Source organism: Ceratotherium simum, chromosome 11, assembly GCF_057802395.1.
Source record: "Ceratotherium simum simum isolate JZ-2026a chromosome 11, ASM5780239v1, whole genome shotgun sequence".
NCBI classification, from domain to species: Eukaryota; Metazoa; Chordata; class Mammalia; order Perissodactyla; family Rhinocerotidae; genus Ceratotherium; species Ceratotherium simum.
In genome coordinates, this window is record NC_141910.1 from 52149224 (window position 1) to 52221312 (window position 72089).

A 72089-nucleotide genomic window follows, 5' to 3' on the forward strand; every position below is an offset into this window, starting at 1 on the left:
CAAGATATTCCTGGCTTTTCCTCAGATGAATTTTTTTGGAAAGGCATATAAATCCCCTGAACACTCTCACACTTCCAATTAACCACCTTTTAGGCTTTAAAATTCTTCTTGCTGGTATTTCGACTCTACATTTTACACAAACCAGTCTTGCTGATCACAATTAAAATTTGTCCCTGGGCAAGATTAAAACAATGAATATTAAAGCTTCAAATACAAGAGGTCCACAGTAGTCCATTGTTGCTGTTCAGGAACTAACAGATATTGACCTTAATAATCCATGTGACCCATCACATTACCACAGTTATCTAGTGTTTAATGATTTTGAATGTCATGACATTTGGATTAAAGAGAAATCTGAATATAGAAAATCATTACAAATCAGAGAAGAAGAATGATATAAATTAGTGACAGGGAATAACGATATAAATTAGTGACATTAGAATTACAGGATATTTCTCCTAAGAAATAAAGTTTATTTCAAGTAGCAGTATTACCAAGTAAATAGTATTTGTAATGAACACATTGTATGAATAGAAGCTATTAAAGTGGTTTTAAGACTGCTTGAATAATTTTTTTTTTTATAATTTTATTTATTTTTTCCCCCAAAGCCCCATAGTTGTATATCATAGTTGTATATATAGTTGTATATCATAGTTGCACATCCTTCTAGTTGCTGTATGTGGGACTCGGCCTCAGCATGGCCGGAGAAGCGGTGGGTTGGTGTGCGCCCGGGATCCGAACCCCGGGCCGCCAGCAGCGGAGCGCACGCACTTAACCGCTAAGCTACGGGGCCGGCCTGCTTGAATAATTTTTAAACATGATGAATTTCCATCCTTTAAATTTAATGACTACTAATTTGCTCAATTAGTGACTATTTTTTCATATTCAGTATTGACCTAGATGAATTATTATAAAAACCCAGGAAGTGCATCCAAATTAATGTGTTTTGACTAATACTGAGATTAATGAAAGACTACCCTGTCTCCTGCCTAAGGCTTATTTTCTAGACCCACTTCACTATGACTACTAAGAGTACATCTAAAATTAGAGATTGATCAACTTACACTCCTATTACGAAGATACTTAAATCACATTAGATAAAAGCCTGTGTGACCTAACCTAATACATCATATGCAGTACACGAACACTTTCAGAGAAGAATCAATTCAATGTATGTTAGACATTAACATCTATTTGAATAAAATGTGTGTTTAAATGTCTCACTGTTAAGAAAAAATAGAAAATAACCAGTCAGACTTCATATCAATTAGACAACTTTTACTAAATGAGAAAACTACATTTAAAATGTGCTTTAAAACAAAATGGAATTAGAAAAAAAGACATATGCATTTGAAAGAACTTTGCACTGTGCCGAAAATCAAATCTCTTGCAGTAATACAATATGCCAATTCATAAAATGTAAGTTAACAGAATTTTCAATTTAACATTTTCAAAGACGATATTAAGGTCAAGAATTTCACATCTATGGTAGCACATATAGAAGGGCATTATAAATATGATGTCCATCCCTATGAAGCTTACAAATTTGACAATGCTCAATAAAAGCTTTTAGAATCACATCCAAAAGTGTCACATCCAAAGAATCACAAATCTGTGTCCTGTAAGTTCTCCTTCTAAAATCTTTATGTTGACTTTTCTACTCCTTGTCATTTGTTAATACCAACCCTTAAAAAAAAAGAGAGAACTGGAAAAGAAATGCTGCAATAAACCCTTGATCATGTACAGAAATTATTGCTACTATAGTTCACTACAAAGCATGTCTATACAATATTATATGAACTTTGATCATGAAAAATCAGAATAAAAATCTTTAGTGACATAAGCCTTACGATCGTATACAACATTCACATGGCAATATTAGACAGTTAAGCACCCAATACCATAGTTGACAAAATGTCCCACTGACCAGCATTCATTTAAATACATCCTTCGTACAGAGGGAGGAAAAAAGAGATAGTGTCAGCTTTCCAAGGCTTGTCAAAAAAGGATTCTCATGTTCTGTGGATCTAAAAACAAACAACAACAACAACAAAAAAACCCAAAAAACAAAACCAATGTAGGTGAGGGTGTTACCAGGAAGTTAAGCATGCCAAAAGGTGTTTCGTGCGAATGAAAACCTAAAGCCAAGGTACCACATAATCACATTACCAACTAGTTGGGTAATACTATATGAGCCTTATCTTAAAGTTAAATGAAATGCTACTGCACAATGGAGCATCAATAAGTTAAAAATTAGAGTGCACAAATCCAAATCAGTGGCAATTTCTGTATAAAGCAAAATATTCACTATCAGCTGTAAAGTTTGCCCAGTCAAACTCGTTGATTAAATCACTAGATTGGACAGTTTGCCTATTTTTAAAAAATATCAATCTCTAAAATTCCTTTTCATTGTAATGAGGCATAAGTTTTTAGTAAGATCAAATAGGTACATAAGTAAATAAGCAAGGAAAAAATAATAGTGAATGTCTTTAAAGCTCTTCTCACATTTCACTTTTAAAAATGTATAGGGAAAAAATTTTAAGATATTTGCCATTATTCTAGCAAAAACAAAGAAACAAAACAAAACAAGCCCAAAATAATTAAACAACCAAGCAACACTAAAACCACATTACACAGATGGATCATCATGCTTTCATCTGGTTTAACTATCACATCTAGTTTAACTGGGATGCTTTTCAACTTTAAAAACTGTGATATATGAAGGTGTAACTTTAATGGGTAATTTTGAATTTGGATTTAACTTTGTTGAATATTATAACAGAGTATACTTATTACAATACAGTGTAGCACATCTTTCTATTAGAAAAAAATTTAAGATCCTTTACCCGTCTCCTTAAGTTAAAGGTGTGACATCATAAAGGGTGTCAAATGGCTGGATGGTTTTACAGTGCACACTTATATATTATGAAGTATGTCCTTAACAAATCTGATGGTTTCTTTACAGAGTTCCTTTCTTCACCTTTTCTTCGGTGGATTAGCTGTTCGAGGTGGAGTGACAGGACGTCCTGAATTCAGTCCACCATATTGGTACTTAGCTTTCTTTTCAGATGGTTTCAATATCTTAAAGTAAACAATTTATTAACAATGTTATTCTTTCAAGTGCAGTAAGTTTAAGAAAATTGTTACAATAGTGGGTTTTTCTTTCAATAAGTGACATAAATTGTGAAAGTGCAATAAAAATGTAGAAAAAAAAGTAAAGTTCCACAAACATTTCTCATATTTAAAGAGTGTGCAAATGTCTGAATATTGCTATTATTTGTCATTCCATTGATAATTCAGTAACAAAAGCTCGAGTACATGAATCTTATCAATTACCCAATCCTTAGATTTATTTATTTATTTATTTATTTCGGTGAGGAAGATCTGCCAATCCTCCTCTTTTTTTGCTGAGGAAGACTGGCCCTGGGCTAACATCCGTGCCCATCTTCCTCCACTTTATATGGGACTCCGCCACAGCATGGCTTGCCAAGCGGTGCGTCGCTGCACACCTGGGATTGGAACCGGCGAACCCCGGGCTGCCGCAGTGGAGCATGTGCACTTAACCGCTTGTGCCACCGGGCCGGCCCCTCATCCTTAGATTTAAGTAAAATATTTTTCAAATTAGTATATCACTGTGGTGAGGAAAGAACACTAGTTTAAGAGTCAAAGACCTAGGTTCTCATCATAATTCTGCCACTATTTATTCAGAGGGTAATTACAAATTCTTCAGACCTTAATTTTTTATGTGTAAACAGATTTTTTTTTAAAAAAACAGCTTGATTATATATATCAAATATCATAAAGTTCATCCATTTAAAATGTGCAAATCAATGACTTTTAGTATATTTACAGAGTTGTACAACCACTGCTACTATCTAATTCTAGGACATTTTTGTTACCCCAAAAAGAAACCTGTCCCCATAAGCAATCATTCCTCATTTCCACTCTCCACTCCCCTACTCCGTTCAACTCTAAACAACTACTGATCTACTTACTTTCTCTATTGATTTGTCTTTTCTGGCTATTTCATATAAATGAAACCATGCAATATGTGGTCTTTTGTGACTGGCTTTCACTGAGATGTTTTTAAGGTTCATTCACGCTGTAGCATGTATCAGTACTTCATTACTTTTTTTTTTTTTTTGTGAGGAAGATCAGCCCTGAGCTAACATCCATGCTAATCCTCCTCTTTTTTTTGCTGAGGAAGACCGGCTCTGAGCTAACATCTATTGCCAATCCTCCTCGTTTTTTTTCCCCAAAGCTCCAGTAGATAGTTGTATGTCACAGTTGCACATCCTTCTAGTTGCCGTATGTGGGATGCGGCCTCAGCATGGCAGGACAAACGGTGCGTTGGTGCGCGCCCGGGATCCGAACCCAGGCCGCCAGTAGCGGAGCGCACGCACTTAACCGCTAAGCCACGGGGCCGGCCCAGTACTTCATTACTTTTAATTGCCAAACAATATGCCATTTTATGGATATTCCACATTTTGTTTATTCAATCTTTAGTTGATGGACATTTGGGTTGTTTCTACCTTTTGGTTATTATAAATAACGTTCCTACAAATATGCATATACATGTCTTTGAGCACCTGTTTTCAATTCTTTTGGGTGTGTATACCTGGGAGTCAAATTGCTGGGTCGTATAGAAACTCTATTTTTAACTTTTTGAGGAACTGCCAAACTATTTTCCAAGGCGGCTGCACCATTTTACATTCTCACCATCAGTGTATGAGGGTTCCAACTTCTCCACTTCCTCCCCAATACTTGCTACTGTCTGACTTTTTCATTATGTTTATTCTGGTAGGTATAAATAGAGCTTTAACCTACTTTATAGATAGACAATTTCAATATTTATACAAAAAATGTGTAGACAAGATTTATGAAGCATTTCTTGGAACTATTCTGAGCATCACAGTACCTCAGTGAAAAAAACATATTACTCCAAATCCACTATGGCAACTGTTGAAGGATAAGGCCTGGTTACTATCATTTACCATTCAATTGTACTAGTGGATAGAAACAGTATATAATACAATAAAGGGAAAGAGGGATGGGAAAGCCCCTCTATATTTAAAATGTGTGTGCATGTTAGGGACATAAAAATAACCTTTGCAAAAACAAAGTATTAAAGTTGTTTTAGTCCGTGAACAAGAATGATTTTAAGCAGCACACTAAAGCTAGAGTTGGTCTCTTTTTAAAATGTAAATGTTTCTATATTCATAAATGGGTACTTTTAAGATTATTTGGAAAGTTTTTCCTTAGGTAAATATTCTACATAATTTTCATCTAAGTTTATAATATAATTCTTTCTCTTCAATGTGTATCCCACCCATTCATCTTGCCAAAGAAAACAAAATCTAAATTATTCATTGAATTCACATTCTTTTAGCAGGTAAGCCACTATCAAGGAGTCCAGGAATTTAACACGTTAAAAGTCTGCATCAAGAATGACTGACCAAACTTAGGTTCCCTAAGACTCTACTTAATTTGATATATACCAAAAAGGCTGGAAACTTTGTGAATGAAAATAGAAATCTCTAATGAGTCTATGAGTGATTATCACTTCTGAATAAAACCAATTTTCTACACTTGCGCAGGGAAAGAACACAAATCTAAAAGAAAAATTCGGGCCGGCCCCGTGGCTTGGTGGTTAAGTGAGCGTGCTCCACTGCTGGCGACCCGGGTTCGGATCCCGGGCTCGCACCGACGCGCTGCTTCTCCGGCCATGCTGAGGCCGCGTCCCACATACAGCAACTAGAAGGATGTGCAGCTATGACACACAACTATCTACTGGGGCTTTGGGGGGAAAAAATAAATAAATAAAATCTTTAAAAAAAAATAAAAAAATAAAAAAATAAAAGAAAAATTCTTCTGACAATAGTTTTAATTAGATTTCTAATTGTTATAAATTTATATTTATCTCATACCTGAAATGAACACATCAAAGTTTCATCCACACTCATCATTCCACCAGCATTATCAAACTCGCCACAGTAATTTGGGGCTGAAAATAGGGTTACCAATTGTCGTTTAGCAAAAAATTCATAGCCATCTTCCACCACCTGTCAAAATAAATGTCAAAAGAAAAAACACACTTATTTATAGGTAATTCTCAACCATCTATACTAACTGAAATTAATGTGACAAAGACCTGAAAAAAAAAAACCTTGTTTTGGAAGCTTGAACTCTTAAACTTGCCTTAGAATATTAAAATTGGTGTGCCTTTCCTATAATGGCAAGGATTTAGCTTAAATGAAATAAAAATAAATTTGTGATTATTAAAAAGTTTAAAAATCATACCATTTCCAAGGCTTTCTATATGCTAATAGGTAGAGTGTCTACAGGGAGCTGGGACACCAATTACTTCTTAAGATGATGGCATTACAATTGAACTACAGAATCCTTAATTCAACGAACAATAACCAGACAATGAAAGATTATTTCAAGAACATTTTTCTTGCTCTACTTTCTAATTTTCTATTAGTATTATGTAGCTACACGGTGAAAATTTTACTAAGTTGAGTTTAATATACACAGATCATGCTCCTAATAAAAATTAGCTGCCTATAAATTTTTATATGTATAATTATTTTTCTTAATGATTTAACATGATTTCTAGAATCTGTTGTCAATTCCTGAGTGATTTAAACAATTTATGTTTCTCAGCTTTACAAATTTGAGAGGTAGGCAATGACATGTAAACATTTTATATTTATCTACAGTAGGCAAGAATACTTTTCAAATCTTTTAGGTATCTTTTGATTAAGCAAAATTATCCTACAATACTTGCTCATAAGAAAGCACCTCCAAAATAACTTACACTTTTCAAAAATCATTCCTACCTTAGTATGAGGTACATGCTCCTGTTACAATTACCTCATGGTAGAATTTAGATATTAACCTTTTCTGTTAACACTTTGGCTACTTTATCTACTCCAGCCCAGCACAGTGCTTGGCACTCAGTACGTACTTTTAGTTCTTAGTTAAATCATCTATTTTTGAAAAGACCAGTGAATGGAGATCTACAGCTTATACTTAATAAGTATTGCTTTAACCAACAAAGAAGTAACAAAGAATCTTTAAAAATATTATATTTATAAATTTCAAATACTTTTAGTATTTTAAAAGTGGCCAAAAAAGATTTTTAAAAATGCCTTTCAATATGTTTCATACCAGTTATGTTTTAGAGATCGTGAGGACTTAATACACTAAATTGTTAAAACAAGCTTTTGTTAATTAAATTTTATTCAACAAACACTAAATGCATGCTACAATATGTTGCTAAGTTTACAAGGCAATGGATAGTCCAAGGTCAGTAAATTGCAATCCCCTCCTTAAAGGATGTACATACAATCCCAGTGGTGGAGGAGGACATTAAAAAAACAAATAAACCTAAATTGTATATGTATTTTTGCAATGAAAATTCAAATACACACAAAAGTAGACAAAGAAGAGTTCAATAAAATTCCATTTACTCACCACCCTGATTCAATTACCAGGATTTCGCTACATTTATTTCATTTATCCCCCCTTTTCTCTGTTGATGTATTTTAAAGCAAATCCTAGACATGTCATCCTACCTCTACATACTTGAGTATGCATTTCTGAAAAACATGGACATCCTTCTTACATAACAATAATGGTACGTACCATCACAGCCAAAACAATTAACAATGACTCCTTGATATCTAATACCCAGTCTATATTGAATTTCCCCAGTTGTCTCAAAAATGTCTTTTTACAGCATGGTTTGCTCTTATCAAAATCCACACAATTCATTTGATTATTATCTATAGCAGGTAAACATCATATTAATATGGGATCAAATATTTCTAGAAGGCTTCAGACAAGCACTGAAAAATATGTTAGTATACTGCAAAAATATATTCTTTTGAAACATTTCCCCTTAGAGGGTGAGAAAGGGTTAACAAATCATTAGATTGTTAATTGTGAGATCAAGGTACAGGCTTTACCTCTCCTACTGCTTTCCTTGTATAATTAGCTTTCTTGGATCTCAGTTTCCTCAAAAATAAAAGAAGTGAACTTGTGTGAAGTTGATAAATATTAAAACATCCAGAAGTTTTATACTTCATACCTGATGAGCTCGACAAATCAAGTCTAAATCATGACGATTCAGAAATTTACTGACTACATCAGCTCCAAAAGTGAAGGAAACACCACGATCATTTTCTCCCCAGCCTTGCACATCCTTATCTGGGTCAGACCACAGCAAATCACAGAGCAAACCTTTAAAGAATAAAAAAAGAGCAATGAAAAAAAAAAGTTTATAAAATAAAGTATAACTATATCACATTTATTCTCCTGCCCTCTTACCCTTTAAAAAACAGTAACAATCACTTGCCTCCTAGTATCCCAGCTCACTGAACTTAGCTACTTTTTATTAAAGCAACCATACAAATATAATTTTGCCTGGCTGCTTAAGGTAGTACTTTCCAACCCTTTCCACATATAGGAAATAGCTAAGAACACAATATATGGAAAACACTGTTGATCTTTTTTTTTTTTTATATAATTTTATTTATTTATTTATTTTGCCCCCAAAGCCCCAGTAGATAGTTGTATGTCATAGCTGCACATCCTTCTAGCCACTGCATGTGGGACGCGGCCCCAGCACGGCGGGAGAAGCGGTGCATTGGTGCGCGCCCGGGATCTGAACCCGGGCTGCCAACAGCTGAGCGCGCGCACCCAACCGCTAAGCCACGGGGCCGGCCCACTGTTGATCTTTTGTACACAGTTTCTCCATATGGATACCCAATTGATCCAGCAGCATCTCGTGAACAGTTCATCCTTTCCTTACAGAGCTACCTATACTGTCTGTTTCTGGGTGCTACAGTCTATTTCATTAATCTATTTTATTTATTCCTAGCCAATAACACACCAGAGCTTTTAAATAAATCTTTATATTTGGCAGGACTAGTATCCCCACTTAATATTTTTCTTCAAGATTGTCTTGGTGACTTTCAATCCTTTGTTCTTCCACATATAAACTTCTGAATCAGTTTATCTAATTTTGTGAACTCAATTGAGATTTCATTGGAATTGCATTTGATCTATAGATGAAATTGAGGGAAGAAAACCTTTTCTACGAAGGCCTAGAGGATTTAAGTAAAACACGAAGGAATAAAATCAGATCATTGGCTTCGGTAATGTTTTGGTCTTAACAAATGAGGTCAGAGCTAAAAATATTCATCTGGCTATCTTCATCATACTAATAGTAGTGTAAAAATTAGGAGGGACTCAGACCACCTTGGGAATGTAAGGTTAAGACCAGTAAATAAACTCTGAGGAATTAATAAGCAAGCCAAGGAGGGGGAATAAATAAAAAATATTGAGAAGGAATGGTCAAAACAAAAGGAAAAGATTAGACTAGCAGAGATCTGAAAGAGGTAAACATTATCTAGAAGTAGGAAATGATTAAGTTTCAAGTGTAATGAACAAGTGGAGTAGGATGAAAACCAAAAAATGTGCCACGTAGAATTAGATCATCAGACCTTAATGAAAGCAGTTTCTTTTTTTCCTTCCCCAAAGCCCCAGTACATGGTTGTATATTCTAGTCATAAGTTCTTCTACATGAACCACTGCTACAGCATGGCAACTGACAGATGGGTGGTGTGGCTCCGTGACTGGGAAACAAACCTGGGCCGCCGAAGCGGTGAGAGTGGCCAAACTTTAACCACTAGGCCATCAGGGCTGGCTCGAAAACAGTATCCTGATGGTTGAGGGGAAGAGAGTGGGTAACACTCAAATTGTAGTGAGATTAAGAGGGGGTAGATGTTGAGATGACGATATTAAGTACTTTTCTAAGAACCATGGTGCTAAGGGAAGGAGAAATTAGTGCTAAGGAAAGGTTTTTTTTTTGATAACCCACAAACGTCAATAATACAGGTTATCAGGAAAGGAAATCTTCCTTTTGAGTCCTAGTATAGCTTGTCTTGATAGGGGGAATTATCTAAAACACCTTGCAGAATTGGTGGCAATGTACTCTCAATTTCTCACAAGTTCTCAAGTAACTATCCCAGTGCACACAAAATCCACTGGGATAGCTAGTCTCAATTTACAAACTCTTTCTGATTTCTAAAGAATCACAAGCTGATTTTTTAAAAAAACACACACACACATCCCCAGTGCTCTATAACGTTCATACTTTCCAGTCTGTTTCCACAGGTGAAGCAGTGAGCAGGATAGTAATCTATAATTTTAATGTGACAATAAAACTAGAATGTAGCTGCTTTCAGAATTATTTGGGAAATATGACAGTCTAGATGCATACAAAATCAAATAATGGTAGCAACAACAATCTGGCATCCTTCAACTTTAATGGAATCAAGATAAGAATCTCCAAGTCAAAGTTCACTGTTTTCTAATTCAATTCCTACTGAACAAGTATCACAATCATTAGACTATTGTTTCAAAAAATGTGTTATATATTTATAAATTAGATTTTTAAAGATTATAGAGAATGTCAAAACTTAAAATGACCATTTTCAGCATCTCAGAAACTTCCCACTAGAACATGCTGAAGAGAGAAACCTAATGTGTCATCCTTGAAATTGATTATGTCTGAACTATACCATTAACAGAAACTCTGAAGATGTAATGTCTTGAAATATATATTTATATTGTACCTTAAATACTAGTTTCTATTAGATTTAGTTAAATATATTCTATAATTACAATCAAAATCTGGTAAAATACATGTTTTCCTTTTATAATCAACACAAGTAAGTTGTGCTACTTATACAAGTAAGTTATGAGGCAACTTACTACAATACGCAGTATGTCAGTGGCTTACTGACAACAGAGGATCTACACAACTGTTTATAAGGGTTGATGTTTAATCATGAGTAGCATTTTGAGTGATATTATCAGGCTTTCAGTGCACTGTGCACAACAATCCAATCACACTTGAAAACAAGCAACCAACTGCATGTTCTTAGTCCAATTTAAAGCTTTAGCCATGTTTTGTTCAGGCACTGGTTCATGAATATTTTTTAATGTTTATCTCTCCATAGAATTTGGATCTTAAGCGTGGGAAATGAATTTATTAACCACCCAGCCGAACCCTATTTGATGAATAATCAATTCCTCTTTACAAAATTGCAAATAAATAATCCTCTTATCCGTAAGCTTTTTTCTTTATATATATGATGTTTCTAATATATAATAGGATTTCTAGATCCTATGGCACTGTAGATAAGCCTCATTCTGAAGATATTCAAGTCTGTTGAGAACTGATGATACAATACATAAAGAGTGGGTCTTATTACACAAATAACAATGGGACAATTAATCCAATAATGTAAGATTGTTTTTAAAAAAAGTCTGGCGGAAACTGAGGGACAAGGCAGTTGTGCTTATGTTAATATTTTTAATAGTATAACAGTGTGATATAATAAAAATATATTTGGTCTTTGTTCCCATTCCTGGCACAGAGCTCCTAAAACCCCTGGAATTTCCTGAATGATAGTGTCTTGTTATTCATAAGGAGCCCCTTTCCATCACACCTGAGTTTATGTTAATGAAGTGACCCAGGGGCCCCTAGGCAGCTTCAGAATGGGGACCAGTCAACAGAAAGACCAAACGTGATTAGACAGTTGGAACTTTCAGTCCTCCCACCCTGTCCCTGCCACCTCTGGGAGGGGAAGGGGGGACTGGAAATTAAGTTTTATAAAAACCCTTGAACAATTGGATTTGGGGAGCTTCCAGGTTGGTGAACACAATGATGCCAAAGGGTGTGAAAGCTGTTCACCAACCAGCACTCCCCCCCATACCTTGCCCTCTGCATTTCTTCCATTTGGCTGTTCCTGAATTGTATTCTTCATAATAAACTGGTAAATGTAATAAAGCACCTGAAGAGGTGGTTGTGGAAACCCCCTTGTAAGTAGGTTGTAGTAGGTCAGGCAGAAGTGTGGGTCTCCTGGGGACCCCACCTGAAGCTGGCATCTGAAGTGAGGGCAGTCTTGTGGAATGAAGTCCTTTACCTGTGGGGCCTTGGCTAACTCCAGGAGTTAGTGTCAGAACGGAACTGAATTGTTGAATACCCACTTTGTGTTGGAGAATTGGTGGTGGTGTGGAAAAACCACACACATTTGGTGACAGAAGTGGTGTCAGAAAATGCCACACAGAAAGGTATTGATGTTTAAGAAGAGGTGAACTGAGGAAACAGAACAACTGCATTAAATTCATAGGTCTTCATGGCATTTTATGATATGAATGCCATGATTAGTACACACCTTAGTATATACACTGGTACTCAAATATGAATAATTACCATTTAAAAGCCAATAGAGGGCCGGCCCCATGGCTTAGTGGTTAAGTGCGCATGCTCCGCTACTGGTGGCCCGGGGTTCGGATCCTGGGCGCACACCGACGCACCACTTCTCCGGCCATGCTGAGGCCGTGTCCCACATACAGCAACTAGAAGGATGTGCAACTATAACATACAACTATCTACTGAGGCTTTGGGGAAAAAAAGAGGAGGATTGGCAATAGATGTTAGCTCAGAGCCAGTCTTCCTCAGCAAAAAGAGGAGGATTAGCATGGATGTTAGCTCAGGGCTGATCTTCCTCACAAAAAAAAAAGAAAAAAAAAAACCCAATAGAAAAGTTAGGTTAAGTGGCAACTGTGCCTAGTATTTATTTATAAAACTATATTAGGCTCATTTGTTAATCAACACAGCAATTTATCCTCAACTGGAACTTATCTGCTTTGTTTTGACTTGCTTCACTTATCTAAGATTATTCTGAATGTCTGAATAGTCAGTTTTCATAATTTTTTCACATAAAATTTTCACAATTTTCATAAAATTCACCACACATCTATAGAGCCTTCCATCTCAAAGAGCCTTAAAATTTAGTTTTAAAAATCTGAAATATAAATGATGCAGAAAATAATAAGAAACTACTAGATAATTTAGAAGAAGGTAACTGTATCCTTGGCGAAGAAAGAAAAATTATTTTAATTAAAAAACTTTTGTCTAGGGGCCGGCCCCATTATTAGCGGTTAGGTGCACGCGTTCCACTACTGGCGGCCCAAGTTCGGATCCTGGGTGTGCACGGACGCACCACCTGTCCGGCCATGCTGAGGTGGCGTCCCACATACAGCAACTAAGAAGGATGTGCAACTATGACATACAACTATCTGCTGGGGCTTTGGGGAGAAAAAGGGAAAAAAAGGAGGAGGATTGGAAATAGATGTTAGCTCAGGGCCAGTCTTCCTCAGCAAAACGAGGAGGATTGGCATGGATGTTAGCTCAGGGCTGATCTTCCTCACAAAAAAAACTTTTGACTAATTTTTAACAAGTCTTTGAAGGATATAACCAATGCTGATATGAATGAGGGAATTTTGAAAGACAGGAAGATAACGGGAATCAACAGCAAGATCTTCTGTGATAACTAAGTTTGATAGAACTATATTTAAAAGTTATTTACTTTGGGGAATAATTAGTGGAAAGTGGAAGTATTTTATATTACTGCAAGTAATCTGTAGTTAGCTTACTGACTACAAAAAAAGCTCTATTCTTTATTACATAAACCAATCCTACTTCCACTAAATATAATTAAATTCAAATATGCCAACATTTTACATATAACAATTAATTAAACTTGTCTGTATACTTAACCTGTATCAGGGACATCAGTGGGTCTCATAATTCTTCGAATCTGCTCCATAGATTGCAGGTCTGGTGACAGTCCTATAAATAAAAAGATGACTCATAGTACTGACATCTAAAAATTTGTCACTCAAACAAAGTATTTCATCAAAGTAGATTCACTATGTGAAATTAAAGATATTTAAAGTGTTCCTTTTAATGTTATCTTTAATATACTGAGTTATTAAATAGAATCCCACTTTGACATAACAGAACATTATGATTAGGTCTTCCCCTTTTTCCCCTACCAGAAATTGAAATGCAATTTGAATTGAAAATTGAAATTCAATTTCCCCTACCGGAAATGAAATTCTCTTTCATTTCAAAAGATTTCTTAAGGAAAGAAATCCTACTACTTTTCTTTGCAAACATTCCTGCCCTTCACAGATACATACTCAATTCTAATCCTTCCTACCACTCCTGCCACTTCTTACCACCTAATCTTAAACATGTTTATTTCCAAGTTAAAGTGCCTCACTGTCCCAGAAGACCTTCATACATCCCACTCCAACATTCTCATTATCTTCATAAAAGGGTAACTGTTGATCAGAAGGATAAACAAGAAAAAGTATATGAAAATACTTTGTAACCTTTAAAGTAGTAGATAAATATAAGCTACTATTTTTCTTTGGTAGACAATCCAAGTATCATCACAAAGAACAAAGCTAAATATTCATATTCCATACTATTACATTTCTATTCTTAGCTATACTGATGTGCAAGAGCTACAATTTCTTAAATGTTTAGTATCCACTGTTAAATATGTTTCAATTAATCTAGTGAATTATGTTCTATCAGAGAATAAATCATTTATTACCTCAGGCCTAGACAAGGCTATCTTTTTAGCATTTTCCACTTTTAATTCTTCCCACTTATTAACGAAAAACTAATTATCTTATAGTATTTTCATTAAATTACGTCCCTGAACAAAAACCCAAGATGGTTATTAAACCATTCAACAAACTCCTTTGCTCAGTGTTCATATCTCTATCATCTGATCCCATCATTCCCCAACATGTACTTGACATTCTAGTTGGGCCAGTACTCACACATTCCTTGAACTAGACAACACAAAAAAGACTGTCTCAAGTCCCTTTCACCTCTCCAAACTCTATGTATCCTCCAAACTCCACGCCTTCATAAACATTCACCTAACAATTCTTTCCCTTTCCTGACTTCTCTTAATAATTACTGTCTCTATAAGTAACATAATTAAATTCCATTCATTACTCAATATGTTTTGAAATATACATTTTATCAATAGGTTTTTAAATTCCTCAAGATAGCCAAATCATAAACTGTCTATATATTTTCATGGCATCTAGCCAAGTGCAAGACACATATTTAGTTCTTCAAATCAACTTTCATATATTCAAGCTTACTTAACAAGTTATACAGAATAACATCATTCTACCAAAAAATTATTTTTTAGGACTAAAGCAGACCTATTACATAAAACCTAGAACCCTTGGTATATGGAAATATTAAGCTCAATTATCTTTGGATGCTGATGAAAGGTGTTGAATATAGGCAGGAAAATCATCACGATCTCATTTTTACTGATAGGATATCATTCTCTCAAAACTGAGGCAAAGGGAACACGTTTTTTCAAATAAGACTCTGGTTATCCTCCTCATATGTGAAATTCCTTAAAGATAAGTACCAGATTTCCATTTTCATTATGTATAAATAATCATAAATTTCTAGTTATTAAAAGAGATTTTAGCCATGTTTAAAAACACTTTTAATCACTTCAGTGTTCACACAAGCACTGCTTTGTTTTCCCATAGCATCTTAATTATTCTGGGTCTTTTCTAAATACAGTCATGAGTTGCTTAATGACAGGGATATGTTCTGAGAAATTTGTCAGGTGATTTCACCATTGGGCGAACATAGTACGGTGTATTTACACAAACCTAGATGGTATAGTCTACTACACACCTAGGCTATATGGTACTAATCTTATGGGACCACCACTGTATATGAGGTCCATCGTTGACCAAAACGTCATTATGCAGCACATGACTGTAATGGAAGAACAATAAGAAAAACCCATAAGGTAAATTTACTAGTCTACCTCCATGACAACAGAAGATCTTCTCATCCACAATGGCAGCTATTGGCAGACAGTTGAAACAATCGGTGAAGGTCTTCCACAATTTAATATTAAACCTTCGTTTGCCTATAAAAAGAATAAGCAAATAGAGTAAATACATCTAAAACTGTTCTCATTAGTTATCTCACAGCCACAGGATTATGAATGATTTCAATTCTCTTCTGTTCATCTAGCACTTTGTTTTTTCTGTAAGTGTTACTCGTATACTTTTAAAAAGGTAATAACTATAATAAATATTCAGCACTTTCAGTAAAGTTACAAAGACTTCAAAGACTGCCCTAGGTGCTTTATGAAACAAATACATCAAACACTCTTGTCTTTTAATATCACTGTAACATAGCAACTTTGACACAGTCTAATAGACTATTAGTTTATTTTTTCCATTCAACATGTACAATGGAAATAAGTAAGAAGAGTGAAAGCGGTGCCTCTGGAGACTGTCCATCTCAACTCTAATGCGTCGAGTAACAGAGCATAAACTTACTGCCAAGAAAGGAGAATTCCCAAGTGCTTAATTGGTACTCACTTTTGAGTGAATTATCACTTGGCACTGTAGCAAGTATAAATAGAGACACAAAGGCTATAATTTTCCTGAAGTCTAGCATAAAGAGCTACAACAAAGACAATCTCAAGTGTATGTTCACCTTTTTAGAGCTACTCAATTTTTCTGAATTTGGCAATAAATTGCAACAACTAACCCAAGGGAGGGATGAAAGATGTAAGCACTAATTTCCTATGTTTTTATGCTGTAACCTGCCTCTCAATGAATAAGTATAACTCAAAGCAGTTTTTACAAGCTGCTCTCACATATATTATTTCATTTGATATCACTTCTATCCTCGAGGATATTCAAGCCCATATTTTATCCTTTAAGAATAGACCTCTGTTTCTGATGTAGCTTGAGAAATGTGGTTATGGTTTGATGTACTACACCTACTTCCTGTCTACTGCTTTGATTTAAACAACTGGAACCATACACTACACTTCAGAAATAAAAATGCAATATAAAATCAAATACAGAATGATTCCCATTAGAACATAAGCTCCAGGAGAATAGAAAGCATCTGTTTTGTACACTGCTTTATTCCCAGTGTTTAGAATAGTGCCTTGCGTATCACATTTCCTCAAACATTTGTCAAATAAACGATTATATGAATCAAGGAGGTAAGATTCTGAATAAGGTCTCTACCAAATTTAAGGATGGAAAAAAGCAGAAGTAGATTCTAATGGAGAACTCAGCACTAAAAAAGAAATTCAATTTGCAAATCATTGTAACTGGTTCTAAATTGTAATTAACTAAACATACGTTCACTCTCATACCCTAACAAAAGCAAAAGACCAAATTCAAATGTAATAGGGTAATTTTGTAATAACACTTGGAAAGACTACTATACAACAGCAAATCAGTGATTTCTTCCTGATAAAAGAGTACAATAAAATAAGGATACCCCAGAGTATTCAGTATCCTTCTCTCTCTAGGTTTATAAGCACAGATTAAAATTCTAATAATAAACGTCAACTTTTAAATAATTTCATAGAATTTCTCAATATTTTTTGTGACACGGCCAATTAAGAGTTTCTGTCATAGCACAAGAATGCTGAGAGCTAAAACCTTAATGGACACTAGAAAACCAGAGGCTACTGTCTAGTGTAGGTAGCTCTGCTTTACTTGGACATTTTACCCTGTAAACTAATTACAACAAGGGCTTTCAGCTGACTATGCTGCAGTCAACCTGAAACAACATGACCAAGGAGGTCCAAAGGAAGCAATTTAATTAGTAACATGAAGTTTCCCAGTTTGAGGTTCCTTTTCCATGAAAGGCTCCCTTCTTGGGCTTATGCTTGATAGATCATATTCTAAAAACTCTGAATTGAAGGAACTCTTTTGAAATGGAAAATTATTAGGGAATTTTCCACTACTATTAATTAAATTAATAAAAATAAGTTTTTATTTTTACTTACATTCATCATAGAATCCATAAATGCGATTGATGCTAGCACACTCATGGTTTCCTCTTAAGAGAAAGAAGTTCTCTGGATATTTGATTTTATAAGCCAATAGCAAACAAATGGTTTCCAAAGACTGCTTTCCTCTGTCCACATAATCTCCTAAGAAAAGATAGTTGGCTTCTGGTGGGAAACCTCCATATTCAAATAATCGCAGTAAATCTGTATACTGTCCATGAATATCTCCTAAAAATAGAACAAGTCAGTTTTAGAAAATTTGGTTACCCTGGTTAAGTAGTTTCTATGAAATGATTCTCAACATTTACTACACCCTTGTGTAATCCTCTCCCCTTGAATGCAGGCTGTAGCTAGTGACTTGCTTCTAACAAAGAGGATACAGCAAAAGTGAGATAGGCTGTCATCCTGAGATTAGGTTACTTTTGTCTTGCTTGCACTCTCTTTTGCCCTCTCTCATGCTTAATGATGAAGCCAGCTGCCTTATGGAGAGGCACACATGGCAAAGAACTAATGAGGCCTCTGGTCAACAGCTCATTAGGAACTGAGGCCCTCAGTCCACTGGCCCATAAGGAACTGAATCCTTTCACAGTTGAGCCTTGAGATGACTGCAGCCCCAGATAACACCTTGATCGCAGCCTTGTGAGAGATCCAGAACCAGTGGACCCAGCTAAGCTGTGCCTAAATTCCTGACCCACAGAAACTGCAAGATGATAAATTAACGTTTTAAGCCACAAAGTTTTGGGGAAATCTGTTATACAACTAATACAGTTACTCTTATTATCTGGTAGTTTAACTTAGGTCACTTTGTCATACCAAATAGTGAGACAAATAGCAAGAACTCAGAAATATTTAGCACAAATAACTTCTGTTACTTTCAAGTTATTTCTATGTTAAAGCATTTTAAAGAGCACCTTGCTGAGAATTCAAATCATTTTAATTTAAAGATGACTTATAAGTGACTGCATCTGCTTCATTTAAATTCACAAAAGTGATTGATCATTTGCACAAAATTCCAAACTACTACCTCTTCCTTAAAAGTGATATTCTAAGCTAATTAATTAATTTATTCAACATTTACTTAGCTAATATCTCTTATTTGCTAGGCACTGTACAAAGGAGCACCAGGCACATGACTTAATAAACCACATGAAGAAAGAGAAAAAAAGTATGTGAATGTGGATCACTAAGAAACATGTCGGGGAATGAAATTTTTTGCATATAGCAAATAATCCTTGAATGAGCAAAAGCTGATGGTTAAGTCCATAAAAGCTATGCCATAAACACTAATAGCCACTACAAAGAAAAACTGCGTTATTAAACCAAAAGCCAGTACAATACATTATTTATACCACTTTCCACTGTTATGTGAACTATAGAAAAATGCTTTCTGTGCAACAATTTTTCTGGATAACAACGCAATCATTCAACTTAAGGTGATAAGTTTTTGCTTTTGGCCAAAAGCCACTGTAAAATTTAAAAGAACAAACACAAATTCTAATGTTATTCTTCAAAATAAATTAAAATGATCACCAACAATGTTAGAAGACCATGGATATTGCGATATTGATCCCCAAACTTCTATATCTGTTTTTTTTCTAACCACTGTACCAGAATGCCCATTTCTCCACATCCTTGGCAACACTGCATATCAATTTTTGACATTTTTTCAATCTGATTAGAATTTGAGATTTGTTTTTAAATTACATTTCATTGATTAGTAGTGAGGCTGAGGATCTTGGCCATTTGAATTTCTTCTAAGATCTGCCTCTTTCTTTTTTTCATTATATTTCTATTGCATTGTTTTTTTCTTATTTATTTCTAAGAACTCTTTATATATGTAAATAGCAATCTTTTTATACATTGTATGTGTAGGAAATATTTTCTTCTTGTCTGTAACTTGTCATTTTAGTAGTTTCAATTTTTATATAATTTTATGTAAGAAAACCTATCAATCTCCTCTTTTATACAAAAATTTTAAAATGTTTTCTGTAGATCATCTTCAATGTAAATATGGGATGAAAACCAGGATTCAAAAGAGATCATTTCCAACTTTACCCATTTACATACCACAAATTTTCAGCGGTGCTTCCAATTCCAAAAGAATAGGCTGGCTGAGAAATATCTCCCGAGACTTGATACATAAGCCTCGAACTTCTGCCTCAGTCATCTGCACAATCTTTCCTGGACGACATCCTCGTACTGATAAACAATGAATAAAATGGTCAGTTTTCTAAAATTTATCCATAAAATAATAATCCTTAAAAAAGCATCATGCCCATATTTTGAAGATCAGAAAAGACACACAGGCAGCAAACTACCAGATACTCTGTTGTGTCCTACAGCTAACAGTAAGGTTCTTCTAAGCTCTTTGGCTTCTCTCTATCTCCACTGTTGCTGCTTCTTGATGATGCTCCTCAAGGCTGCTGCCACGGAAATGCAGTCCTCTTTTTTGCTCTCCAGTAGCCAACTGGAGGCCTTGCAGCCCAAGGGACTGAAAAGGTTTCGGGGACAGCAACTTTCAGTGTCTGGCCTACTCTCTCAGCAAAGTCTTGCATTTAGTAGAAGGCCAAAACAGCATCACTAAGAACCAGTGGCTATGAAGAAAGGGAGATTAAATAAAAAGTAGCCGTCAGTAGATGATTTAGCTTCACATATTTCCTTGGAATATTAGCAATCACCATCTCCATTTTCTGATCAAAACAAAACAAATTAAAAAAAGGTGCCAGATATTTATTAAATTTTAATGCATTATTATGTTCACAATAAGGCATTATATTAAAAACTCTAATAGCTTTTTAGATGAAGGAAAGCATTTTTCACATGAATGAGCAATAAAATCCATTAACTAATACAGTCCCCAGTAACTCCTGAGATGGAGTGGGGAGGAATGGTGCATGGTGAGTTCCTTATTTGCCCTACTGAATTGAACTTATAATCATTTCCTCTCAACATTACCTTCTCCTCTGGTTCTTTCTCTTTAATCATTAAATATACTGCTAACTCACATGTAATCTTAACCAACAAGGCATTTAAAAAGAGAAAACAGACTATATTTCTACATACCTCTATTACTCTCCATTTACAATTAAGTCCACACATTTCTTGCTAAAAATTGCTATGAATCCTTTGTCTTTGTCATGTCCAGAGGCTTAAAAAAAAAAGGCCCCCACATGCAAAAGCCAATCCATGTACTTATTCCATTAATAATAATAAATATAAGTAACAAAGAGACAGAGACAATGCTGAAACGTGTTTCAGTAAATATGACTGTTAATAAGACCATTCTTGAAATTCAAAACAATGATTAGCAGAACTGCTTTTATTATGGGAACTTGGGATAGCTTCTGCTCTCAAACATCAATCATCTACTTTCTGTGGATATTTGGATTTTTCTAAGACTGAAAAAGACATCTAACTTTGTACCTTCCATTAAATATCTAGAATACCAGTTTAGATGCAATGCTTTGCAACAGAACAATTCTTAATCTTGGCATTAAATTTTAAATGTGGGAAATGATGGTTACAAAATACATTTCTACCATCAGTGCATCAAATATCTATCTGTTTTAGTTTAGAGGAGGAAAAAGTCTTCTTCTTGAAGGATTCAAGACCTCTGGTTGCTTTCAGATGACAAATACACACCTAAAAGTAATTATTTAAAGATAATGAGCAATAGACAAGACAAACAAAATACTTTTTTGCTCTTATAAAAGCTACAATTTCTGCTGTGATTCTGTAGTAATAAAACACTTAAGTTATCAAAATTTAGCTATAACTTGATGGCAATCATTATTAAGTCAAGACTAGTGTGGGTCACTTTGATGTGTCAATTAAAGTGTCTAAATTACAGGGGTGAATATTGTATCTCATATTTATTTTATTTTCTCTGTAAATTGTGTGTCTACTTAATTTTGACCTCTCTGAGTAATTTAGGTTACACTAAGGTGCACTTTGACTAACATTTTTACAGAGCTAAAAACGCTTCAACTTATAAGCCATGCTAATCCACAGAAACTAAAAATCTACCAAAACTAAAACACACTACACAAAATATCTTATATTTCACTGATTCTAAGATGCATGTTTTTTCCCCAATTAACATCTCTGAAGTTAGGAGATATCTTGCAATCAATGATTTCTTACAATCGTAATGGGCACTAGCTTTTTTCACCCTTAGTGGCACATAAAATAATAGTGCATTTCAAAATCAATCACACATCTAAGAGTTGATGAAATGCAGTTAGAGAAGCTAGAGGTTCTTCCAAAGATTAAGCCTTTGACAAGTAACCAAATCTTAGGAACAAATGAGCCAAATGTTTGGGAGAATAGGGTAAATGGCTCAGGACAATCCCAGCTGTCTTTCAATTCAGAAGTCGTGCTCCCTTATCCACCAATATGTACTCCCAGATTTCTAAGAGCACTTCTAATTTCTCCGAGTTATCTGAAAAAAAGGAATAAATCAAGGTAACCTGTTACATAGGGGAATGAGATTACTATCACAATACCCATGAGGGATTCCAGAATTTGTGTATATGAGCCCAGACCCCAGTGTCTCATTGGATTATGAAGATACTATAAATCCGGCTAATTCATTAGATGCAAAGCAATTTCACATCAATCATCTCATGTAATTCTTTTGCTATCCCAGGAATTAGATAGGGAAGTTATTAACTACACCGTACAATAGAAAGAGATTAAATAACTTTACAAGACCAGAGAGCCCAGGTTTTAAAGACTAGAGAAAGTAAAAAATAGCAGAGAAGAATTTAGAACCAAGGTCTTCTAACTCAAAAGCTGATACTCTTTCTACTCCACTACATAAAATTTTTAGTCAAAAATTTCCCAGAAAAAAAATTTCTGCAGGTAGTAATTGCAAACCAGGTAAAAACCTCATTACAGCAAATATCCTACAATACTATTACTGTCTAGAAAAGATTTTGAGGTTATTACATACATAAAGTACACTAACATTACACGCATAATTCAATGAATTTTAACTAAGTATATACCTAAGTAACCACCACCCAGATCAAGATATAGAATACTTCTAGTAGCCCTGGCTCCCTTATGCCCTAACCATTCAATAATGCCCACATTACTATTCTTATTTCTTTCAGTGTAGATTAATCTGAGCTGTTTTTGAATTTAGATAAATAGAAATATACAGTATATACTCTTTTGCTCATTATTATATCTGTGAGAGCCATCCATGTTATTGTGTTTAGTAGCCATATGAAGTATTCTACTGTATGAACATACCACAATATACTTATGTACACTATTTGGGTCATTTCCAATTTGCAGCTATTATGAATGCTATGATTATTCATGTACATTTCTCTTGGGGGTGTGTGTGTGTGTGTGTATATATATGTATATATATAAAACACAGGAGTAAAATTGCTAGGTCACAGGGAATGCTTAGCTTTATTAAGAAGTAGATACTGCCGGTTTCCCAAAGTGGTTATACCAATTTATAATCCTAGCAACAATGTTGCTTTACATCTTTGCCAATACTGGATATTATTGGTCTTTTTAATTTTAGCCATTTTGTTGGGTGTATAACGGTATTCATTGAGATTTTAATGTGCGTTTCCCTGATAAGTAACGTTGTTGAGTATCTTTTCATATGCTTAATAGGCCATTTGGATATCCTTTTGTTAAGTTCATTTTATTATTTTTTTATTTTTTTGGTGAGGAAGATTAGCCCTGAGCTAACATCCATTGCCAATCCTCCTCTTTCTGCTGAGGAAGACTGGCCCTGGGTTAACATCCGCACCCATCTTCCTCTACTTTACACGTGGGACACCTGCCACAACATGGCTTGATAAGTGGTGCGTAGGTCCGCGCCTGGGATAAGAACCCGTGAACCCTGGGTCACTGAAGCGGAGTGGGCAAACAACCAGCAGGCCACTGGGCCGGCCCCTAGGCATTCCAATTTTGTTAAGATTGCCTTGGGTAATCTCAGTCCTTTTGCATTTCAAATATGTTTGTTTTAAAACTGGCTTGTGTATCTCCCCTCTTGTGGGAGTTTTAACTGGGAACAGAGAACAAATAGATAAGTCCAGGAAGAACTGGTATCTTCCAATCCATGAACATGACATCTCTCCTTTTATTTAGCTTGTCAATTGTTTCTCTCAGCAATGTTTTGTAGTTTCTAGTGTGGCAGTCTTGCAATGTTTCATTAAATTGATTTGGGGGGGAGGGCTGCTACTGTAAATGTGTTTCTCATTTCATTTTCCAACTATTTGATGTTAGTATACAGAAATATAACTGATTTTTGAAAACTGACTTTGCTTCCTATTCTAACAGTTTATAGATTCCTTTGGATTTTCTAAGTACACAATCATATCACCCGTGAAAAGACAGTTTTAATTCTTTTCCAATCTTTATATCTTTTATTTTTTGTCCTTATTGAGTTGCCTAGGACCTCCAGGACAATGTTGAACAGAAGTGGTGCTAATGATCTTCCTTGTCTTGCTCCTGAACTTGAAGGAAAAAGCATTCAATATTTACCATTAAGTATGATAGCTATCACTGTACATACTCACCTAGTTTGCTAAGAAATTTTATCATGAAGTGTGTTAAAACTGATCAAATACTATAGCTCATCTATTAAGATAACTATATGATTTCCCTCCCTTTATTTTGTTGATATGATTTATATTGATTGTTAAGCTAACCTTGGATTCCTAGAATAAACCGTACCAAATTATGACATTATCTTTCTTATATATTGCAGAATTCAACTTGCTAATATTATGCTCAGGGTTTTTGTGGTTATATTCATGAGAGATATTGACTAGTAATTTCCTTTTCTTGTTACTTGTCAGATTTTGGTACTAAGGTTGTGCTAGCTTCAAAAAACAAGTTGGGAAGTGTTATCTCTTTTTCTATTTTCTGTAAGAGATCGTATAAAATTGGTGTTAATTTCTTCTTTAAATGTTTAGGTCACCAGTGAAACCATCTAGGCCTGGAATTTTCTTTTTGAGAAGTATTACAAGTACAAATTTATTTTCTTCAACAGATATAAGACTATTCAGATTTTTTATTTCTTGTGTCAGTTTCGCCAAAATGAGTTTTTTATCTAAATTATCAAATTTATTAGCATTATCTTACTATCCTTAATATACATACTACTTTTCTCTAAATCATTTGAGAATAGATTGCATACAACATGCTCCTTCACTCCTTAATACATCAGTACATATTTCCTAAGAATATTTTCTTATATAGCACAGTACAAGTTGTCAGATTCAGGGAATTTAATATTGCTACAAATCTTAAACCTAAAGATTATTTTAATAACTGTTTCAATCATGTCCTTTACAGTATTTTCTTCCTCTCTAGTACAGAATTCAATCTAGGATTACATTATTGCATTTGTCTGTTCTATCTCTTTAGTCTCCTTTAACAGTGATGTCTCCTGTATCTTTCTTGCTATTGGCAATTTGTTTTCTATTTTTTACATTATCAGTCTTTCTACGGGTTTATCAATTTTATTAATCTTTTCAACGATTTCATTTAAAAAAAATCATACATCTACTTTTATTTGATTTCTGCTATTATCTTTCCTTCAACCTTTTTTGGTTGTAATTTGCTTATTCTTCTATTGTTTTTTTTTGTTTTTAAATATTTATTTATTTTCCCCCCAAAGCCCCAGTAGATAGTTGTATGTCATAGTTGCACAGCCTTCTAGTTGCCGTATGTGGGACGCGGCCTCAGCATGGCTGGAGAAGCGGTGTGTCGGTGCGCGCCGGGGATCTGAACCCGGGCCGCCAGCATCAGCGAGCACGCACTTAACCACTAAGCCACGGGGCCGGCCCCTCTTCTATTGTTTTGAAACAGAAGCTTAATGTTTAGCCTTTCTTTTTCCTAATATATACATTTAAAGCTGTATGTATCCCTCTAAGCATTGCTTTTAGCTGCACTTGCACAAGTTTTGACACATATTTCCATTATTATTCAGGTCAATATATATTACAATTTTAATTGCTCTCTCTTCTTTAGCCCATAAGCAAAAGTTTGTTGTTAGTGCCGTCGAGTCGATATTTTAAAAGAACATTGCTTAATTTCTAAATATTTGAGGACTTTCCAGTAATCTGCTATTGATTTCTAGATTATCATCACTGAAGTCAGAGAACATATCTGAGATGTCATTTCTTTCAAATTTACTGAGATTTGCTTTATGGTACAGCATATATTTTAGTAAACGTTTCATACGTATGTACAGTCATGTGCCACAGAAGGGCATTTTGGTCAACCACAGACTGCATATATGACAATGGTCCCATAAGATTAGCACCATATAGGCTAAGTGTGTAGTAGGCTGTACCATCTAGGTTTGTGTAAGTACACTCTATGATGTTCACACTACAAAATCGCCTAATGACACATTTCTCAGAATGTATCCCCATTAAGTGACATTATAACAGGATTGCAATAAAGCTAATCACACAATTGTTTTTGTTTCCAGTGCATATACAACTTATGTTTACACTGTAGTCTATTAAGTTTGTAATAGCATTATGTCTAAAAAAAATGTATACACCTTAACTTAAAAATACTTTATTGCTAAAAAACGCTAATCATCATCTGAGCCTTCAGCAAGTCATAATCTTTTTGCTGGTGAAGGGTCTTATAAAAAACACAATATCTAGGGGGGGCGGCCCGGTGGCACAAGCAGTTAAGTGCACACGCTCCGCTGGGGTGGCCCGGGGTTCGCCGGTTTGGATCCCGGGCGTGCACAGACGCACCACTCGGCAAGCCATGCTGTGGTGGCGTCCCGTATAAAGTAGAGGAAGATGGGCATGGATGTTAGCCCAGGGCCAGTCTTCCTCAGCAAAAAGAGGAGGATTGGCAGATGTTAGCTCAGGGCTGATCTTCCTCACACACACACACACACACAAAAAAAACACAATATCTGAAAAGTGCAATAAAATGAGGTATGCCTGTATTTGAAAATCATGTATATCCTGCAGTTGCTGGGGGAAGGTGTTCCGTGTGTGTCAATTAGGTCAAGCTGACTGTGTTGTTTAAATCTTCTAGATCCTTATTGATTTTTTCTTGTTTGTTCTATTAGTTACTGAGAAAGATGCATTAGTCTACTACAGTTATGGTTTTGTCATTTTAATCTTTTGGTTCTGTCATCTTTTCCTTTTTATGTTTCAGGCCTATATTATTAAATACCTAAAAAATTTGAGATTATTACATCTTCCTGTTGAATTTATCCTTTTAACATTATGCAATGTACTTCCTTACCTTGAGTGACACTTCTTGCCTTACAGTCTACCTTTCCGACATAAATAGATAGCCAATCCAGGTATCTTTTGGTTAATGTATGCATAATATATTTTTCCCATTCTTTTACTTACTCATCTGTGCCCTGAAATTCAAAATATGTCCCTTGTAAATAGTACACAGTTGGTCCTTCTAAGTTTTGTCTTGAGTGTTTGCTCCTTTTACATCTACTATAATTGCTAAGTTGAGTTCAAGTCTACCATCCTCTCATTTGTTTTGTCTCATCTGTTCTTTATTCCTTTATTTCCCTTTTCTTGCATTTCTTTGGCATAATCAATTATCTTTTAATATTCCATTTTCTCCTCCACTAGCTTTTTAAAAAAAGTTATATATTCTTTTCCTTTTGGTGGTTACTCTAGCGATAATAAATGGACTTTTGACTGATTTACCACTCTCCAGCCTTTTACTCTACAGCTGTCACATATTGCTTCCACATATTTTAACCCCCACAAGCTATAATTATTATTTTAAACAGTATTACTGTATATTTACACATATTTATCCTTATTGTTGTTCTTCACTTGTTTCTGCAGTTCTGTGCCTTTATCTGGGATCGTTTTCTTTCAACATGAACTTCCTCTAGTATTTTCTAGTGCCAGTCTATTATCAATAAATTTGCTCAGCTTTAGTCTGTATTTTGGCTTCACTTTTGAAGGATACACTCACTGGATTTAGAATTCTACGTTAGCACTCTTTTTCTTTCAGCACTTTCAGAGGTGATTCTATTGATTTCTGGCTTCTTAGTTTCAGGTGATATATCAACTATCACTCTTACTGTTCTGAAGGTAATGACTTCTTTCCTCTGGCAGCTTTTAGGATTTTCTTTTTCTTTGATTTTTTTGGCAGTTTAGTCTATGATGGGTCTCAATATGGTTTTATTTGTATTTTTCCTGCTTGGAATTCACAGAGCTTCTTTAATCCGTGTTTTGGTATCTTTCTCAGTTTTGGAAAATTCTTGGTCAGTATTTCTTCTATTCCACATCTCCTCTCCTTCCAGGACTCCCATTATACATGTTAAACCTTTCCACTGTCTCTCACACTTTCTTTGCATATTTCTCCTCCATTTGTTCTCTCTCAGCACTGCATAATTTCTATTCAACTTCTTTTTTCTAGTTTACTATTCCTCTATTCTGCTGTTTCTAATTTGCTAGTAAACCCAACTACCAAATTCTCAATTTTAGTTAATGTATTTTCTTAGTTGTAAAGTTTCCAGGTCTCTGATAAAATTTCCCACCTTTTCCTCTTTATCTTGAGTATATTAAAATCAGTTATTTTAAAGTCTCTATGTGATAACTCTAATATATGAATTATCTGTCGATTTGTTCCTTTTATCTCCTCTTGATTTTTGGTCAATTAATGTCCTATAGTATTTTCCTGAACGATTTATTTGATTATGGATGAAAAACTATAGAAGTTCTAGGTGACACTTTCCTCCACAGAGGGTCGTTTCCTTACAGCAGCAAAGAGAGTACCAAATGACTCACCCACATTTTCTTAAGGGCTGGTCTATTTCAGTTTTGCCCTCAATCTTAGGGAGTGGCCACGAAGGGGTCTCAATGGAAAACGTGGCAGAGTTTGAACTTCAACTTTTGCCTCTTTGGCACTAGGGGGATGTTGGAATCTCTGCCCTGATCTTTAGCTTCCCAGCTACTGTTTTTGTCTGGGTTTCTTAGAATCATCTCTTGCACATGTGTACCTTAGAAGTCAGTCAACTTCTTTCTTCTCAAGTCCCCCCAGACTTTAGGGGGTTCTGACTGCAGATTCTGAGTCAGAGTCTATGTATTTCTCTCCTCTTTGGGACTTAAATTTCAACTGCTTTAGTGGCCCCAGACCTCTCCTCTTTAGTCCAGTAAGACTGCCACTTTTTGTTTGGGCTCTGTTCCCGTTTCCAGTAAAAAAGCCAGACTGAGTGGTGAGCTCACTGGTGCTTCCCTTCTCTCAAAGACCAAAACCCTCAAAAATTTCCTGTGTTGGTTGTTCTTCAACAATGGAATGGCTGCTCAAGTAAAAACAGAGAGGCACACAAAATACGATTATTGGGTACATATCAGAAATTCAGATGATTACATAAAGAATTTTGAGGAACACCTTGGAAGGACTAGACAATATGGGCCCTAACCCGTATTTTACCTGACTGAATCAGTCACACAACTTTGGTGGGAGCACCAAGGTCTCCTGACTCCTGATAAGGTAATCGTTCTGCACAACCATGTTTATATCAGAAAAGGTGGAAAACACTAAGGCCTGAGGGTCAAGTTTGGCCCATTGTCTGTTGTTATGTGACTTGTTAAGAGTAATTTTTACGTTTTTTTAAATAGTTGGGGGGAAAAAAGAACAATACTTTGTGACACACAAAAATTATATGAAATTCAAATTTCAGCGTCCATAAGTTTTACTAGAATACAATCACTCTTTGTGTATTACCTAGGGGCGCTTTCACAATACAATGGCAGAGTTGCGTAGTTACTTCACACTGCTTCTCAGGGTACTACAAATTACACAAATGCAGTTATAACTCAACAGTGTCTTGAGTGTCATGCTTACTGCTGTACTGCAATATTTTATTTTACTTTTATTATCCGTGCACACTCATCATGTCAAAGCAAGAAAAGTGGAATGTCATGCTTCTAAGGCACAGTGGAGTGTGGATTATTTTGTTATTGAATTACATGGCTAGGCAATGTATTTATGACATTCGAGCTATGCTAAAAGAATACAAAATATGTTCATATTACCAGACTAGGCACTCATCAAAACATTCCCAATTCACAGGACACTGACAGTCAGAAAAACTTAAAAATTTTAAGTGAAATCTCATCACAGCAGAATTTCTTCACAAAAATTAAAATGAGGCTACAACCAAAATAAGTTTTCAACTGGTTCATGTGTTAGCAAGTGAGGAAAGCCATTCACTAATGATGAGTTAATTAAATCATGTTTGACTGGAAAAGCCAAAGAAATATGTCCTGAGACAATAAACTTGTTTAAGACTAATAGCCTTTCTGTAAAACAGTTCTTGCAAGGTGAGGACATTGGGAGCAACATCAATAATCAGTTAAAAACCAAAACAAATGACTTTGGGTGGTTTTCCTTGGCTCTTGAGTTCACAGATATTACCAATACTTAGTTGTTGCTTATTTAAGGAGCCAATACTGAATTTGAAGTGACTGAAGAGTTAGTCTCTATGAATAGTCTGTGTGGAATAAATACAGGCAAGAATATTCTTGAAGAAACTGAGGGAAAAAAAAACTGATGGTAGTAAAAATATGCATGGAGCAGAAAAAGACTTAGCTGGACAATTTTACAAAGATTGTGAAAACAAAGGTGTTTCAAGTCTGTGGTGCAATTACTCAGTGGAAAAATATTTTAATCTATCATGTATTATTGAACCAGTGGTATCAATGATGATACCTCATGCATACCTTCAATAGCTCTCATGAACTTAACCACTGTCAGTTCTATGAATATTTGTCAGAAATAAAAGCTGAATATCTTGACTTGTCTTATCACACAGCAGTTTGATGGCTTAGTAGTGATAAAGTTTTATTGTGATTTTTTTTGACCTCAGGGTCAATACAGAAATTTTTTATGAAGGAGAAGAATCAGCTTCAATCACTATTATCAAACACTGAGTAGTTTTATAAACCAGATTTTGCTGCAAACCTGATAATGTTAATGACAGCAACTTTCCAGTGCTGTCAAAAGCTAAAACAAGTGAGATCTTCATTCTCTCACAGATTTGCATCAGGTATATCTTCTAAAATCAAACCACAGTTCCAACAGCATTCTTTAGATCGCAATGCTAATGCAAAATACATCAAAATCCATTTAATTGCGCAGTTGAGGAGCTTCCACCTAACCCTCTACTGGAATTGATTAATCCACAATGTAATGACATGTTAAAAGGCAAATGTCAAGAGGTGACTTAGAGAATTCCATAAATGCCTTCCAGGTGATGACTAAAATCACTTAACAAAAATCATATGCTTGTGGATTGATATCAGTATTTGGCAGTACTCATCTGTGTTAAAAGACATCCTCCAAGACGAAATCCACAAAATCTCATTACGGATCAGCATTAACAGAAGAACACTTGCAACTGATGTTGATAATATAGAACATTAACTTTGAACCTCAATTAAGCAAAATGTTACCTTCTCCCAAAAGAATTCCCCTCTTCTCATGATTACAAAAAACTGTACTCAATCATTAATAGTTCAAATTTCATATTCATGTAAAAATTTTTTCAATGCAGGTTTGTCTTTTAAATAACAAATCGTGTGTGATATATATCTGTACGTGTGTTGTTCTGTATACTAAATTTTATCTTCCAAGAACCATCTATTTCCTCCAAAAGTTCTTACTATTAACTGCCTTCCCTACAACAGAAACAATGCCAAGAAAAAAGAACTGATTCCACTATCACACCTGCCCCATGAAATGTTAGTAATCTTCATTAACCTTTAATATTTTAATTCCCACTTATTCTAGCCTACACCACCAAAAAGATTCACTCAAGATTACATACTAATCAATAGCAGAGCTAACTTAAATCCAGATTTCCTAATTTTTTTCTGCATGATGAAATGGCAATTTCTCCATATTTAGCAGATAAGTCTACCTTTAAGCCACAAAAAAAGGAAAAACAGTAAAATTTTTACAATTGGCTAAAATGTGGAATTTGGTTTTAAGTGAAAGAATTAGGCAGCTGCCATAATTTCAATTTATCTTAAGTTTGCCTGACAGGAATCATTAATGTGCTTTCAGAGCCTACAGATGGCCTTCAGGAGCTCTGTATAATTAATAACCCAAACTGTCTGTAATATTATGTATATGAACATATATATATATTTTTCTGAGAAGGCCCATGGCTTTCATGAATTCCCAAAGGGGTCTGTGAATCATTATAAGTTAAAAGAATCATTCCAGGTACACTGGTAAATAAATAATGAGAAAAGAGTAAAGAAAAATAACAGATATAGGTGAGGGACAAACATTTCAGGAGTAGAGGAAAGAGTGCCCTAGCCCGACAGTTCTCCAAGTGTGACTCCCCTTTTCACTGCCTGCATCGACACCTGCAGGGTGCAAAAGCAATGGTGGGTGAAACTGCCGGCATCTTAGCACAAACCAAGTCAGTGGTGCCAAACTGCACTGGTAATCACGGGTGTTGTTCACTGCCATGCACTTACAGTGCAACACAAAAAAGTCCAGTTGCACTTAAGAATGCCCTTGATGAAGCAGTAAATATGATCAATTTTATTAAAATGCCACCATTGAGTATACACCTTTTTAATAATCTGTATGATGAAATGGAAAGTATCCATAAAGCATTTCTGCTGCACACCAAAGCACAACGGTTGTCTTCAAGAAAAGCACTCATGTGCTTGTTTTAGTTCCAGGCTGATCTAGCCACTTTTTTTCATGAACATCTTTTTTACTGGAAAACACAACTGACAAACTATGGTTATTCACATTTAGATATTTAACAGATACTCTTGAAAATGAACAAACTGAGCCTGTCATTTCAGGGAAAACAACTGACACTATTTGTGGCTAATGATAAAATTCAAGCTTTGAAGTGAAAATTAAAATTTTGGAAACCTTGTATCCAACACCATGAATCTGACAGCTTCTTCCTACTTAAGGACGCTTCTATTATTTTGTTGTAATATTAACAAATGTGACTTTTTTCGATATTGTATAAGATGTGTCAACATTTGAATATCTGCATAACTCAGCTTAACCAGTATTTTCCAAATGACCAATGCATAGTACAAAGTCATGTGTAAGATCCATTTACAGTACAAGATAGATCAATGGATTTTAATGTAAGGGAACAAAAAATTCATTGATATTTCAGATTTCACATTACAACTAACCTTAAAGAAATTACTACTTCTCAATTTTTGGTATGATGTTAAAGAATATCCACAATTACCTAAAAAGGCTATCCTTTTTCAATTATGTATCTGTATGAGTATAAATTTTCTTCATACACTTCAACCAAAATAATGTTTCAAAACAGATCAAAGCAAAGCCGATATGAGAATTCAGCTGTTTTCTATAAAACCAGACATTACAGATATTTGCTTATCACTAACTTCTTTTGTTTTAGAAAACAAACATTATTTATGCTAAAATGTAATGGGTTATTATTATTTTAAATGAATCAGATAGATATTTTTTAATTGTTTTAATTTCTAATACAGCACTGCTAAATAACTCATAAATAAACGCTCTTGTCCTCAATTCTTTTTATGAGTATAAAGTGGTCTCAAGACTTGAAAAGTTTGAGATCCATTGCTCTAGTCCCTACGCAAAAGAAAGCACACAACAAATCTCCTTAAATCACCTTTCACCATTTTATTCTGCCTAGAAATATCTCTCCCTCCCAGCACCAACACTGGTATAAACCAGATTATAAACTCTGGATAATGGGAATAGGAAGGAATGTTATACATACATATATATGAGAAGAGTGGCTGTATGCAATAAACACAATGTGGAGGACACAATAGCTGTTAGATCCTCACATTTTTTGAGAACAGCCTTCTCAAAAATTACTATGGGGAGGGTCCATGGCTCATCAGCACAGGAAGCCCTCTATTACCTATTTCTCAACTCAGGTTTATACGAAACAATAATAAGAGCTAACACTTTCTGAGCTTTTATCATCTGCCAAGAATTGTTTGAAGTGTTTAATTTGTTTAATCTTTACAGATACATTATGAAGTAGGTACTATCATCCCCAATATGCAGAAGAAACTGAGGCAAAACTGGAATTAAAATACATGCAGAACTTGTACCCTTAACCAGTATAAACATGGCCTCCCACTATATCAATACTTACTGACATATCTTGAGTAAACAGTTGAGTAAACATCTGATTATCATTCAGGATTCACATAACTATTGCAGTTAAGGTCTGATGTTCATAAAATATATTCCTTTCTGTCATCATGTAATTTAGATGTTGCTCTCACTTTCACTCAGAATTCTCTCACTACGTTGGCTCAATTATTTGATAAATACTCAAATAACGCAGACAAAACTTACAAGTACCTAAGAAGTTTCCTTCTCAATTTACTACTTAAAACAAAAAGCCATAGTAACTGCTTAAATATAACATTAGAGAAAGCTATATAACAGATATCCTTAAACTTCTTTTATCAAGAAAAGCAACTTTTTTTTTTTTTTTGGCTGAGAAAGATTCGCCTTGAGCTAACATCTGTTGCCAATCTTCCTCTATTTCATATGAAGGTCGCTGCCACAGCATGGCCGCTGTCAAACGGCACAGGTCCATGCCCAGGAACCAAACTCAGACCACTGAAGTGGAGCGCCTAACTTAACGACTAGGCCACGGGGCTGGCCCCAAGAAAAGTAACTTTTGATTTCTCTAAATCTTGAAAATAGGAGGTAGGATTAGGGGAAAAGTTAAAATGGAGTCAGACAAGTCTCAAAGCAAGAAAATGTTTTAGTCAACCTGTAAGTGACTAGATGGGAACTTAGGGATATTCTGATCAACATTCTGAAGATAGAATTCCTTTATGGTGAAATAAACTGTGTCAACACCTCCAAATCACACAGTGTTAGCACATATCAAGATCCAAAGGCAATGCTCCCACTAGATTACAAACATAATGTAAACGCGCCTTCTTTTCCTTGCACAGATGCAGGTAAATTTGGGAACGGAGGGCTCTGCGGCCAGTGATTTTTCAGGAAGGTTATGTATACCCTCATGAATCACTCTGCTACACATGTGACCAGTGCAAAAGGACAACTGTCACTGTCCTTGTACTACTTTTCTACTAACAAGTACCCACCTAGATGACTGAATTCCTCCATCAAACTAGGAAAAGACTGGCTACTGGTTATTTATACTTATTTAACTTCAGAATGAGTTTCTGCATTTTTAGTCATCTACTTCTAATTGTGGAATGAAGACTTATTTCCATTAAAGCATTTTAATTTTATCTAACAGACGGAAAGTCTCTGTTGTATGGTGTACTTCAGAGAATGAGACATAAAAAAATTACATTTCACTTACTAATAACCAAGACCTCAAAGGTAATCCAATTCAATCTTGGGGGAAGGTGGAGGGTGTACAAGAAGGAGGAGTTGTGACCTTGATCTCTTTCTCCTTCCAATCTTCACTGATCTTCTATTTTTACAGGAATAAGCCTTGAAATGGCTATTTACAGCTTCTAAAGGAGCAGTGATCCCTGCCTGAGGTATAACTTTGTATCCACTCAAAATTAAACCCTAGATGATACACTTGGGAATCCCTATCCTCTACCACCACACCACTGCTAAACCTACTGATATTTACAAACCATTTCTTCTTGCATCCCTATATTCCAAGACTTCCAGGATAATGTTTGTTTCAGAAACACTTAATGAAATTTTAGTTATTATTTCTAAACATCTTGACATTCTTATATACCTACATTATTTTATCCCTGTTAGAGTTGTTCGAGAATGCATGCCACTGGAACGGACACTCTGTTAAACAATAAGTGTTGAGAATAAGATATGAGAGGAAAAAACCCTACTGGATACAATTACTATCTTCCTCACTAATCCTAAATCTTAATATAATCCTGTCTCTAGACTCAAATGTAAATAGATTTCTAAATCCCAATGAATCCGAATCTTGGATTTAGACGTTTACCAGAAAAACTCCAGCTTTGCATTCAAATAACAAAATAAAAACACTTACGGAGTACTACTTCAAACTGTCAAAATTACTCTCAACTAATGGAACTAATTAATGAGAAAACAAACTTCATCTCCAAATCAATCAAAAAATGTAGCACCTTTAAGCCTCCTCTAGATTCTCATCCAAGAAGCAGCAAGAGAAGAGAGAAAGTATGCCTCAGATGATCTCCCCTGCTCCCCAACCGGCTCTTTTCTAACAGACTTCGCCTTGGATCTATGTGGAAGTTGAGGTTGCCAGGAGCAACTAGCACTTCCTTCAAACTGTCTAACCTTTAGACTGCTGGGTCGTAATTAAACAATTTAATCAGAAAAGAGGCTTTAAACAGCCTGGCAATTCCTCAAAAGGTTAAACAGAGAGTTACCATATGACCCAGCAATTCCACTCCTAGCTGTACACCCAAGGGAAGTGAAAACATATGACCACACAAAAACTTGAACATGAATGTTTACAGTAGTATTATTCACAATAACCAAAAAGGGGAAACAACTCAAATGCCCATCAAGTGATGAATGGATAAATAAAATGTGGTAGACTCATGCAATGAAATATTATTCAGCCATAAGTGAATGAAATACTGACACATGTTATAACATGGATGAACTTTAAAAACATTAAAAGAAGCCAATTACAAGAGACCATATATTGTATGATTTCACTTACCTTAAATGCCCAGAATAGGCAAAATCCAGAGACAGAAAGTGGATTAGTGGTTGCCTAGTGCTGGGGGGAGAGGTGAAGGGAAAAAGAGAGTGTCAGCTAATGGGAACAGGGCTGTGTCTGAGGGTGATGATGAGAAAAGTTCCAAAGCTGATTGTGGTGATGACTATACAACTCTGTGAATATACTAAAAACCACTGAATTATACACTTCAAATAGGTGAACTGTATATATGAGCATTATGTCTCAATAAAACCGTTACTTAAAAAGGGGAAGGGGCTTTAATGTGGTTCCATTAATCTATTTCGTTTTTCAAATCCATTTCTTTTTTTAAACTTCAAAAGGACACGTAAGAGGAAAATTTCCTATTTGCTTAGTCTGTCAGCCCAAATAATTTTAAGAGTACATGATCCACCAGAAAGGAAAGGGAGATACACACTAAATGATCACAGCAGTTCCACAAATTCAGACATGTGACAGGTTGAGATTAAGTGACAAATGGACTGAAAAACAAAACAAGAACACATACATCCCAAGATTTTCACAAAGCTATCAGTGGGCCAAAAATATAAACACGATCATATACTGCCACAGAAGTTTAAATAGTGCTAATACTCCACAATTCATATCATAATATTCAAGCTTAGCTTTGTAGCAAAGTAAATAAATAAAAACTTTTGGAGCTCGTGGTCTAGTGGTTAGGTTCAGCATGCTCCACTATGCTCCACTACAGCGGCCTGGGTTCATGGGTTTGGATCCGGGCATGGACCTACACCACTTGCCAGCCATGCTGTGGCGGTTACCCACACACAAAATAGAGGAAGACTGGCATAGATGTTAGCTCAGGGAAAATACTCCTCCGCAAAAAAACCACATAACTTTTCTATCATAAAGCAAATAGCTTTTAAAGTATTTCTGAAAACATTTCAATGACAAGGAAAAATGGTCATGATGCAATACTTGAAAAATTAACTCATAAAGCTATATAAACAATATTCTAATGATGTAAAGTATGTGAACAAAAATATATAAAAATTTCAATGAGAGTTATCTTTGGATTGTGGAATTATGGGAGGACTTGGGGTTTTATTTCTTGTATACTTCTCTGTTTCACAAGTTTTCCACAATAAGACTGATTTTATTATCAGAAAAAGCAAAACCCAGACACACACAGTTTTACACATATCTCTGATATATATAATCAAATATATGATATATATAATACGCAGATGTTAATTATCATCAACTGGTACAGCTCAGTTTTTGAACACTTGGATCAAGTCTGTGGTGGGAAGAGAAATCAGCACTATCTTAACCAACAGGAAGCAATTTTCCACACTAGCCTCTTCCCAAACACATTAGATTCTACTTATCCCATTCCACCTCCTCCAAAATAAACTTAACATTTATAGTTGGAATAAAGTTCCCCAGGTGATTCTGATATACTCCCACTGCCATCTTAACTCTTTCTGGAACTACTGAGATCAAAGTAAAAAGCTTTACTGGATTTTCCAGGACACTCATAGGAACTAGCTTTAATTTAAACAATTAGTCGAGAGCACTATGATAAGCCACAAGAATGGGGTAGCAGGGTCACTACAGAGGATAGAGTGGCAGACATCCTTGGCTTTTAGTTCTAAGTAAAACATAACCAAAGAAAATATACTAGAGGAATATGCACTACCCAAACAATAAATTAGGATATTGTTTTGCATTAAAAGTAACAAAATTTTAAAAATGTTCTAAAGGCATTTTGAAAATATTACACCAATGATACGCCCACCTAAAAAGAAAAACACAAAGCAACTCATAAAATGTAGTTACTAAAAGTGTTATAGCTGATTGGCAATTTGATATAAGAAAAAAGAATCAAGAATATGCTGTGGAACTACAATCAACATTTTAAAATGAGATCAAGTCCTGCTGATTTTTTCCCCCTAATGGAGAGAAATTCTGGCCAAATTTTAAGTTGTATGTTCCTTTAATACTACAAAAAAAAAAAAAAATTAACTGTAGCTATTCTGCTAGGCAGCTTTACAAAATGCCACCACTTGAATTTGAGTTAAATTTAATTAGCATGTAACATCACTGAAAAATCAAGGCAGACAAAAAAATTTTTATTTGAAGACTAAAAATACTTATTAGAAAATCAAAGTCTGTTTTGGAATGGGTCTAAATTTTGAAGGGGGGAAGGAGAGGAGCCTGGAGAATTTAAGAACCCCAGAGAGGCACTGTCAAACTAAATATACTTCCTGGGATTAAGAAGCAACTAATGAAATTCTTTACTGATGGGAGTGTGTTGAACACATAAACAGAGAGGAGGCTAGGAAAGCCTGAAAATCACTTGTTTAGACTGGGAGCTCCTTGAGTAAAGAGATTGTGTCTTATCTTTGGATTCCTGGTGATTGGCACAAAGCAGGTCAGTAAATGCTTGGTAATTAAAAGGGGAAAATGTCTGGACTAGAATTCTCACCAAAAGAAGGAAAAAAGATTGTCCAAAACCAAACGTTCAATTTGAGTTCACAAAAAGAAATGGAATCACTCACTCAGCCTATTTTTCCTACCATATCTTTTTTCCAATAACCTTGAACAATCCACTAGTGAAGCTTCTGACATATCTATAATCACAAAAAAAAACGTTTAGGGGCCAGCCCAGTGGTGCAAGTGGTTAAGTGCTCTAGCTCTGCTTCCGCAGCCCCAGGGTTCGAGGGTTCGGATCCGGGGCGCGCATGGATGCACTGCTTGTCAGGCCATGCTGTGGCGGAGCCGCAGATAACGTAGAGGAAGATGGGCACGGATGTTAGCCCAGGACCAATCTTCCTCAGCAAAAAAGAGGAGGATCAGCATCGGATGTTAGCTCAGGGCTGATCTCCCTCACAAAGGGGAAAAAAAAACAAGTACGTTTGACTTAAAAAGTTCCAGATCAACCATTTCGAAGTACATAAATCTACCATTTTATTCCTATGAAGTATATAAATATGTAAGTATATGGAAAATAAAAGTGAAGAAGTTGATATAAAAACATTAAATTTTTAAAATATTTAAATTTACAAGCCAATTTTAAAATGTATAAAAATGGTGATGGGCCTAAACTTCCCCAAGAGTTAACAAGACATTAAAGTTCTTAAATAGCTATATTTTCCTCTTTCAACAAGGCACAATTACAAAATACAATTTTTGTCAAAGCAAATGTCTCACAGACCCAGCAAGATGTGCACATCTGTTAAAGTCCACAAAGTCTTAAGTAGTGAACACTGACTGCAGGCACCAGGGGGCCTCCCAGGAATAACTTGATAGTAAAGGAAAAGGTAAATAAGACTTCCTGATGAAACTTTGCTTCTCATTCAGTCTTAGACTGCTGGAAGGCTTTCACATCTGGAGCAAATAAACTGTAGTTTGTTACACAATGGGTACATACAGAACCGATGAGATATCGACATACTGGTTGAAAAAAGAAACTAGCGCCCTCCCCCCACTCCCAATCATACAATCTTCTTTGATGCTTTTCCAAATGTAACTACAGACTGCTTCACTGTAGTAAACAATTACCTTCAGGTAATCTGAAAGGAAGTAATAACAGTTACTGCATATGCAATCCTCCGCTGGTTTCTGACAGGATTCTAAATGTAAAGGCTTAATTTCTTTTCTACACACTCACAAAGCAATTAGTGATGACGCAAATTTTAGGGTACGGGGATTCACTGGCAGAAGACCGCGATTAACTTTGAATAATATCCTGGCCTCTCCGAGATCTCTTCGCTTTCCCTCAATCCCCTACCCCAACATAAAACTGTTCAACAAAAACAGAAGGGCCTGTAAACTTCAAAAGCTGCGAAGACTTGTAAATACCTTTTAAACACGAGAATCTTTACAACAGATCTTTTCTAAGTTCGTGCAGAAATTAAATCCTGCTGAAACCTGTTCAATTCTCAAGCCGGAAAGCCAATCCCTTCAGCAAACGTGTCTACATATTTCACAGTTCTTGCGTGCATCTTCAGCTCAACGACTTTTGTTTTACTATTTTTTTAAGCTAAACAACAAATGGGAGGTACTCAACTCCCGCTAATGTTATCCTCTCCTTAAATAGAGTTCGTCCTATAGCATCATGTGAAAACGTAGAACACTAGATCAAGCAATCGTCTCAAGCAGGTTTTTATAAAATTCACTCCCGGAACAAGAATCCAAGACAGCCAAGGGCAATGCACAAAGACAACAGAGAGAAATACACGTTCCACGCACACACAACGCACAGGAGCACGCATCCCGGCGCCCTCCTCGGGAAGAGGCTCCGAGCACCCCCCGGCTGGCGCGCCGCCGGGCCGGTCGCCGAAGGTCCGCGGGGGCACTGCCCGCCCGGCCACCTGCAGGGACAGCCCCTCTCGCCCTGCCTCCCCCCGACCGCGTTCCCAGAGGCCGCTCCCCCGACCAGCCGGCCTCTTCGCCCCCTCCTCGGAGGCCGCCTCGGGGCGGGAAAGGGGGTCCCCTCGGACGTCGGCGGCGGAGCGGGAACGAGGACCGAGGCAGGCGGCCCCCCTGCGGCCGGCCGGGCCCCGCACTCACCCTCCAGCAATCGGGTGATGAGACTGTCCACGTTCAGCTCCCCATCCGCCATCTTGTCGGCACCAGACGCTCCTTCCCGGCAGCGGGAACAAGGGCTTCTCGGCGGCGGAGGCTGCGGCGATGGCTCGGCGTTCCCTCACCTACAAGTCACGCGTCGTTTCGACCCCGGCTCCAACTCCCCCTTTGCCCCGGGCCCTCCCCCCACCCCCTCCCCACCAAGTAGTGAGCGCGCGCACACTCGGAGGCACACTCGAGAAATAAATAAATAAACAAGCGGAGCCCCCACGAACCGGGCCGCGTCAGACCCAGCCGCCACCTCCTCCTCCTCGGCACCGCCCAACTCCGCAAAGCTCACCAGCGCCGCCGACGGCCCCACCCGCAGGGCCACTCACTCCACACCGCCCTTCCCCGCCACCGCGCCACGCAGCCCTCCGCGCAGGCGCACGGCGAACTCCTTCACGGCCCTCACCCCCCCCCCCCCGCACGCCCCGGCTTTCGCGCAACCGCACTGGACTCGGTTCGCCCGCCACCGCCCCCTTTGCGCAGGTGCGTCGCCCTCTCTCGCCCCTTTCACTGCGCCGACTCGCCGCGGCGCGCAGGCGCCCAAGAGGCTCCCCGGGTTTGCTGCGCCGAGGAAGTTCCCATTACGCAGAGCGCGCTTAGGTTGTGCTGCTCTTCCGGCTTCCCAGCTGCCCCTTTTGGGGCGCTGTGCAGACGTAGTTGTTGTGCGTTTCCCGCCTCGCTTTACTTTTCTTGGCTTTATTCCCTGGTTTTGCAAGCAATTCCTCCTGTTTCCGTTAAACGGGAAACGCGGACTGTGTTACTCATGTTTGAAACCCGGGTTTGCGCGTTTGAAAAACAAGAAGGGGTTCCTTTGCTGGAAACATCTGACGTTGCAAATAAGGGGTTTTATACCCTACCGTTCCACAAGGCTAGTTGTCCAAGTGTCCTTGGATGAAATAAGTTCGAAAAACAAGAAGGGGTTCCTTTGCTGGAAACATCTGACGTTGCAAATAAGGGGTTTTATACCCTACCGTTCCACAAGGCTAGTTGTCCAAGTGTCCTTGGATGAAATAAGTTCAAGTGGGCCCTGGAAGGGTTAGCAATAGTAATATTTTACGGGGATACCACTCTCTGCCTTCTGTTTAGCGCTTTCGTATATATCTTACTGATGTCATCGGGTATTCAGGTACCTTCGGGCTGGCATCGTTACGTCTCCGTCTACTCAAAGAACATTTATTTATACTCTGCTTTATTTCAGAAGAAGGAGTTTAAGGTAGTTTACGTAAATAAATGCAGTAGGATAAATTAAAAATAAGTACAGAGAAAAATAGGACAAAAGAAAACAGCGTGGGAAAGGTAAGATAAAACCAGCAGTTTTGTATGTAAAATGCATCGTTTGCTAGGCATAGGCCACAAATATGATTCTAAGCGTTCTAGCAATCAAGGAAAAGATGGGTTGCAAGTGGGGTAGGTGTTCTGGCTGAGCTGGAACTGGGACGTGAAGACATCAGATTGTGGAGTTAGATGCCACTTTCCCAAGGCTCTTCCATGAGCCTCTTAAAGAGCAACATAATGCTTGGGAACACTTAAATAGGTGTCTGCTTATCCTTCAATTTTCATGGGGCCCATGAATCCCATGAAAAAGAACTTTGAACCCTGTCCACAATTAAGGTTCGAATATATGCAGATATATTTAATGGACAAGGGACACCCAAAGGAAACTGGACTGCGCAAAGAAAATGAGCATCTGAGAGAAAATCACCACGAATGGGGCAGAGAGAGGCCAGACTCAGCAAGTTCTGGGAGTCAGCATAGATTGGAGAGTGGTTCTGAGTACTGCCTGCGGATGTCCCCTTCTCCACCCCCCACCAGGTTTTCTGGTGCCTTGGAATCCTGGGAAAGAAACGGCTGTTATAAAAATGAAAGAGCTATATCACTAGGGGCCCAACCAACTTTTCTGTGGGAATCCCCCTCCAAAATTATATAAGAATTCAGATTCAAAATTCTTCAGATTTTGAAGTTTAAGAGGTGCATGTACTCTATATTACTTAACACTCCAGCAGCTTCTGGGGCAGCTCACTATAGTCTGAAACGTTAATTTTTTTAAAGAAATCATGAATATTCACATCATGTAAGATAAATAAAGACTACATTGTGCCTCATATCAGTTTAGGTCAAATTTGCCATTAAAGTAGCCTTTTTTTTCAGAATAAAATGTGTTGATTGAAGGAAATTTGGAAAACAAAGAAAAAAATATAAAAATCACCTGTAATTTCAGCAGCCATAGATAACCACTTTCCTGTCTTATTTCTGGGGGAAAAAAAAATATATATATATATATGTATATCCACACACACACAGCTATTTTATAAAATTGAGATTATGCATCACTTGCATCTTATCCTACTTTGTTCAATGAGTTTTGGTGCCACATTTACATGACACTCAGTTTTCAAATTTTCTTTGGACTTTTAAATGTGGATAGGAGGGGCCGGCCTCATGGCTTAGCAGTTAAGTGCGCGTGCTCCGCTACTGGCGGCCCAGGTTCGGATCCCGGGCGCACACCGACGCACCGCTTCTCCGGCCATGCTGAGGCCACGTCCCACATACAGCAACTAGAAGGATGTGCAACTATGACATACAACTATCTACTGGGGCTTTGGGAAAAAAAAAAAGGAGGAGGATTGGCAATAGATGTTAGCTCAGAGCCGGTCTTCCTCAGCTAAAAAAGAGGAGGATTAGCATGGATGTTAGCTCAGGGCTGATCTTCCTCAAAAAAAAAATGTGGATAGGAGATTGAGGACAGAGGAAGAAGTAAGAGGGGAGATCTGGAGGCTGGAGTCGACAGTGCTATAGACAGCAGCAGCAATAGAGGCAGTGGGAGCCACCATGAGGTTCAAGAGTAGGTGGGTACCAAGGAGAGGGAAGCCCCATTTGGCAGATGCTGACATTGAGGAGGCTCTTGGCCTGAGTATGAGCAGTGGCCTGGGGGCAGAGTGGAGGTCACCATTTGGGGAAGCCAGCACCTTGGAAGCAGAGACATAAGAAGGCTGCCAGTGGTGTAGGAGACATTGGTTGGACCAGGCACTGTGGTGGGCAACAGCCCTGTAGAGCACCCAAGCCTGGAGACCAGCAGACTTTGGAACAGAGGAGTGGCAAGTAGTGGTTCTGATTGCATGTAGGAAACTGCTTGTCACTCTTTATGGATGTGTAGCAAGACTCAGGAAAGGAATCAGGCTAAGGGCTTGCTCCTTGTTAGACCAGGATTGTTAATCTAACAGACCAAAGGGCAAACTGTTAGCTGGGACTCCCAACCCAGTGGGGCTTTAGATAGTGGTGTCCTGGAGCCAGCTTACACTGGCTCAGGAGAGCCAATTGTTAAACTTGCAGGAATTTTGCAAGCCAGTTGTTAAACAGAGCCATTGTTTAATAACTAAATTATATACTTTCAAATAAATTATACTAAAAACAAAGGTAATGATAACTCAAAATTCATCATATCCGATTTATATTGCTACATTTTATTATTATGTATAGTCTAGAGGTTTTTTACGTCTATTATATCTGTATGGTGGAAATACTACATAATGATATGCTACTATGCATCTCTTTCCAGCTCCACGTTCAGTGACGTCATATTGGCCACAATGGGAGTATTCACACCAAAGAAATTAGCAAATGCTATAAATCTATAGCTTTTTCCACCAGAGAGCTGGTTGTTAAACATTTACCAGCACACCACTGGGCTTAGGGAGACATTTGGGTCACAAATGTCAATATCCTTGGGTAATTCCAGAAATGTCTGTGAAGGGAAATTGGACTTCCTGATTCCAAGAGTCTTGGGGAATCATGATTTTGGGTCTTAATAAAATCATGGTCTTATTTGTACTTACTAAGAGGAAATGCCTGGGACATACCAGTGACCATTAGATAAAGGCAGACCAGTATTCAGAGGAACCCAACCATCACTGTGCTGAGAACAGAAAGATGTCTCTATGAATTGTCCTCAAAGAAGGCACTTTGGAACACAATGTACGGCAGCCTCATGATTCCTTTTAGTAAACACAGCACAGACATTCACAGGGATGTTTTACATGCCTCCCAATGTTGACCAATAGCCAATATATTGTGAAAATCAGTAGGTTTAGGTAGCAAAATGTAGAGGTTGTGATAGTGATATATAACTCTCTGCTGCCCTGACTAATCCAAGGTAGCTTGTAAATGAATGAATCGACATTCATTGGGTTGTTCTTCCATAAGTGTGATCCCTCTCAATCAAGTCTTTAATAAATCTTAAGTGGCAGTAAATTTTACTGGATATACCTTGAGATCAGCCATTCTCTATATCAAATGTCATATGCTTTTGTAGTTGGTTTAATTCGATGATATTGAGAAACCAGTCAAAGACACATGCATCAGTAGGAGGCCACCCCTCTCAATACAGAGCCAGGGCTAGGTGGTACACTCAGGCGAGGCCAAGATTTTTCCTTAAGATTTAGTTTTGGTTTCATTTCAATACATACTTGAGAGAATAATCAAGCGCCAAAGTTATCGGCTAAGTTGTAAGGCATGTCCTCAGTCATTTTAGCCCCCCAAATTAGAAAGCCAGGTAGAAGCAAATGTCTCTTCCCCTGCCCTTGGTCAGTCTCCCCCCACCTCCACCCCACCCCCCATTCTGATCCCCCAGCACACACACACAAACTGTCGGTGGAGCAGTGGAGCGTTGTTTCTTAAACTAATTCTCTAGTATATCCTTCAAGATAAAAGGATTGCAAAATAAATGCCTAGTAATTGAAGGAATTAACTGGCTGTGTAGAACTGTTAACTATAAGGCAATTAAAGTTGGATGGGCAGCTACCTCAAACGATGACGATTTAATTTTTAAAGAGTTGGTCTGTGGCCCTTCTTTTTTTCTTCTAATTAGATTACAGGGCCAGCTGTCTATTTGGGTCACTCCTAGTTTGTTACAATAAAACCGTGTCATCTACATGTGTGAGATTGTTTCTCTTTCAGTGCTCTCCCATCCTGCTCATTCAAACAAGATACCAGGAAATAACTATGTGTGTTGGTGAAGAAAAGTATACAAAATGTGAAGGTTTGTTTCAAATAAAACAATTTAAATGTTTCATTTCTAATGATGGTTGCTCTCCTCATAGAGCATATCCAAATTATGCATGCGTCACCTTTTCAGTTGGAAAAGGTTTATTTCTGAATGGTTTCATAAGCCTCTGTTTCAATTGGTTTTGTAAATAAAACAAACAAAGCATTATTAAGTTTTCTAATGTAGTTATGAAATGAGTAGCTCTCTCCTAAGACCACATTAAAATTAGTGGCATGGATCTCCTAAAACTAAAACCAAACGTGTCTGTGAGCTGCGAAAAATATTTATTGGGGAGACATCCAACACTGATAGGTCCTTTTATGTAGGAAACACTGGTTAAATAGAATATTGAATATTCAAATCTTGATTTAAACCAAATCCAGCCTATTATAAATAAATTTTTAATTGAAATGCCCTAATGGTATTCATTTAAGGAAGTCTTATAGTGAATAGACCTCCAAAGCAAAGTGAATAATGAACCAATTAAGTATTTATGAAACGTTTAGTATGTTTGATTCTGTGCTGAAGAAGACTTGATCTTCCCAACTTTCAAGTGGTTTAATGACTATGAGGGAAAATGATCGCAAGATGATTTGGATAGTGGGAAAAGCATTGATTTGGAGGTGAGAGACCAAAGTAGCTGAATGACCTTAGACAAATCTCCCTGTCTTTCTGAACCTTGGTTTCATTAACTACAAAATTAGTTCATTAATAAATATCTCCCAAGCTTCTTCCAGCTGTAACAAGTCTTTGATTCTAGGACACACACAAATGAAACCCAAAATGTAACATAATATTGTACAGGCTGTCCTCAACTTAGGAACTGGATCAACTCCAAACGGTCAATTGTTTGGAACACAGAATACATTTTCCCATAGAGACCGAGGTACAAATGGTGGTTAAATTCCCATATCAGTCTGCAAAATTAATTTAATCCTTAATGTAACTGTAGAAGAGTGTCTATAGTAATATGGACTCTAACCACCAATTATAACAAAGTTTATGGGGAAAAGCCATTGAGAATTCTAATTTAGCATGACAGAAAACATCTGTCAGTGTTCTCCACTACCCTGAGCAATAGGCATGAAGACAATTCCAGTTCTAATTTACGGGCAGATCTGGGCCCTAAATGTGAGACAAAGGCAGGACTGGCAGCTTGGAGAGGGAGGAAGGCTCTGATACCTCTGATCCCATAACGGGGATGGGCTGAGGACAATCCATGGTATCTGGAGGTGTGGTTGCCAGGAAGGAGTTGGCTCTAAAGCAAAAGATAGAGAATGTAAGGGCGGAAGGAAAAAAGGGAGTGAATATATGTGCAGGGAACTTTTGCAAAAAGTTACGGTTACTTTTAATCTCACTCTGCAGTTGAGGAAGTTGAGATCTAGGAAGGTCAAATTTGCATTGACTTAATAGCAAAACTACTACTTGAAACCGGAACTTATGATTTTTAGCCCAGATATCTATTTCTCTCTCTCCCTCTCTCTCTCTCTCTTATTTTTACTTGAAAGCTATCACACTGTGCAAGAACCTACTCTTTTCATCCCCTCTCATTTGTGTGCAGAAATCCTTTAGACCCGTGCACCCCCGTGCCCAGCCTCATCCTACTTTTCATCCTCTGGTCTTCCAGGGCAGCCTCGTCAACGATCAGCACAGCAGTATCCCGCTTTGCCTCAGTGTATTTTAACAATGCCACCAACTCAAAGAACAACTTTCTAGTTACAAAAAAGGGGCTGCTCTGGCCCCTCATATTCTAGCCCAGTTTGGACAAAGCACCCAGAGAATGAGAGTGAGTAATCCCAAATTCTAGTAACACTGGGTTACTTCTAGTAGTGATGCTTCTGTTAAGACAGAACCCAAACTGACTGGGAGAGCCAGTGTCCCAATGCCCAGGGGATAGACATTGCTCCTTTGTCAGAAAGAACGCTTCCAGCTGGAGGTTCCTAAGTGTACCGTGTGCTGGGAACTTTTACTGACATTATCACATGTAATCCCCCTGAAAATCCTGTGAGGTAAGGATTTTCCCTTTTATAGATGTGGGAATGAAGTTTCAGAGGTTTCGACTTGTCTCTAGTCACCAGGTCAGTCTGATTCCCAAGCCCTAGCTGGAACAACCAGGCTGTGTGACTTAGAGGTTAGGGCTAGTTAGGTGGACCAGCTGGGGGACACTGTTGTAAGAAGCAAGAAGTGAGTAGAGGGGTGGACTTGGCCAGTGGCTGTAATCTGCTTTGATGGCAGGGATACTAGCTCACAGCAGGATGGTAGTGGGCAGAATGTGGGTGACTTCGCAGTGGGGCAGAGTCTTCAGGAATGAGAGGGAAGGAGGGGTCATTCTCAGCTACAGCCAGGGGAAGGGTGAGGAATGCCTGCCCCACATATCTGACAGCTCCGGGGCTGGACAAGCAGTCCTACATAAGCAACTCTGATTTGTCCATATTCTCATGCCAGGCTGCAGGACTAGTGCTCAGGAGTGTGGTGCACATCCTAAGCTTTTTAGAATTCCAAAGAAGGAGAGGACAATGAGGTCAATTAAGGCCTCAATAGAAGTCATACAACCAAGGTACTTGAACTGGGTTCAAGTATTGTGGGGTTTGGATCAATGCCTTTAAGGAACGTGGTTGTGTGCTTGTTGTCAGAATCATCTAGAAAGCTTTTTCAAAATACCAATGTTTGATTTCCTCTCCTCCCCTAGGGAAGTCCTATCTAATTCTCAGCATTGGGAGTGGAGGAGTACATATTTTGAAACAATGCCCTGGGAAATTCTGATAGGAACTCATGCATCCCTCCTCCACTTTTCACTGGAATAGATCTCAAAAAATAAAACAAAACATATCAAAGAGACTGAGTCAGGTAGAAGAGTTGGGGAGGCCTCTTCAGGTGAAAGTATTTTTTCTGGTGAAGTTTGCAAAAGGGCAAGGAGACTGGAATGCCTGAGGCAGAGGGATGCACAGAGGGAGTGGTAGGAAATAGGGTGGGGTAATTAAGATTGGCAGTCAAGGAGGAACTGGAATGCTGGGCAGATCAGTTTAAACCTTGTGTTATTTGAAACAGGAAATTATTCATGTATTCACTCATTCAATAAATATCTATTGAGCACCTACTCTGTGCCAGGCACTGTATTATGTGCTGGGGATACAGCAAAGAACAAAATAAAGTCCTTTCTTCTTCAAGTCTATATTCTGGTAGGAGAGGTATAGAGTGATCAATCCATCCTAGATTTCTGGGTTTTAGCACTGAAAGTCCCAGGGCCCAGGAGCCCCCTGGGCAAACCAGGATGGTTGGTTTCCTAGGAGATGGACTATGTGTGTGTTTGTGTATGTGTGGGGGGTGGGGGGTGAGGGTACTAAAGGCCATAAAGAAAAATAAAGCAGGGCAAGAGGTTGGAGATAAAGAAGAAGGCTATTTTAGATAGGGCAGTCAGGGAGGATCTCTCTGAGGACATGACAAATGAGCAGCAATCTGAATAAAATGAGAGTGAGGGCCATGTAATATCTCAGGGTGGGTTGGAGAGGGGTGATTATTTCTAGCAGAAAGAAGTACCATGTAAGGGCCGTGAGGTGGAAACATGCTTGTCACAGATGAAGAACAGCAAGTTGGCAGAGAGATTTAAGAGGAGGAAGTCAGAAGCAGAGAAGGGCCAGGTAGAGTGAGCCACACCAAGGATGCAGGGTTATATTGAGTATGATGGGAGTGGCTGGAGGGTTGAGAACAGAGGCATGACCTAATCGCTCAGAAAGTGGGGGAAAACAAGAGTGGAAACAGGAATACCATTTAGGAAGCAACTTCATTAGGAAGTCCTGGAGAGTTCCTTCTTGAAATATTTGATCAGAGAGAGAGCAGGATACACTGCCATTCAGGTAAATTAGCCTGGTGTCAGATCAGCCTGGGCAGGATTGGGCTGACCCAGGCTACGCTACAGTGATGAGTGGAGGAACGGAGAGAAGGAAGCATCTAGAGTTGTCTGGGAGATGGGATTAACAGAAGTTGGTGGCCCAGGATTTACAGGGGGATGAAGGAGAGTGATGAATCAAAGAAGATTCCAAATCTTTCCCACACTAGTTTTTCAAGTTTGAATTTCTCCCTCAATTGTCATGATCCAAACTTCATGGAAGAAAAGAATGTTATACTCTTTTCTACTAGGGTGAGGAAATCTCCGTGATAGAGTAGCAAGAACTTGGAATCACACAGACCAGGGCTCTCACCCTGGACAACCACGGACAGCCACACCACCCAGGCAGTGCACCTAAGCTTCGGGGATTTCAGTATCCCTGCCAGTAAAATAGGAGTAATGATACCTGCCTGGCGGAGTGGGGAGCACCACATGAGATAACACCGATAAAGAACCTAGTTCTCTATTTGCGTTCATTCTCTCCCCTGTTTGCACCCCTGGAGATCAGTATGGATGCCTACACATTTTCAGAAATGATCAGTATTATATGTCATTATGTTCTCTTCACCTCCTTTCTCTCTCCGCCAGCCCACTTACTGCACAAACACATTTCTGTATATTGGTGGGGTCCACAGTCTTGTCATTTGGTCCCTCTCCTTCATCCTCACTGGCACTGCCCCCTGTTCAAATGTGCCTTTCCTTTCATAGGGACAGCTACAGAAACCTCCCAACTGGTCTCCCCACCCTCTAACCCATACTCCACCAGAATAATATGATTACACCATTCACCTGCTCACATCCTTCAGGCATTCCACATAATCTTCTGGATAAAATCTAAACAGCGGAGCAGGGCCTTGCACAATCCATGTTGTCCCTGCCTACTTTTCCATATCCTCTCCTCCCTGATTTATTCCCATCTTTGGTCCTGCCCTCCATCTTCCACCCCTGCAAGTCCACAGTTTTATTCTTAGTGCTCCATGGTAATTTGCAGCTACTGCTACTTATCTCCCCATTATTTCTATATAAAATAGCCAAGGTATTGATGAGGGATTCAGAGCTCAGGCTCTGGTGTCACTCAACCTCCATCCCAATCCCAGCCCTGTTACTTATCAGCTGGGCCTAATGATTAGGGATTAATTAAATAAAGGATGAGATTTCCCTATACTGGAATGCTATGACCTTGAGCAAGTTATTTTATCACTGTGCTTCAGGGATAATAATATTCACCTCACAGGGTTGTTGTGAGTGTTAAGACTTAATATATCCAAAGCACTTAAATAGTACCTCCTACACAGTAAACTCTCAAGAAACATTGCTTATAATTATTACATCTATCTCCTGAGTTTGAGTTCCTTGAAAAATGAGACTAGATATAATTCTTTTTTTTTTAAATCCCCCATGTCTTCCTAACAGACACTTAAATGTTTGTTGAATGAAGACATAGGTAAATCTTCTTTTAAAGACTTTCTTCCCCATTTCCTTAGCTATTTCTTGATTGCAACATTTGGACTATGTCCAAAATTTTGTTAATAAAAAAATGCTGTTATTAGTATTTTTGTAAACTTTTTGTTTTCATTTACATTATTTCCTTGGAGTATATTTCCCAAAGTTGAATGAGCAGTTAATGATAGGAAAAATTTTATAGCTCTTTTATACATATTCACAGATTGTTCTTCAGTAAGATTTGTCCAATGACAACTTAAATGCCCAACTGTAGGAAACTAGTTAAACAACAGTATTTTTGTGTAGCAGATTATCACACAGTCATTGAATATCATGATTCTCCACAGTTTAGCTATTACAAGGTATTTATCATTTCCATTTATTTTTGTTAGTTTAATGGGTGGGTAGTGATACATTAAAGTCATTTTCATTTGCATTTTTAATGAACCTCTCCATTTTTCCAGATAATGATTTACTACGTTTATAATCAAATGTGCAAACTTTTGGTTCATTTTCTTTGATTTCTTATAGAATATAATTAGATATTGACCATACATATTTGAATCTATATATTTGTATCAATTTCTATCAATATATTTTGGGTGGGAAGATCCTATTGTTTCTATTTACCATATATATTTTTCTTCATTCTGTGTTTTCCTCTAAATATGTATTTTATGTTCTGATGTGGTTTGTTTATTTGAATTCATCTATTTTGTCACTACCAGTTACATCCATTAAGTAAAATGTAGAATGTTAGAGCTGGGAGGAACTTTAGTGTCGTGGTCCTTATTCTTTTTATAGCTGAGGAATCCGAGGGTCCAAGAATCTGATTGACTGTCACAATATTGTCATTTTTTAGTATCTAAAAACAAATTTTCTCCTGTAGCTGGGGCGAATAGAATGTTTTCTAGTTTTTAAAAAATATCTCAGATATTCCTGTATAGAATGGGATTTGTTTGAGCCACGAGACATGTAAATGTAATGTATAAACTACTCAGAGAAACTTTGAGAAGAAACTTTTGTTTAACACCTTCTGTCAACTATGTATTGTATTCTGCGTGTGTGTGTGTGTGTGTGAGTGTGTTTTGATAGATGTTTGAGAGTGGTAAGAAAGAAAGCAAGAGAGAGAGAGGGCGAGAGATACACATGCACACGCACACAGAGACTCAGAGAGAAAACCCTTGACTATTCTCCTCAAAACTCCCTTCTGCACAGCAGTCCACTTGCTCTGATATGTGTCTACAGTGATGACTATCACAGGGTTTCTGATAGCAGTGAAAAATTAGAAATAACTTAAATGCCTAATGATTAGCAGTTAGTTTAACTACAGTGCTTCCATATAGTGGAATACTAGGAGGCATTACAAATCATATTGTAGAAGAGTATTTAATGACATAGTTAGATATACATAATCTATTGTTAAGTGAAAAAAGGTAGACTATAACCAGAGAAGATCTAAATAAATGGAACTATGTGTCATGTTCGTGAATTGGAAAACTCAGTATTAAGATACCAATCTTTTCCAAATTAACCTATAGATGCAAGGCACTCCTAATCAGAATCTCAACTACTTTTTTCTTGGGTAGGGGGAGGTGGTCAGAATTGACAAACTCTCTCTAAAATGTATATGGAAATGCAAAGGATCTAAAAACAGAGAAGACAATCTTGAAGAAAAAGAACAAAGTTAGTGGATTATACTATCAGATTAAAATATTTAATATAAAGTTACAGTAATTAAGATAGTGTTGTATTGGTACAAGAATAGACAAACCAACAGAAGAGAGTATAGCGTCCAGAAACAGACTCATACATATATTGTAGGGGAAAAACGGTCTTTTCAATGAATGACTCTGGAACAGTTGGATATTCTTATGGGGAATAAAATGAGCTTTGACCTTTACTTCATACCATGCACAAAAAATTAACTTGAGATGGATCATAGACCTAAATGGTAAAACAGTAAAGCTTCTGAAGAAAACATAGGAGAATATCTTCATGACCTTAGGGCAGTCAAAGATTTCTTAAACAGGATACAAAAACACATTAACCATAAAAGGAAAGATTGATAAATTGGACTTCATTAAAGTTAAGAAATGTTGTGAAAGGGCTGAGTCACAAACTCAGTCACAAGTCACAGACTGAGAGAAGATATCATATATATCTATATATAGTATAAATAATATATACATATATATATATCCAACAAAGAACACAAATCCTATAAACAAACAAACAAACAAACAAACAAAAAGGCGAACAACCCAATCTAAAAATGGGCAAAAGACTTGAACAAGCATTTCACAGAAGTGAATATCCAAATGTCCCTTAAGTGTCTGAAAAAGTGCTCAACATCATTAGTCACCAGGGAAATGCAAATGAAAACCACAATGAGATACCAACCCACACTCTTCAGAATGGCTAAAATTAAAAAGACAGAAAATATCAAGTGTTGGTGTGGATGTATATTGGAATTCTCACACATTGCTGATGAGGCTGTAAAAAGGTACAACCAGTTTGGAAAACTGGCACATCTACGAAAGCCAGATCCCAGACTACCCTATGACTTAGCAATTCCACTCCTAGGTATATACCCAACAGAAATGAACACATATGACACTAAAAGACACAGACAAAATATTCACAGGAGTTTTATTTTTAATAACCAAAATTTGGAAACAAGCTAAATATTCCTCAACAGGGGAATTGATAAACCGTAGTATATTCACAGGGTGGAATTTTACACAGCAAAAACAAGCAAACAAAAAGCCAATCTACTGCTCCATGTAACAACATGGGTGAAACTCACCAACATTATAATGAATGAAAAAAGGAAGATATAAAAAATATATACTGTATGATTTCATTGAAATTCAAAAACATAAAATGAATCAAAAGTGATAAAAGTCAGAATAGAATTTACCTCTGGGCCATAGGGATATTAACTGGCAAGGGGCAAGTGAGAAATTTCTGGAGTGCTAGAGTGTCTTTTACGTTGATCTAGGTGGTGGTTAAACAAGTATATACTTACATAAAAGTGTACCAGAATGTATATTTAAGAGTAGTATGCTTTACTATATATATGTGTGTGTATATATATAACATATGTACTATATATTACATATATACATATGTATTATATTATATACATATGTATATATGTATGTATATACATTTATTATTTTATATATGTAATATATACTATATATATTACTATCTATATATTACCTCAATAAAGAGTATTACAGGAAATTTTAATTTTCTTCTTTTTGCTATGTGTTCTAAAAGTTCTCACCTTTTTCTCAGCTATATTTTCCAAAAAGTCTAAAATGAAGACACGATAAATTGTAATGAGAGAAAAATAGAATAGAAGTTATTTTTAAAAGCTAGAGCTGAATCTCAGCTACCTATCCAGATTTAGTGCCCTGAGCCCTGGATCCAGCTAAAAATAGTTCAGAGCCTTGCCAGCTGGTGACCTGGGAGCTGGGCAACGTTTAGCAGAAACCAGCATGCCAGTGAAATGGGGTGGAACCAAGCGGAGCTCTGTGGGTCTGGTGGATGTGGCTCTCTCTCAGAAGGCTGTTTAGGCCACGCTTGTTGTCAGTAAACATGGCTGTTTCTTCCACTCTAGGCCAGCAGCATAGTGTGGGCTCATGGTTTATCAGGCAAGTGGAAATGAGAGGGAGGAACAAGAATCCACATTGATTAGAAGGTGAGAGGTCCAGCGCTGGGAAGCAGATTGGACATAAAGGAAGTCAGAATAGCTAAGCCCAAGCTAATACTTTCCTTTTCTCTTCACTGGGTTAGACTTTTAATTTTTGTTTTTGCAAAAATGTATTCATTTTCCAACAACTCAGTTTTAAATGTTATGCTTAAGTTTGAGGAAACCAGTTGCTGAACTAAAGACTACAATTATGAAAAGTTGCCTGAGTGGTTTTGCTGCTGAATCAGCCTAACCTGAAGAATTCACTTCATTTATTCTCTTCCTCCAGTAATGTGCCCATTTAAAATGTAGGAATGATGACTAGTGTAATTATCTATGTCACAGGAATGTTTTGAGACTTAATTAATGTTTATAACCCACTCTGAAGTATTCAGATGAAGAGAGAGTTGATAGGAATGGTGCTGTTCTAAGTTCTACTTACAAACTCTGACAAGTTATGAAGCATGGTATGTGGTAGTCTGCTTTCAAATGTACCAGCATGATACCCCCAAGATTCCATCTGATTTAATTAGAATCACTGTCACTCAGTCACTACTAGTCAAGAGGACTCTATTTCTACATTTTGTCCATTTTCTAAAGGAAGGTGTAAATACAAGGGTAATTCATAACAACTGACAGCATTTAGGGAGATGACTTTAAACAAGTTGATATGTTGCCAGTTGACCGTAGACAGGAAACTTTTAGCCCCAAAGTAAGATGCAATCCAACTTTCAAGACAGGGCAAGGAGGTGCCAAACTCTGAGATCAAACGTAAGCTTTAAGTCAAACACTGTGGATGCCATTAGAAACCTTCCTAAAAATAAATCCATCCTACTGCATGATTTGGAAATGGCTTAGGACATCATCTTTTCCATCCTTAAAAAAGTAGAAACTCTGCAATATCATCAATGATAATCTGGGAGATGCTACTAAGACTCCGTCAATGGTGTGGTCTCTGTTACTACAGTAACCAATAAACTTTGTTTTGCTTGATTAAAAAATAATCAAATCTGGGGCTGGCCCGGTGGCATAGCGGTTAGGTTTGCGTGCTCCACTTCAGCGGCCCGGGGTTCCTGGGTTCAATCCTGTGTGCAGACTGACGCACCGTTTGTCAAGCTGTGCTGTGACGGCCTCCCATATAAAGTAGAGGAAGATGGGCACAGCTGTTAGCTCAGGGCCAATCTTCCTCAGCAAAAAGAGGAGGATTGGCAATGGATGTTAGCTCAGGGCTGATCTTCACAAATCATCATCATCATCATCATCATCATCATCATCAAATCTGTGAGCAAACAGGAATGTGGTGGGCTGAATAATGACGATGAAGATGATGACAGTAATGGTGGTAATCACAATAATAGCAAGCATGTGTTGAGGGCTTACTAGGTACCAGACATTGTTCTAAGGGCTTTACATGTCTTGATTCATTTGATCCCAACAATAACCCTGAAAGATAAGACCCATTATTTTCCCTATTTTACAGACAAATAAACTGAGGCTTGGAGAAGTTAAGTAAGTAACTTGCCTAAGGTTGTATAGCTTAGCAGTGATTTTCAAAACATTAGTGTGCTTACAGTCCTCTGGAAAGCTAGTTAAAATTAATAATCCCAGCCCAAGACCAGAGATTCTGATTCAGAAGTGTGGGACAGGGCCTAGAAAAATGCATTTCTAATAAATACCCAAGGCAAATTTATTGTAGGTGGCTTTTAGACCACCCTTTGAGAAACAGTGGTCCAGACCTAGAAAAAGGAGAGGCCAGGAGTAAAAATTTGCCAGTGTTTCCCCAGCACTGGCCTTCTCTGTCCAGCTGAATAGTAGATCATTTGCTCAGCTGGGACTGTATGTCCTTGTAGCGAAAAAAGACTGTATCAGGCTGCCACTGCTTAATGAAAATAGCCCTTCGAAACATCCAACTTGATTTGTTCAGCTTCCTTATTTAACATTTAACCTTCTGACTTTAATTTGATTTCTTAACTAGATTTTCCTACCAGGTTTGTGCTGACCAACAGACATGAATTTCAGCCAGTAATTATAACTCTCGTAGGTAATGAATAAATGGCATTATACTTTATTAATCAGTCTACTATAACTCTGAGTAATGTGAATTAATTCCTCAGAGCCAGCTCTCTCCTGAATGAACTGAGAACAATGAGTTTATGGACCTGCAAACCTCAGGGCCAACATATATTTTGAGGCCTGATTTATCCTTTTCTTAGTATACACACATCACTTAGCTGGAGGACACATTTTTTTTTTAAAGATTTTATTTATTTATTTTTTCACCCCAAATCCCCAGTAGATAGTTGTATGTCATAGCTGCACATTCTTCTAGTTGCTGTATGTGGGACGCGGCCTCAGCGTGGCCGGAGAAGCGGTGTGTCAGTGCGCGCCCGGGATCCGAACCCGGGCTGCCAGCAGCAGAGCGCACACACTTAACCACTAAGCCACGGGGCCGGCCCTGGAGGACACATTTTGAGACCCAGAATCCTGACACCTCCATCCCTCTAAAAGGGTAAGTTTATCAAGTTTAATAAAACAACTCATAAAAAGTCATTCGCCTGGGTCCTACCCTTCCACCCTTGGCTTTTAAGCACCTATGACCTCTGAGATACTGAGTGGCATGGTGAGGAATTTTTAACATCCTTACACTTTACTCTTCTCAAGGGTCATTTGTTTGATTTGAAACATAGTACCATCTGGTAAATCTAGAAAAGACACATAAATGAGCTTCGCCAGAGACAATGCTAGGGAGACCAAACCAACCCATATTACATACCCGCCTTTCCTTACTATATATTTTTATTTTTTCTTATTTTTTGTTTTTGTGTGTGTTTGTTGTTTGTTTGTTTGTTTTTCAGGAAGACTGGCCCTGAGCTAACATCTGTTGTCAATTGTCCTCTTTTTTTTTTCCTTGAGGAAGATTAGCCTTAAGCTAACATCTGTGCCAATCTTCCTCTACTTTGTTTGTGGGTCGCTGCCACAGCATGGCTGACAAGTGGTATAGGTCTGTGCCTGGGATCTGAACCCAAGAATCCGGGCTGCCGAAGCAGAGCGTGCTGAACCTTAACCACTATGCCATGGGGCTGGCCTCTATATATTTTTAACATAGAACAAAAACATGAGTCAAGGTAAAGCAATCATAGTTACCACCATCCCTCTAAATGAGGAAATTATCAAGGTGTTTGCTCTTGCACACATTCCACATCCTGTGCTCTGGATGGAAGACTTCTTATTGCCACTCTCCTCCTTGCTGGCCACACTCTGCTGCATTAGCCTTCTTTCCCTTCCTGCACTCACCAAGCCTGCTCCTCCTTTTGGGCCTTTGTCCTAGGCCTCCTCTACCTGTAATGTTCTTTACCCTCATTTCTCTATGATTGGTTCCTTCTTGTCATTCAGATCTCAGCTTAAATGTCACCCCTCAGAGAGACCTTCACAAGGACCCCATCTAAAGTAGTCATGATTACATTGTTCAGTTTTATTCTCTGTATAGCACTTACCAGTTGCTGATATTTGTTTATTTATTTTTTGCTGAGAAAGATTGGCCCTGAGCTAACATCTGTTGCCAATCCTCCTCTTTTTTTGTTTGAGGAAGATTAGCCCTGAGATAACATCTGTGCCAATCTTCTTCTATTTTGTATGTGGGACACTGCTGTAACATAGCTAGTGAGTGGAGTAGGTCCACGCCCAGGATCCGAACCCACGAACCTGTGCAGCTGAAGTGGAGCACATGCAACTTTAACCACGTGGCCACAGGGCCAGGCTCTGATATTTTTCTTGTCTACTTATTTGTTTTTGTTGTTTTGAGCACCTCAACCAGAATGTAAGCCCCATTAGGTCAAAAATTTTCTATAAATTCATATTTTCACTGTTATATCTATAGTGCTCCAAACTGTGCTTAACGCAAGAGAGATATTTGGGGAGGAAAATAGGAAACACTTCCTGAGCTGAGGCTGCTTCTGATTATCAGAGGCATCCAACTGGCTATTTCTTTGCTTACGAGTAAAATGTTTTTATCCATCTCCTCTGGAAACAAATCAGAGATCTTAAAGATGTGTTGAGTTTATTGCATAAGACTATTTAACAGCAGTTAAAAAAAACAGATGAGTTACGCTGAGAGTCTTTACTAGATATATGTCATCATTAGCTCAGTCTCATAAGTTATTACAATATGAAATCAGGAAAAACTGCTTAAGTTCTTGAATTTAGGTAATTAATTTTCAAAGTACAATAAAAACTGTCATACTAAAGGTTTTCTTTCCCAAGAGCTCAAAAATACCTTGCTGGCAGTAAATGGGGTAATAGTAAAGTGTCTTCCAAAGAAACCTGGAAATAGGAAATGAGGTTGCCTTCTAAGAGTTAAATCAGTAAGACACACACACACACACACACACACACACACACACATACACACACACACACAGAGATTACAGTAAATCAACTGAAAGAATAAACTGATAGATAATCAGTGTGTAACTGAAGACTTTGGAAACAGCTATAACTTCAGCCAAGGTGACCTGGGGGTAATCTCCAGATGGTAAGCACCAGAACATGACTGTTAATTTAACAAGTGTAAAGCTAATCAATTGTTTGGAGAAAGCCTGGATGAACAGAGGCAGCAGGCAGAGGTGCTGTCAGCCTATGGCATGGAAATGCCTAAGCCTAAGAAGCCAGAAATTGGTAGCACCTTCCCAAATACTGTTCAGGGGAGAAGAGGCCTTGGCCCAAGGCCTTGAGATCTCAGGTCTCTGTGGCAAATGTATCCTTTGATAAACCATCTACCTACCTCTCCCTACTCAGGTTTCATGCTCTAAATACGGAATTTAAATCACTTTGCTCCCTATTTACAGGGAGCAAATGGCCTGATCTGCTAATGTGGGGGTCCATCTGTTAGCTGTTTGCATTTATCATTGTTCTTGTTGTTAGTGCCATGGAATCAGTTCTGACTCCTAGCGACCCTGTCTGTGTACAGTAGAGCGGAACGCTACCCACTCTTTTTGCTCTGTCTCTCACCTTCCAGCACTATATCAGACAATGCTCCACAGCTAGTCATAGGGTGTTCATGGCTAAGTTTTTTGGAAGTGGGTGGCCAGGTCATTCTTCGTAGTCTGTCTTAGTCTGGAAGCTCTACTGAAACCTGTCCGCCATGGGTGACTCTGCTGGTATTTGAAATATCAGTGCCATAGCTTTCAGCATCACAGCAACAGGCAGCTGCCACAGCATGACAACTGGCAGACAGGTGGTGTGGTTCCTGACAGGGAACAAACCGAGGCTGTGGCAGTGACAGTGCCGAGTCTTAACCACCAGATCACCAGGGCTGGCTACATTTATCATTAAAACGGAATAAGTTTGAATCCTGGCTATATAGCAGTCTCTGTGAGCTTGGGTTGGTGTGATTCTACCCATGAGACAAAGTTCTAGAGCAGAGTGACTTGTGTTGGCCCCATACTGCATGGCAGAAAGTGGACCAGAATTTATACTACCTGTGACAGGCTGGCTCTGAGCTGACCTAAGCTCAGTTCTTTCTCTCAAGTTCACCAATCATACAACTCATATGACTTTTCGAGGGGATATGAGTAAGGGAAAGACGAGAGGCCAGGAGTGTATTCTAGCTGGATACATCCTCAAGGATCCACAAATCCCCAATAGAAGAGCCATGGGTACTCAAGTCCACAGGTTGACAAACTTTTTCTGTAAAGGGCCAGATAACAAATGCATTAGGCTTTGCTAGCCAAGCAGACAGGTAGACCTAAGAGGGGAACAGGGACCAGAGGGGCCGGACAAGAGCTGTTGCCTCCTAGAACACTTGGGAGGACAAGGGTTATCAGAACTAAAGTGGGAGGCGGGCAGGGCAAGATGAGACTTGCTAGAGAAAGCTAAGGAGAAAATGCCCTTGGCCAGGAATGAGATGATCTCAGGTAATTGGTGGAAAGTACCAAATCCAGGGGATCTCTGAGACATCTCATAAGGGTCTCCAAGCTACACACTCACCCCTCTGTGGCTCTGTAACTGCCTGGCTCTGCTGGGCCCTGTCAGTTCTCTACCATTCATCTGGGTAAATGGATCTGCCCCAGAAGTTTGGATAACACACCTCAATTACACCCCAATGAATGAATGGGCATTATTTGGAAACTGGATCCTCCAGCTACAATTGAATGTCTGTTTCCCTGAGTGGGGAACAAGACTTACTGAAAGAACCCAATTTAACTAAATTTGCTGTTTGTTTTTTGGGGTAAGTATAGTAGAAAGTCTAAATGTATTTTTTCCACGATAGCTTTTTCATTATGTATTTCATTCTTTGGAATTTAAATCATTTAAAATTTTTATTTATTTAAACTCAAAATATGCAAATGAACAGATTAGTGTAATCACAGAGAAGTTGGGGAGTTGGTGTAAACGGAGCTTGGGCTCCAGGTTCTAATCTCCTGTTGTTGCTCTCTGTTGCAGTGATTCTCAAATGCTGCAGTGGATAGGAATGGGCAGGGGGGCACTGTGTAGTTTGAAAAAGCTCTTATCTCACCTTACCCCCAGTTGAAATTCACTGATCTACAATTCATCTCATTTTGCTTTGGGTCTTCTTGAGACCTTTTCAAACAAAACAAAACAAAATAAAAAAACACACGAGTTTTACAACTCAAGCCGGAGAATGGTTCTACTTATTTAGAAGTGGCCAGCAAAACAGCTATAAAGAACAGAATGAGGGGCCGGCCCCGTGGCTTAGCGGTTAAGTGTGTGCGCTCTGCTGCTGGCAGCCTGGGTTCGGATCCCGGGCATGCACCGACGCACCGCTCGTCCGGCCATGCTGAGGCCGCATCCCACATACAGCAACTAGAGGGATGTGCAACTATGACATACACCTATCTACTGGGGCTTTGGGGAGAAAAAGGAGGAGGACTAGCAGTAGGTGTTCGCTCAGGGCTGGTCTTCCTCAGCAAAAAGAGGAGGATTGGCGTGGATGTTAGCTCAGGGCTGATCTTCCTCACAAAAAAAAAAAAAAAAAAAGAACAGAATGATTCCTGAATCAGCAAACCCCATAGGCTTGGATGATGCAAACCAAGAGACTGTGGATGGGATCAGCCTCATTCACTGGCAAGGAGCCACCCAATAAATCATAAGATAGAACCATTTTAAGGCCTCTCTTTTCTAAAATAGAAGAGAGGAGTGTGTCTCAGATTCATATTCATTTCAAAAGGATCAAAGATGAGTAAGTTCTTTTAGAATTTGAATCTGTGGCAAGTAAGTAACTTGAGTAAGATGACAAAACCATTCTCCATCAAATGAGGGTGGATTAAAGGGGTACTGCATTCTCAAATCATACCCACACCAACTTCCTTACCTCTCAATGGATAAAACTTAACTGTAGGGCTCTAGGTAGGTTAATTACATCAGGAAAACATTAAGAGGAGGCTGGAAGAGACCCAGCATCTGCATTACAGAAGTACTGTAGCTATTAAACACCTTGTCTGAAATAACATGAAGCCTAGAGTCATCAACTAGAATCATATACACTTTAGAGTTTAAATGGACCCTAGAGAAATTATCCAGATGAACAAACTGAATCCCTCCTCTGGACTCAAAATCTGTGGGCTAGACTGGACCCGGAACCTCGTGCATGCCTCTAGCATAGCACACATCGCACAGTATTCCCATTGTCTGAATACTCTAGACTGGACTCCTTGACTGCAGAGACTGTATTCTTTATCTTTGAATTCCTAACATCTAGTACAGTGTCTGGCACTTAGTAAGTGTCCAATAATGTTTGTTAAACCAATCAGAAGAAGCAAGAGTGTAAATCGTAGGGCAGTAGGAAAAAAAAAATTTAGAGGAAAAATCCTCTGATCTCCCAGGGCATGGCAGGGCAAAATTACCCAAAAAAGCAAAAGTGAGCTTGACCACAGTGTGTCTTTTTTTAGGTGAACACCCAAGTCGCAGGTGAGCATTTGCTAGACTGCCCGGAACTATCACTTCCATCAGCGCTATTAACAACATGGCCGGCTTATTTTGTCTTATTGAAGTATTAGAATAAGTTCACTCACAATTAAGTTCCCTGCTTTAATTATAGCAGAAATAAAAATTAGGCAGCTGAGTGACTTTCATTCAAGTGTTTCAGAAATGTTTTACTTTTGAAGTCTGAAGTATTAAGGGAAGATAAAAATAGCATCTTGTTTGAAGTTAAAAGTACAGGTTATCTCCTCATGGAAAAAGATTAAATGTAATTCCGTCTACCTTATGAATATAATGGTTCATTAGATTTAGTAACTGTTGGGAAACAATCATGTCTTTTCTGCATCTAAATTATTTGGTTCTTTTCTCCCAAAAGACTAAAAATACTATGAACTCTTAATTTCTATGGCACAGAGAATTGTGTGATGCATATTTATAAGCCAGCCATAGGACAAAGGGAAGCAATAAAGAATTAAACTTTACATTCTTTTAAGAAATATTTTCTTTCAGTATTACATAAAATCTTTGTGCTTTTCCTTTTTCTTTTTGAAACCAAGTAACCCTATGACATTTTCAAGTGAAATAACTGCACACACAATTTTTATAGAGAGGCTAGGATGACTTTTCTGTAGAATCTAGTATAATTAACCACACACAGCATATTATTCATTGTCCTATGACCTTTGTTATTTAATTTCATATTCTGAACATGTTTGCTTCTAAATTTAGTCAGGAAAGTGAGGGAATGTCATGGTTGCTTTGCTGGCTGTACATTACAGTGGATTGTACCTAGAAGAATTTTCAAATGTGGTGTTTAAAAAAATATATACTGTTTGTCTGCTTTGGCATGTGAAAGGTTTAATAAAGCCTAGTAATCTGGAATTACAGAGAGACTCCCCATCCAAGGCCCTGAAAAATTCTAAGTAACTGTGAAGAACTGTGCCTGGTGGGGTCAAGGAACACACCTATTGCTATAGGGGGCAAAAGCCAGTGGCTGTTGAAGTCCCTGAAAAGCATATCCCTCCCCCACTGGCTGTCCCTCCTCTCCCATTGCCTCCAGAGAATACGATGTGGCTGGTCTACATCTGGAGTTTAAAAGAACTTTTTTTAAAGCTGTACAATCCCTTCTTTCGAACAAAAACAAAAATAAGAACAAAACCTACGTTATACATTAGGCAACAGTGAGGTGCTATGGTTGATGTGTGGTTTGGGGGTGGGGGTCAGAGGCACCTCAATGGAATCTAGAGGTGCATAGAATGGAATTTCGGAATCTCTGCTCCAAGGTGTCACTGCCAGAAGTCAGGCCACCTTCCCTGCTCTCGTGGCTGCCACTGCCCAGGCCAGAGCTACATGCACACGGTGGTGCAAGCTGTGTGCTGTGCTTGGTGACTGGCCAGGGGGCCACTGGGGCCTAAAACCCAGACCTGGCTCCTCTTGCCATACCCAGCTCCCTGGCCCGGGGCTGCTTCTGCAAGAAGGAAAGGGCACCTTTTATGTTTCATCTGCCTAAAGAGGATATGGTTTTCTTACTAGCACAAAAGTCTTAGGAGCTAGCAAGGCCCAGGCCCAAGGCTCTGAACATTCCTGAAAGAGCTTGTAACCCCACTCCTGTCCCCACCTTCCCGGCCTGCATGTCCCGGGGGCTTGTAGTGCTCCAGCCACGTGGGGATCCCCAGGATCAGCACTGCAGAGCAGTGTCTCCCAGACAGTCAAGTCCTGAGGAGGTGGCCATCTCTCAGCTCGGAAGGGGTCTCGGTGAGGTGAGGTGGGCGGCTCTGATTACCCCCCCCCCCCCACACTGGGAAGCATTAGTGCATGAGGCCCTTGTCTGCTTTGGTCTGAAGAACTGAATGGAGACTGGGGCTCCTTCTTGGTTCTCCTCTTCCTCCCTCCGCTCAACTCCTTTACTCCAAAGGAAAAGACTCATAAAATGTCTCCATCTCCAAGGTTTTAGAGGCTTGATTCATTTTCCCTCTTAGGTGAATTTTAAGTGTACTCAGAAAAGTATGACTATCCAAAGGAATTCCTCACATTTTTATTTTTATTTTTGGAGAGAAAGGCAAAGATTCGGGCCTTCCCCTGAACTCCCTGGCTCATCCCTTATATTTGCCTGGCTAACCTGGACTGGTCTGGAAGCAGGCTGGGCAAGGACACAAACAGAGGCACGCATACCCTATGTTCACACACTTGGAAGTTGTAAACAATGTTAAATAAAATGTGTTCTATCTTCCTATCTTGACAAATCAATGACAAAATCCAAAAAGATTGATAAAGTTAAAGTCTTTATACGATGAAAGGCAGGAAAATATCAAAGCTGTCTGAATTTAATTATTATTGCCCATGTTTGGATGAGCTAGTGACATTTTGTATGAGTAACAAAAGACATAAATAATTCCTAAATCATTCATTTATTCCACAACATTTATTTTATTTTCTTCATTCCAGCAAAAACACTAATTATGTTGTTACAATAAAGATTTTCATGTAATTCACGTTCAGTTGGCAATAATAACATAGATTAAAAATAAAGTGTAATTGTATTCAAAATGTTTAAAATTTGAGTATATTTTTATCAAAATGTAAGTTAAAGTGAATGTAAATTTTAAATTATAATTCTTTGTGTATTTTCAAAAAGTTACTGTTTTAAAATACTTATATTATCTATTAAAATTAAAAGGCAAAATAAAAAATAATACATGAATATACCAACATTTTAAATAAAAATTAATTAAATATAGCTGAACTTTTTTTTTATTGGGGTCATGGCTTACAACATTGTGTAAATTTCAGGTGTACATCGCTATATTTCAGTTTCTGTATAGACTGCATCGTGTTCACCACCAACAGTCCAGTTTTTATCCATCACTGTACATATATGCCTCTTTACCCCTTTTGCCCTCCCCCCAACCTCTTCTCCTCTGGTAACCACTAATCTATTCTCCTTATCTATATGTTTGTTTGTTTATCTTCCACATATGAGTGAAATCATACGGTATTTGTCTTTCTCTGTCTGACTTAATTCACTCATAAATATAGCTGAACTTTTAAATTTAACTCTGAATATTTTATTAAATCTTATTAAATATATTTTAAAAATTGTTATTGCAATCCTAGTGTTTAATATCCATCTAGTTGTCAATATAAGAAACAGTATTATGTTTTACACATGCTACAGCTTTTTCTCTATATTTACATTTTAAAAGTAATATGAATTGTTTGCTATTGCAAAATATCCTCAGTTACTGTGTGCAACTGTTGCAAATACCATCTAATTCTCAAATACCTCCAGGACCGTGAGATGGAACACAAAGAGAGGCAAGAAAAGGGCTGCTCAGTACTCCTGGATAACGGTATTTTGTTATGCAAGAATCTATTGGGTTTGACAACTAAATTAATTTGTCTTTTCTTACCTAAGAGCTTCCGCCACTCAAATCTTTCCAAAGCAGTTTTTTGTGTGTGTGTGAGGAAGATGGGCCCTGAGCTAACACCTGCCAATCCTCCCCGTTTTGCTGAGGGAGACTGGCCCTGGGCTAACATCCATGCCCATCTTCCTCCACTTTATATGGGACGCCGCCACAACATGGCTTGACAAGTGGTGCGTCAGTGCGCTAGATCCGGAGCAGCAGAGTGCACGCGCTTAACCGCTTGCGCCATCGGGCTGGCCCCCCAAAGGAGTTTTTATTTCTAATATTGGCAGCAACACAACCCACAAACCTTCTTTTGTTTTGAAGACATAGGGCAGAGAGGTACAGAAGTGTTTCTGTGAGTCCTGGATGGTGTTATCTCAGGAAGAAATGTTTAGGGTCGTGAGTTGCACTGAGTTAGCCTGGAGTGCTGGATCCCGAGGGCCAGAAGCACCCATATGTCCTTTAATCAATTTAGTGTGTGTGTGTGTGTGTGGTAAACATGGGGTGCACGTCAGGGGATCTCTGTTAGACAACAGAGTGGTACTATCTCGATGTTTCAGTGTCAGAATTCAGAAACAGATATTTACCTGGTAGAGATTCCGCTATAACTAGCAAATTACAAATGAAAGTTATGCTAAAATTTTACTTCCCACTTTGCTGTGAGAGTATTTCTTTTTTTTTCTTTTCCCTTCCTTTCTTCTTCCCTCCCTTCCTTCCTTCCTTCCTTCCTTCCTTCCTTCCTTCCTTCCTTCCGAGGCTGGTATGCAGATCTGGCCACACTTTCAGGCTGCAGCAACTTAGCTGAGATTCTCATGGAAAGTCAGTAGGTCAGACGGTAAAGATCAAAATCTGGGCAGATGGGGCATAAGTAACTTGAAGAAACATATTCTGAAAGCACCTTGCTTCATTTTTAGTGACTATGTTTATTTTGAAATTTCAAATAACTTTAAAAGAGGGTGTGTGAATTTTATGTTTACTGAAAGGGAACAAAGTTTAAGAAGGTGTTGAGAATGCAGTCTGTAAAAACAGAGGCTTGGCCATCCTGCTTCCTGTATAAAAAAAGATACATTAGCTCATTTGCCTCAACCTGGCACTTGGAAAAGGCACCTGCTACTGCTGTGTGAGCGTGTGCCTGTGTAAGTGCGTGTACCTGTCTGTGTATTAGCTCCTGTCTCCTCCACCCCCTCCGTGAATCTGATCTTCCCTCTCCGATTCACATGGTCTCCAGTTCTCAGTTCTCCCTCTTCAGACCTCTAAAAAGGATTCTCTCTCCTGCTTCTACTCAAACTCTGGAACTCTGGGGAAAATGCCCTAAACTAATTTCTCTTATTTCACGTTTCCAATCCCCCATTCTTCCTCGTCCAAACTGATGATTTTCTCTTGAAGGCAACGTGGCCCCCTTCTCCCTTTCTTAGAGAGACCTCATCTTTCTCTTTTTCTCTGCCACCTCCTTTGGAGACTGGACTGTTGCACTGGCCTCCTTCTCTGCTCCTCAGGCTCCAGTCTCTTTCTACTCTGTGCCATTGCCCACGTGGCTGCCCGCCACATTGATTTGCTGAAATCACAGACACCGCCAACCCCTGTAGCTTGGAATGGAATTAGAGGCCCTTCCCAATCTGAACTTCTCACCTTTGGCAGAGGGCACTTCTTTCTCTTGGCATGGCTCCAGCCCTGTGACCTAGCAGCTACAAGTGGCCTTCACATGCGGGTGACTGGACCCCAGGAATGGCTCACCAAATTCCTTCTTTTTCTTGGAATGCACAGAGCTGATGCTCCTCTCAAAGCCTTCGCACGGGGCTGTTCCCTCTTGCTGAAACACTCTTCCATGTGTTTTCCACTGGGCTCACTCCTTTTCATTATTCACATGTCAGCTCAGATAGCACTTCTTCTGAGCTGCCTTCCCTGACTGCCCTCAAATGTAGCTCAGTGAAAGAAGGGATTTCTGTCTGCTTTGTTCACTCCAGTATTGCCAGTACTGGCACTGATCCACTGCTAGAAGATGCTGGATCACGGCAGGCACCTGGTAAATACTTGCTGAATTATTAGAATAAAGCAGCTTCAGCAAAAAGGTCTAGGTAGCCTAAGTTCTGCCATTCCGTGTTGGATAAGAAAGGAAATGAGGAATGAACAGAGAAAGGAAGAGCCAACAAGAGAAGAGGGGAAAAGAGCCCCTTGCAGAGGACAAACACAGATAGCTGGAGAGAAAAGAGGGAACAGGGTTTAAGGCCTGTTCTCCACTTTCTCTGACGTAGAAAATGCTTTCTGTTGGGATTAAAGGAAAAACCAGGCTGAACTTGCAGAAAAGGGCTTTTTTTTCCCCCTGAGGAAGATTAGCCCTGAGCTAATGTCTGTGCCAATCTTCCTCTGTTTTGTATGTGGGTTGCTGCCACAGCATGGCTGATGAGTGGTGTAGGTCCGCACCCAGGATCCAAACCCACGAACCTGGGCTGCTGAAGTGGAGCATGCTGAACTTTAACCACTATGCCGTGGGGCCAGCCTCCAAAAAGGGCATTTTTGAAGAAATCAGAAAAGGAGATAATCCTTCCCCCATCCCTCCAGCCTCCCTTTCTCAGTTTCCAATTTTCATCACCAAATAAAAAATGAGTAGATAAATGACAATTCCCACTGCATCTTAGACAATTCCTTAGTTGAAAATAGGATAAATGGGATCCATATTCAAGGAACTTGATTTTGTCTGCAATTTAAAAGTCAGTTCCTTCTAAAGTGCACATTTTTTCCTAAGACTTTTTGTCTAATTTCTAAGGTGTTTTGTTCATGATGGAGTGAATTTCCAGTTGTGGTAGAAACTGACAATATATAAAGGACATTCCCAACTCAGAACCCCATTGTGCAACTGTTCTTGGTCTTTTTTGTCAAACTGGATCTTCTGCTTCCTCTGCCAACTGAAATCAAATGGATGTGTTAGGTCATGGCATTCATAGGACAGAGTTTCCACACTTGTTTCTCTTTCTCCTTTCTTACGCCTTTGTATTACATGTAACAAGTCAGACTGTAATTATGAAAGTGGGGAAGGGAAGCAGCTTGTTAGCTCTCTGAGGCTGAGCTATGCTGCTGGTCTTGTTTAAGCCTCTCAGTGACAGCCAAAGAGTGTTAGTCACACAATTGTTTAGGATGTGCAATCAGCCAAGGCTAAAATGACATCACCAGAGTGAATTACTCTGGGACTTTGCAAATCTGCAACACAGGATTTACCAAGGAAAATGAAACCATTAGCTCTTTTTATCCCTCCTATCCCCCATGTAAGTACTGTAGTATTATTTTTCTAGTGGCTTTGATTTTATGCTGAAGAGGAACTCGGTCTGATTCTTCTGTCTGGTACATGAAAGTATCATAGAAACTAAAGCTTCGTGGATATGAAAACATTACTGCTTCAAGTGTTTTCATTTTTCTTTCTCAATGTAATTAGCCACTGCTCTAGACTTCTGTACATGCTATGTGTTCTCACCTCTCTGGCTTCGGTGTGTGATGTTTCCTTTGTCCGGCATGTTCTTCTCCCTGGCCCTCTCCCCTTTCTTTCTGGTGAACACCTACTTATCCTTTGAGACCATTCAAATGACTTCTCCTATGTGAATTTTAAGTACATATAAGTTTAGAGCTATTATATCTCCCTAATGAATTAAGACTTTTATCAAAATGTAGTGACTCTTTTTATCCCTAATAATTTTTTCTTAAACTCATTTTTCTGATATTAATAAGACCCATGTTTGTTCTTTTTTTTTGGTTAGTATTTGCCAGCTCTGTATTTTTTCAGACTTCTATTTTCTATCCTTCTGCATCCTTAGAGTTTAGCAAGCCTCTTATAAAAAGTACATATGGATTTATAATATTTTTCAATCTAATATTTTCTGTATTTTTAATAGACCAGTTTAATCCATTTACATTTATTGTGATTACTGATATTTGGATTTATTTCTATAATCTCATTTCGTGCTTCCTGTTTGTACTTCTTTTTCTCTGCTTCCTCCTCTCCCACTTTTTCTTTTTTTTTTTTAAAGATTTTATTTATTTTATTTTTCCCCCCAAAGCCCCAGTGGATAGTTGTATGTCGTAGCTGCACATCCTTCTAGTTGCTGTATGTGGGACTCGGCCTCAGGATGAACGGAGAAGTGGTGCCTCGATGCGCACCCGGGATGCGAACCCGGGCCACCAGCATCGCAGCGCGCGCACTTAACCACCAAGCCACAGGGCCGGCCCCTCCCACTTTTTCTAATGTTGTAATAAATAAACTTTGTGATTCTTCCTTTTCATAAACAAGTTTGATGTGCTACTCATATGGGAGGATTGAACTAGCAGGTTTCTGTCTTCCTGTTTCTTGGGGTTTCTTCTTTCAACTAGGCAAATGAGAAGATTCTAGAGGATGTTAATAACTACTCATCAAGAAAGAAGAATAGCTAAGAGGAGACTTGGAGAAAAACTTTATTTCTTAACAATTCTCACTGGGGAATAAAGCGGTTTAACAGCCAAGTAGCTAGTTCTCAAAATGATGAGTCAACGTGGTGCACAATGCTGGATACAGAAAGATGGGGATCTGTACAATGTATCTGCTTCCAATGTGAGGGTGGTACCTAAGGGGTAAATCCTTGTGAGCTTGGCATGCCTGTACTGCTGTGTGCTGTGTGACTGTGTGAGGAAGCAATTCTCCCATGATTTGTCCCAAACCCTCATTCATTCAGGGGGCCATAATAGTATTTGGCCTTCTCTTGGTTAGAAATTAATCATAAACAAACATTGTGTGTTTAAAATGCCATTAAATTGTGTGACAGGACTCAGTTATGATTGGACTGCTCAATGTCCAGAATATGCTTTTACCAATTTTTAAGCTTATCATTTAAATAAAAATACATATTTTTAACATACGTATGGAAAACTTGGTGATATCTTTTTGGATTTTTTTTTTTCTGGAAAAACAAGTACAGCAGTTAATAGCCTGGAATCTGGGGTTTGAGACAGATGGGGGTTTGAATCCTGATTCTTCCATGTACTAGCTATGTGATCTAAGGCAAGCTACTTAATCATGCTAAACCTCAGTTTCCTCATTTTCTATGTGAGGCTAATGATAAATATACACATAGGGTTGTTGTGAGAATTTAATAAATTAAAGCATAAAAAATTATAAAGGCTTTGGCATAAAGTTAGTACTCAAAAAAATTAGTAGCTATTATAATTTTTTTTTAGGACATGGAGGCATTCCTTCTTCAATCTCCTGTTCCTCAACATGGAGTAATAAGTGGGTCTTGGGATGGAGCTAGAACTAGGTGAGTATTGATCTCTTTGCTTCAGAGATTTCACAGGCTGTGTATGGTAAAAATCCATTTGAATTTTAAGATGCCATGAAGGCGATCAGGAGTGTGTCTTTCAACGTCATGTGTGTCATGCTGAGCCAACAGATATCAGGGGTGTTGGTAAACTCTTTGTTTTGGTAGATGTGACCTCCTTGATAAGGCTAGCATGAGCTTATACCCTCAAATCCTGATCTCCTCTCCAAACCGAGTTAGAAAGCTGTCAGGTACACAGAATTGCCAACCTTCTCGTTCTCAGGAGTCCCTACTTGGAGGGGGAATCCTGTACTGGCATGCTGAGTTAGAATGGAGAACTCAT

The 72089-nt window shown here is 38.1% G+C and overlaps 1 protein-coding gene across 2 annotated transcripts; it reads right to left on the reverse strand.

Moving 5' to 3' along the window:
- Positions 1-1263: 1263 nt before the first annotated feature.
- Positions 1264-41448, reverse strand: PPP1CB (protein phosphatase 1 catalytic subunit beta). Of its 2 annotated transcripts, none has more exons than XM_004418188.3 (9): positions 41345-41448; positions 40990-41129; positions 19821-19952; positions 17751-17981; positions 15750-15854; positions 13643-13714; positions 8096-8247; positions 5928-6062; positions 1264-3081 (listed from the first exon to the last, which is right to left on the reverse strand). In XM_004418188.3, the coding sequence occupies exons 2-9, from the start codon at positions 41039-41041 to the stop codon at positions 2977-2979; spliced, it is 984 nt and encodes a 327-aa protein (XP_004418245.1). In that variant the 5' UTR covers positions 41042-41129; positions 41345-41448; the 3' UTR covers positions 1264-2976. The 2 variants fall into 2 exon arrangements, with proteins under 2 accessions (XP_004418245.1, XP_087293097.1); XM_087436971.1 differs by lacking the exon at positions 1264-3081 and adding an exon at positions 3414-3593.
- Positions 41449-72089: the final 30641 nt, after the last annotated feature.

Excerpts from the sequence above, each read along its gene's own strand:
- PPP1CB (XM_087436971.1), bottom strand. The coding sequence starts at position 41,041 with ATGGCGGATGGGGAGCTGAACGTGGACAGTCTCATCACCCGATTGCTG. Across the intron at positions 17,982-19,820 it reads AGCACCGCTGAAAATTTGTG|GAGATATTCATGGACAGTAT; the intron begins GTATGTAAATGG and ends TTCTATTTTTAG. Across the intron at positions 15,855-17,750 it reads TTATGGATTCTATGATGAAT|GCAAACGAAGGTTTAATATT; the intron begins GTAAGTAAAAAT and ends TTCTTTTTATAG.